Source organism: Odontesthes bonariensis, chromosome 9, assembly GCF_027942865.1.
Source record: "Odontesthes bonariensis isolate fOdoBon6 chromosome 9, fOdoBon6.hap1, whole genome shotgun sequence".
Classification (NCBI taxonomy): domain Eukaryota; kingdom Metazoa; phylum Chordata; class Actinopteri; order Atheriniformes; family Atherinopsidae; genus Odontesthes; species Odontesthes bonariensis.
Window position 1 is genome coordinate 26,123,589 of NC_134514.1, and position 60,948 is coordinate 26,184,536.

The following is a 60,948-nucleotide window of genomic DNA, read 5'->3' on the forward strand; positions in this document are numbered from 1 at the left end:
TAGAGAAATACCCTGTTTTTACCCAAGTGAAAATGTAGGCAAAAAGCAGAGGGAAAACACTGCCTGTGTAAAGAATATTTTTACCTTTTAATCAGTTTTGATGGGGTTTTTTTTGCTGTACATGCAATTCCTGACATATAACTGTATTTACAACATAGACATAGACGCAGATAGACACTGGCTTCCAGGCAATAGGATCTATTTAATATTTCCCCACATTTCATCTGAATTATAAGGATCAGAGCCTATTTATAGGGTGTACTGCCAAGACGTGTGATTCTTTCCAGACCATTTGGCACAAGGCTTTGCAGAGTGCCCTCAGGATGGTTCTTTTATTCACCTTATCTGGCTTCTTTTTTTTCTATTGTCTCCTCATTTTTCTTTTCATGAAATGCTCTGGCTCAGTCTTTTTTGGAGAAGTAAAAAGGAAATCCATCAGATCTGCAGTGGTGCACCGTACCTCTGGGCTCATAAATTGTTCATTCCTCAAAGTAACAGGAAGTAGAGGCCTAATAGGGTGCATCCTCCAGGTTTCCTGTTAGGTTAACCCATTGGGTCTGGGGTATTCTACCCTGCCAGCAGATCTTAAGACATGACCCCCTGTTGCCTTAACACTTAAAATGGAGGAGCATATAATGAAACCAAGCTGTACAGCCACCATTGAGCTTTTTTTTTTTACTGTATTGTATTGAATTTTCATAAATCTGTGTAAAGCTATTCTAAAGCCATCATTTACACTGGAATAAGTCATATATTGGGTGAGATGGAGTGGTAGTTACAGTTTTACTATTGCCATCGTCTTAACACTTGTTCAGATGTGTTTTTTACATTTTTCCACAACTTGATTCAGTTCCAAGCTCAGCTTTACCTTCCAAGGGATGACGTGCCAATAGCATTGAAAGGGTTAGATCTGCTCATAGAAAAGTCATACTAAGAGCATACAAACAGGGAAAGAGATGGATGATCAGGTGCCCCATCTGGACCCAATCCCACCTGGGCCCAGATAAAAATAGATCCAATGTGATAGGCCATAGACTCACCAGTCCCTCAGTCTCAGAGGGGGAGGAGTGATATTTGGGAACATGTATGTCCCTGATACAGACTCAAACCCTTCTCTAGATTTGATAAATCTTGTCTCATTATTGGATGGGTTGCAGGTGTCAGGAATAGCGTTTCGCCCATCACCCATTTCTCAGCAGCTGTTGCAGTTTGTCCGGTCGTTGAGGAGTTGGCTGTGGTTTCATCACTGAATTGAGTTGAACTAGTGAGGTCCCCCCCCCTTTGTGCCTCTTTTCACAGATAAAATGCTCAGATAGGACATGTTGAAAGGATATGTTTCCAATTTGACTCGTGCCACCCTTATCCCTCTCAGCACCCCTCCCCCCGGTCATCTTCACCCTATCTCCCTCCCCCTGTCTGCCTCCCTGTCTGCCTCGCCGTGTGTGTCAGGCTAATGATTAATTCTCCAGAGAAAGAGACGGGAATGAAAGAGTGGAAATCGCCAGAGGTGATTTGATAAATCATCTGCTTATTCGTCGATAGGTAAATAAAAAAAAACATGACTGTGCCCAGAAATACATAGATCTGCCCTCTTACACTCACAGATGCTCTGCATTAATGTCTTCCTGGCCTCAGTGTAACAATAATTCATGAATTGTTTCTACATGCAGACCTCAGGGCTGACTTCTCTCTGCTGCAGTTGTATGTGTGTTAGTGTAGTTGTTCAAAGCGCAGCCTGTATTTGTGGTAATTCTTTTTTACATAACATTTCCAGTTCATGTAGATGATTTGGTTAATGACCAGAAACCTTAAAGAGTTGGGCAAATATTCATTTTTCGGGCTAACATTACCATGAGCAACAGAAGCATAAGTAGCTTTAAAACACACATTTGTCTTTCAGCTACATCCTCCTTGTGTACCAAAGTATAAGCACTCACATATGTGACGAGGCCCGTCTGATGACATCTAATCATGACAAAAAGTAAACATTATTTAGCTCTACCATTTCTCACTTGGTTTCAGACCCAGCTGCACAATCTCCATTCTCACACCAGCACCAGAAAACCCCTTTTCACAACCATTAATCGACACTGCGGTTTTTAATCATCCCTCTTTAGTAAACATTATCTTGTGGTTGTAACGAATGCGTTTTGTTCAGATTTCTTCCTGTAAATGTTGTTCTAATTAAGTAGAACATGGTATGAAATATGCAAATATGTGAGAATCTTGTTATGTCAGTTCACTGAAATCCCCAAACACGGTTTGAAGTTTCATTGCGTCTCTGTCTCTCTGTCTCACTCTCTACTCACGCACATAAAAAGGACACTGAGTACCTGCAACCATCCGCACTCACACAAACACACGCACACGTACACACACAGATACATACACATGCATACAACCGCAATTTTTTTTTTAAATGTTTGAACGCTGTGTTCATTCAAAACAGAACACGATCATTTGCTAATCTCATTAAGCAACATTTCGTTTGTAACTAAACCATAGAAAACATATGAAATGTTGAGAGTGAGACGTTTTTTACTATTTCATGAAAAATATTAAGCTCTAGAACCAAAATAGGTTATTTTTACAATGCCACCATTACATGCCGTCTTGTTGGCTGCTTTGCTGACACATTAAAAATCAATCAGTGTCGTCTGAGGTTTAGGGGAGATCTGTGTGAACACGTCGCAACCCTGAAACCTGTTCGAGGTTGCATGCTTACTTATTACTGTAACTTGAACTACAATTTTTCCCTGTTTTTAACAAAACTGAGTGGTTTTGTGTGGATGTAATAACTGATACCAGAGTCAAAATTTCTCTTTTTGTTTGCACACTATCCATTCTGACCATCTGAGAACAAAAACACAGAAAGTACATCCAGTAATTGCATCTCTTCTAAAGTACATTGGAAAATAAATGATTGTGGGCAGTGTACCATACAGTTGAAATGAACAATAATGGACCCTTTTGAACTTCAACTAGTTTTTTTTGTCTTCCAAGAATAAATAATGCAAATGCAAGTTCAATGTGAAACATCACAGGCTAAAATGACTTTGTGGCAGAGATGGGGACTCAAGTCACTGTGACTTGGACTCAAGTCGACTTGAGTCGCTGTTTTGATGACTTGTGACTTGACTTGACAAAAAATAAAAGACTTGAGACTCGACTCGGACTTGGAAGTTAAAGACTCGGCACTTGACTTGACTTGAGACACGATGACTTGAATGACTTGAGCGTTAAGCATCTAGCATAACTTCAAACTTTGTTTGTCATTTAAAGATCCATTCTGACCAGTAAGTGCTTGTCAAATTAGCTAATATTATAGTTACTTAGATCTTGTCTTTTCACTTTATTAAGATCAGATTCTGCGGGTAAAATTGCAATAAAAAGGTGACTTGACTTTGACTTGACCTATTACAGGACTTGACTTGACTTGCCCAAGAAAAAATGATTTGAGACTTACTTGAGACCTGCACATGTGTCTCTGCTTTGTGGTATAACTTGAGGAAATAACTTTGTTTCTATGTACCAATAAATAACAGCCAATTGCAGTAAGGTTGCATAAATCCCACAAACTAAAAAGTAGGGATTGCGTTGTTTTCAGTAGAACAGTCGTTTTGAGGAGGTGCGAGGTGCAGAGCCGTTTCAGTGCTGATATTCTAGTAAAACGCGATGTGGGCACAGCAAGAAAAATCTTCTAGGGTGGAGTTCTGATAAAGGTGGTTTCCTGTGTGTGCTTCTTTTAGGAGGAAATGCGCCTGTTTAAGTGCGTGTGTGTGGGTGAGAGAATTTTTAAGAAAAAAGCAGCGGCTAAAAAGAGAGCTGGGAGAATTGCTAAATCAGCACAGTCTACAGAGCTGTCTTGGTTATTCCAGTATGTGCTTATGTGTGTCTCTCTTTGTATATGTATGTATATAGATACGTTTGTGTGTGTGTGTTGGCACTTCTAATGCGCTGTGTTTATGGGTGTATAGCATGTTGCCTGGTTGCCTGGTCAATGACCCTCAAAACAGACAGCCTCCCTCTATCTCCTCTTGCTCATCTAACCTTATCTGTGTAGCTGCTGCCGCCCACTCGTTCTCATCCACTAAGTGAGTAAGAATGAATGCTGCCAACTTCTGAGGTGGGGCGAACATGTCAGAGCTGGAGATCTATGGAGGACTGAAGACGCCGTAATTAGTCACAAAACTATATAAATGGCTCAGTAAATAAGTTAATATGATGATCAGCGCTACAAAAATAAAGTTAAAAAATAATAATTATGCCATAACAAATTCATAAATTTGAAAATGAAAATTTCCGTCTTTAATTTTCACCTGCATTCATTCAGATATTTGCTCTTGCCCCAATTTATTCACATTTGTCTGTTGATTTTGTGGCTTTTTCTGTATAATTTTCCTTTCCATTTTCTTGCGCTATTAATTCGCTCCAATTGACTTTCTGTGTCTTATTCAAACCTAAAAATACATTTCGAATGTAAATTTTCCTTCTCTGTTGTGTCCACTTTGTCATTTTTGACCCCTATTTATATCCCCAAGCCCATTTATTTCCATGTTAATCATCTCTGTTTATACGTTTCTGTATGCATTTCTACTTCCTTATGCAAATGTGAGGGGCTGCCTTTCAAGGTTCACGAGAGGCCTCTTTAAAAACACAGCTGAATAAACCAGTGGGGAAGGCTAACAGCTTTAGCAGCTAGCTTAACTTGAAATCAGAGCAATGTGCCCCAGCTGAATTCACAAATCTTTATCTTCATACCAAACTGTTTTTTTTTATATGGAACTTTGGCACTGGAAGTGCTCTTTCTACCAGGTCCAATATCAGGCATAATTTTGTGAAATACTCTGTTTGTCTTTCTGGACACACGGCCATATGGTTCACGAGGAATGAATGTGGATTAGCTGTTAGTTGTTTAATGAATGTCTTAGGGAGTCTAAACTTAAGTCACTGAGTAATTCAAACATGGAACTGACTTGTGAAGGTGTAACACGATGAGTCATGCTACACTATCATAATTCCTTTTGGGCAAATAGTCCCAAGTAGTCATTCATTCCTAGAATTTGGCAATATAGTGTATCTTTACTTGAAATCAAGGAATCTTGTAGATCTTTTTCTCAGATCTTTGTGAAGTTAATACACATACACTAACTATACTGGTCCAGATGAGGGCAACATAAATGCATAACTTAGCTCAATGGCTGCAACACTGACCACATTTTGGTTTTAACTTACTGAATTGGTTATGAAAACGGACTTATTTGTGAGCGAATTGTCATTCGTTCAGTAAAACAGAGTTTGTCAAACAGAGATTATGTTTTACATGTATCTGAGAAATATGTATTCTAAAATGTAATGTGACTAAGAGACAAGACTGATAATGTTTTACTTAGATTTAGACTTTCCAAAGACAGTACATTGGTTTCAAATTCTGTTCATTCTAACGTTGCTGTTAAGAATAGAATAGGAGCTTGTATGTATTAAAAATCATTCATTTCTAAAACAAATGTATATGATTTCAGTTTGAGTCAAAACAGTTAATCCTACTTATCATATAGTGCTGTTTGTTTGTTTTTTAATTCTGTAATTAACACTAAACCATAATCTGTGTAAGTTCTGTTGCCTAAAGCTAACAAAGTAGTTTTGTTGTGGAAACTTTTTTTCTTTGCTATGTCTAAACTTAACCAAACACAGAGTGAGGATGAGCATTTCAGAAGAAGAAAGAAGACCTCACACACAGCAGACTGGAAGATGAAACAAATTGCAATACTTTCAATGGTCTTCCAAATGAAGGTGTGCAAACAAATGTGGCTTTGATTGATACCGTTGATAGATAAGGTATATACCCATTCTTGACAGAATTCTTCAAAAATAATCATTAATATAGATATCTATGGTGCCTGGGAATGTATAAAGCAGTGTTAAACCATACAGGCAACATCTGATATACTCACACAGCATGTACATATTTAAGTTAAATACTTTAAGATGGATATGGTCAAAGATGAATACCGTCCTTGTCATATATTTTTCTACTATCAAAATAAAAAATGTGTCCATTATATTAATAGCTCAAAACAAACATTACCCGCTCCACCCTGATAGCAAATGAGAGTCAAACAAAACCAAATGCTGCAGTTAAACAACGCCTTTCTCAGGGCACAGAATGTAATGCTGTGGTGTAAGCATGAGGTCCACATGTTGCGTAGGCATGTTGAGTAGTTAAATGTTATGCAGTTGTCTGATGAGTCATAAGAAAAAGGATGACTCCAGTTCAGCCTTGGGTTGGAGAATAGGCACACATGCAAGCTCTATGAAAAAAACACACACACACACACAAAAAAAAACACTGTTGTTCATTTAATTTAGCCAAGTCCATATTAAACATCTACCCCCAAGTCAAAAGTAGAGTCACTTGTCATCTCCTCTGTGTCCATCTCTTTCTCCCCCTTTCTCGCTCCCTCTGCTGGGTCTGTGACTATGGGGGGAGATGGTGAGAACAGTGGGCTGTAGCCTTTCCCAGCCACAGCCCAGAAGATTGGAGCAAGTAGCCCACCTCTTGCCTCGCCCCCCCCTGGCCCCCAGTGATGTGGGAAAAGCCTGGGAGGGTGTCCCACTGAGCGTGCTCAGGCAGTCGTCCCAGGCTCCAAACCTATCACTGCATCTCTGTCAGTTCCAGCATCAGTCAGGCTGAGCTTGTTAAAGACAGCTCACTTTGTGAGTGTTTTCTTCCCCGTGTTGTTTCACCTTGCCTCAGACCAAACAAAGAGTGCCACACAAGTTGCAGTCGGAATCAGCTATGTAAAACTGCACCAGTGAGACGTGACTTCTTGTCACCACTTAAGAAGATGTGTGTGAACATGTTTGCCTTGCGTGTTACAGCCACAAGAGACCTATTGGTTGGCATAGCTGTGACAGTCGTCTTCCAGGCTTGAATCTGCCTTTTTAGAACACTTCACCACTGTTTCTTTCTCTCTCTTTTCAACTGTTTTTCCGTCACTATTCGAACAACCACTGCAATGTTATGACTCTTCTCCAGCTGCAAGGCTAACATTTGAGAATTACACAAAGTCCGCAGGGAGCAAGAGGGACTGGTGGCTTGGTGAGTAAACTCAGGCTTGTTCCCTCGTATTACTGATAAAGACCAGGAGGGTCTGCAAAGCGTCAAATCCTATAACAAGCCAAACACACACACATGCTCTCATGTGCACAGATAAAAAAGACGAAATAAGGAACTATGAGGACAAAGAGGAATAAAGAGAGATTGCTGACCCTCATTTAGCATTAGAAAGCATTTTCATTTTGGGACCTGTGCATGTCTCCAGTAAAAAATTTTGCCATGGGAATGTGAGTATTGTTTCACAGCTTACACCTACTCTGTCACAATGTGTTTATATGAGAAGAGGAGATCAAGCAGAGCCCAACTTTTTTTTTTTTTTTTTCAAGAAACAGAAAAGATCTTCACAGAAAAAGTATAAATCATTTCTGCAATGTGTTCGAATGCACACCCCTCTTTAATAGTCTTCCAGCCAACCTACTGCACTGATCCAGCTTCCATATGTGCGTGAGCAGATTTTTGTATGGGAAACTCTGTGACCTGAGGAGCGCTTGTCTCCTGCAGCGTGTGAACAGCCACCATCCCGCCTCTACTTCCCCACGCTCCTCTTCCACTATGTACGAAATACGACTTCATATTTTTCTCTTGTGATCTCTGGGTTTCAATTGGCATCACACCACCCTGTGTCTGCTTTAAGTTATCTCTGGGTCGCGTCACTAGGGGAGCCCCAAAGTGAAGAAAGAGAGGGATGCTTTGAAAATCAACCAGGGAAGAACTTGTCCTCAATTCTTTAGTATTGAATTTCCTCGAGTATCATTTTGGATGTCGAGCGATACATGCACTGTCAGCGTCTTGGGGCGGATGCTTAAGCAAGGGCTGCTGCAGTGGTTGTGTGTTTATGTTTTATTAGGTAGGGCAACAGGGATTACACACAGTAAAAGAAAAAAGGGAACATGGGTTCACCAACTGTTTTACTATGGAAAAATATCATTGTTGCAGAGTCACAGTAGACGCATGATTATAGAGTAACCACTAAGAGCTTTTAGCCATTTTATGTAAATATAGGCGAGATGCTATTGACAGAGGGTTTCCCAGAATGCATGCAGCTCATTTTAAAAATACAGCGATGGTGTTGCTCTGTGGTTATGATTAAGGAAGAAATGTTCTGCTGATGTTGCCTACTGTAACTGAGCAGCTCTGACAAAGCAGTCTTTCATTTACGCTCGTCTGGATTTTGAGGTTGAGCTTCAGTTTAAGTTTAAACCATGAAGAAAAGATCAGACAGAATGACAAAAATGGATTTTAAGATTCACTAGTTGTACTATCACTATCACTATGTACTAGCACTATCACACTATCACATCATGTTAAGTATTGTAACAAAAATAAATAAATAAAAATAAGAAGTTAATGGGCATCAAGGGGAGCTGTACATTCATAAAGCTTCCCTTGGCATAGCAAATGTGTTTGGCATTAACGGTATTCAGATTACAATTCTGCTGCCATAATGCTGGACTAGCCTGGCGACGCCATCCTACGTACTTCCGCCCAAAGATTTTGGCTCCGCACATAGTCTGGCCAAATCCCCCTACCTCGGTTCGCTCAGTGTTTTGCCAATCAGCAAACAGTTGCGAGTGGTGATGCAGAACTCACGCGCGGAGTCCATTGTAGTCCATATAATTGTAGTTCAACCGCAGCGGAAATAAACATGGCGACGGAAGAACGCTAGAAGCTATCCATGAAGTTGTCTCAACTCTGGAGATCATTACACAATTAAAACGAGAGCAAGAGGAATGCCTCGTCAATTTTGTTAGTGGCAAGGATGTTGTAGCTCTCCTTCCAACTGGCTTTGGGAAAAGTTTGATTTATCAAATGGTACCGGTATAATGAAAGCGGATGTGGGAAGCGTGATTCGCGAGCTAGAGCCTCGCGAGAGTAAGCATGAACCTCGGCGCATAACCAACGTCATTTCTAAACATTATGATTGGTTAAGGGAACTCCGTTACTCCAATGAATTTAAGTTGCTGGGTAAGGTCCCGCCCTCCATGGAAACGGATTCCTCTTGGGTTTTCCCAGACTGTTTGACAGAGTCAACAGTCGGCTTTCGCCCAGGCTAATGCTGGACAGGACAAGAGGTTAAAAAAAAAAGATTCACTAGTTTTATTTTTCTTAAGTGTAAGTGGAGAGCGGGACAAAACATATTTTTCTTTTGCAATTAAACTGTTTGCTCATACGGTTGAGACCTACCATTGATGACACACAACGAAATAATGAAACTTAAGCATCTCAGAGAACCAGTCGCACTGTCTTTTCCTGGTGCTTAAACTCTTCAAAACTGTCATCCTAACAGGATCATCAGGCCGACAGATCTACTCTGAATGAGCTGTTGGACTTGTGGAACATGAAAGCTGACAACATTTCTTAATATTTCTTGAGGTTGGCTTTGCATTCCTGCTCTACTTGTTAGAAAATATCAGCAGCATTCTACTAATTTTAGAACATTAGTTTCACTGGGCTCAGTAAGTAAACGTAGTAAGTCTTTAAAATCTGTCACCTTTTAAAAAAATGACACCTGCAGTAAATATGCTGCACGAGACACAAGTTAGCTTAGGGCTTGAAATGATGACAGTGTTAGCTTTGACAGAGTTGCTTGTATTAATAATTGTTTGTGTCGAATAGGCTGAGAAATGTGGCCAAATCATGATTCTAATCTTGGCACCAATAGTTGTGCATTTCCTAGTGAGTAACTGAATGACCTAATATAGGCTACATGTCATTGAGAAGCCCAGTTTTTAAGCAAATGAAAATCTGCATTCATGTGAACCCTTAGATACATAATTACGTTCTCTGAGTCCCATGACACGGGCTTTTTCATTTTGAGTCAATAAGTGGGCACTGCAGATACTTTCCAGCCTTTGTGACTCGTGGGACTCCAGTATACCCTTTTTTTTTACTGGCCTGTACCCAAAATTTTCTTATGTTCTTGGCAAAAGGCTGCAATCCCCTCGGAACATAGAACAATTCCATCCATGTTTTGGTGTCGGCCTCGTTCAGTTTATTGCCTCGTCATCTCTGCTCGGGAGCTTGACTCTGCCAAAAAAAATCCAGGACGCACTGCTTTCTGGCTCCGAGTTGCACATTCAGCCTCTGTGATGACATTGCACAGAAACCTGTCTACAGTCAGTAGCTTACCACACTGCGACCCAAGAAAACACAAGCAAACATATGACCACACTGCACACTAAGACATCTACATCGTTTTGTTAACATGTGCATTGCAAATACTGACAGCACATCCAAAAATTGCATGAGTGAGACGTGCGCTGCGGAGGTCTTTGCAGTGACTGAAAAGTACAGCCCAGACCTAGACATACTTATTACTTTGTTCTTTGTGCTTGTTGCAGTGTTTGTTCATATTTTCATTCACTGTGTATATTTGCAGTAGCCTGGCTCTCACGCAGACCCTTCGTGCTTCGTGCATCTTCGTTACACTTCGTGAGCTCGCACTAGGGTCTGGGCTCACCTTGTTGAGCCCGAAGTCTTCGGTTACCCCATAACCGGGCCCGCCTCTATGCCTAGATCCAATCACAATCGTGGGGCGGGGTGTTAACAGGTATGACGTAGCATCCGGCGCGACAACGAACACAGTCAAACATCTATCATTTACCGCCATTGCCGGACGATTAGCTGCTGCTAGCTCCTGCTTTGCTCGCTGCTGTTGTGTGTTTTGTTTATTTTCCACCACAGACCGAGAGACTGGTCGCGCTCCAACGCGTCACGTCCGCTTTCGATATGATTGGTCGAAGTAGTACGTGACAAACACATTGAATTCTCCAATCAGGTTCGAGAGGTTTTTGAATACAACCCCCGCCTACTCACAGCAGAGAACAGCTAGGCAACCGACAAAATTCCAGATGGATGAGAAACATCCATCTGCGTGAGAACCAGGTTATATTTGCAGCACATTTGTTGTCGAATTGAAGAAGATATTTTCTTAATTTCATCCTTTTTGATTGTGTTTTCCGAAGCTTCACTTTACTGGGCTGCTAAAGCTACTGTTTGATTCTGTCCTTTTCTGATAAATCCTCAGTTGCCTTCTGTCTGAGTACTAGGGGAGCCACCCTTTTCACATTTCACTGCCGACTCTTTACTCCTTCAACGTGTCGCTCAGAACTGAACAAAGATACTTATTATGTTATTGCAACCAAAAAAATAGCTCATTCATGTTGTATAAACATGCTTGCACACGAATACTGAGTGTGCCTGCCCTTTCCCACAAAACTTTAACCTCTCAAGTGCCAGAGGTTGAAATATCATGCTTCACTCATTTTGGCCTTTGCAAGGGGAAATGTGTTCAAACTCCTCTTGGGGACAAGATGACTGTACATTTACTTGTCTTTCACATCATAAATAGTAAGTAAGAAATAGTAAGTGTTTTTTTCCAAACAACCAAATAAGCTTGAAATGTTGTTGAATTAACTAACCTGTCTTTTTCTCTTTTTTAGCCTTTTCAGTTTATCTTGTAAAAATCATCTTCTGAGCTCTGCCATATGTGGTAATTAATCAGCCCGCTTGTCTGAAAGGTAAGCCAAAACAGAGCTTGCAACATGTCATGAGGCACATCATCAGACCGTTCTCATGACTCACTGCACACTGCGGGACAGCAGGTGCTGGATGTTTTTTTCTTTTTTCTCTACAAATCTATCTGAAATGTATCTACACGGATCATTTTCTGAGCTGCATCAAGGAAGATCTTCATTTTAGATTAAAAAAAAAAAGAAATAGAACTGAAAGTGTGTAGTAGGTAAAAATATATTTGAATATGTGAGCTGCTTAAATGTATGATTAGCATAGCTAAATGTTGTGCATAAATCCAAGGAGAGCATGGTAAACGCAGCTTAAAATGATCGACATAAGTTTTGTGTCATTGAATGGTGAAGTATCGGGAATAGGTTAATCCCTTTCTCTAGCTTTACCCTGGCCTTCCCCCGTTCATTTTTTTCTTCCTTTCTTCCTCTTTCCTCAATCACTCTGTCTTTCTGTACTCCTTTCCAAAATGCTCTGTTTGAGCAAAAGAAATTGCAAAGAGGGGTTTTGCAATCAAGACGAAGCGGAGATTGACAGCAGAATAAAGGTTTGGTAAAAAACACGATTTATAATCACTACACAATTGTAACACATTTGATGGAGCAAAAAGCCAATTGAGACGTCAAATCTCCTTTTAGAAAAATTGCTGACATCGGCTCTGAGTATTGAATCTGCACATGTTCACAATGTAGTGTTGGCCTTCTGACTAAACCTAAACCATAACTATAATGACACATATTGTATGTTTGGTGAAAAATACACATTTAATGGCAAAAAACAAAAATCATATCCCCATGGTGATTTATTGCAGAACTTAAAAAAAGGATGTTTTTATATATATATATATATGTGTGAAATCAGCAGCGACATTCATTCTAATATCAGAGCTGATTTCAGATTAAACTACTTACTTGATCATAGACAATCCAGATCAAAGTTTAGGAAATGATTAAGGAAACAACAAGATAAAAAGTAAAAGCTTTTTAAGGAGAGACACACTGAATATTTATTAGGTCGTCTGACCCAGGCCTTTTTTACTTTTGAAGAGCAGGCAGCTCCACTGCGCTGTAAATTGAGATGTGCCCAGCAGGAGCCGGACCACAAAGTCAACCATGTGCAATGTCAAAGGTCAGTGGGAGGAAGCTTAAAATCAGGGAACCACCGGTAACATCTTCATCTTCTCTGGAGCCACAGTACTTATAACACCAGCAGCTTTACAACATGATTTTGACTGTTGTGAAGTATTTCGTATTCAGAACAGATATTGTAAAATACCCTTGAATCTCTGCACTGTTAAACCATACATAATCATACTATTGTAGTTTGCCACTTTGTTTTTTCTGTCTGTGGAAAATGTTTAGATTTGTTCAGGGCTGGCCCCACAGTTTACCCCAGCTGTTGCACAGAACTGTTAGTAATAACTCCTAAATTTTACTTGACCAGCCCCATAACCTCCGAGTTATTTCTCCCATGATTGTTTAGCCATGGGGGCCAGAGCCTATTAAGCAGTTTGCTGGCAGAAACAACACAGACAGCATTACTAATCGCAAGCTATTGCTAAGAACTGAGGTAACTGTTGCTTGCGTTTGCATGTTTCTCTTTGGCTACAGTAAATCAGAGTGCTTATTTCTGAGCATCTGTGGAAAGTACCTGCTATAATAAGCAGGGTTTTCTGCAGTTTGTTTCCCTGTTGTAGTTGAAAGTCATGCAATAGTCATGACCACACAGGTGGGCTAAGTTGTGAATGTGAATGAATAAAAGCAAGTGAGAAGCAATAGCAGAAACTGGCGCTTGTGGTTGATGATGTTGACCTTTAGTACTAGTTTCTCATGGAAATGGTTGAAGTGCTTGAGGCAGCAGTTACTGAGGACATCAATGTTTGTTTGAGTCTCGAAAAGCCTGTTTTGTGAGCTCAGTCAGATTTGACCTGTGAACTAAAGGAATGATGCTGCCTGTTTGTTTTGCAGTCAAACTTCATACCCTCATTAAACATAACTGTCACATAGAAAACTGTAAAGTAAGTGAAGATACTGTATTAGATACGCACAGCACACACATACATCAATACAAATGTATATTGCATGTGTATGTATGTATGTACAGTATATATATATATATACATATATATATATATATATATATACGTATTGATATATAGATATACATAAATATATCAATGCATGTTCAAATGTGTGTAATGTGTGTGCCACACAGAGAGAAAGAAAAGCAGTCTTTTCACTAGCCTTGATTGGAAGCAGATGTTAGTGAAAGCCAAGACTGAGAGGAAAATGTTTCGGAAAATTCTCAGGGCTCAGCCTTCCCTTTCTGGGCTCTGGCCTGGGCAGCCAATCACTGCACAGCACCCACTGCTCTTAGGGGTGAAAGAAGCACTGCTATTGGATGGAGAAGTGAACGTGGGCGTTGGGAGCAGATGTCCTGGGAAAGTTGCTAAATCCCACTCGACTCACAGTAAAACAAAAGCGAAAACATTTACTTGTTCAACTGGACAGTGACCAAAGCCTTTTTTGATCCAGCTGAACTCTTTCTCCCTTATACTGTAGTGCCTGGTTAAGTTTACAGTATTTATGAATGCTTCAGCAGTCCATATCGACTTATACATTTCAAATGAATTGGATCTTAGATAGTGTTTCAGTTGCCCCAGAAAAAGAGAAACCTAAGAATATTGAAAACTGACTAAAAGACTGCTCTTTTCGCTGCTCCCGTCTGTCATCTCGTTTGGAGACGGTGTTTGAAATGAATGCCGTTGAGTGCTTCCACACCTTTGCTATCTCTCACCACTCATCTCCCCATCCCTTCACACCACGAAACCCTCCACTGCTGCTTTGCTCCTTTTCACCTCCTAACCTTCACCCTCCCGCATTCAGCTCTCTATTCCATCTCTCATCTCTTTTCGTCTCTGTCCCCGAACCCCCTTCTCCTCCCAGCCCCCCCCATCATCAGCACCCTGATTCAGTCACACTCTACTTCGCATGTGGCCTCACCTGCACACAAAGCCCCATCTCTCTCTTTTATTGTGCCAGTCTATTGCCTATTCACAGGAACAGTACAACACAAATCAATCATCTTCTCCTAATGAAAAGTCCACATTAACATGAGAGGACACTCCATTTCCGTCCCAGAATGCCAGGTCGACTGGTACCTGAGCTTCAGCCAGTGTCAATCCAGGGGGCCAGTAGCCACTCTCATTTCAGGTGGGATAGCAAGGTGATGCCGTCAGGTCCAGGGGTGGCTTGTGGAGTCAATGGTGTATTAACTGAGGATGTGACAATGGCAATAAAAATGCAAATTACCAGCCCAAGCAGCGGATGGCCTGGATCTGCCCTTCATAAGCCAGGATAATACAGTCACTGCAGCTGCCAAGACATGTGGTTCAACACATTTCAGACACAACAATACAATGAGCGAGAGGAGGGGAGGGCAGGTGTAGAGGCGCAGAGTGTGTGTCCAACCTTCAGATGGTAAAAGCTGCAGCTGAAGAGGAGGCATTCTTATCTTCGACAGTCATTGTTGATTTGTCAAATAGTCTCCATTATGTTCAATTTGTATTGGGTTTGAAAAGTCAATGTTCTTCTGAATAGCGGTAGACTGTTTTCCACTTTTCAAAGTCCATTAAGATTATCAAAGAACTTCAATTCTTAAAAAATTTATGATCACAAGAAATTGGACAATGACATGCTAATGTCTCGGTTATGGCGGTGGACCAAATTAGTCGACGCCTGAGCAGGAAGTCTTTTGCTCTTTCCAAAATCCATGAGAAGGGTCATATCTGAGAAGACATGAAGCATCTCACTTTTGTTAATCCCTTGACACCATTATAGTCTATACTGGCCCCAGAAACTGTGCCTCAAGTTGGGCCATAAGGGCCCTCTGGGAGACATTGGTCATATTTCACAACTTCTCTGCGTAATGGAACCACCGACTTGGTCTCTTGTGCGTCACAAGCACTCTCTTTTGATAAAGAGGACGTTCATTTAGCACAGTGAAAATGGGGATAGTTATGTTCTATCCATAGCAGAAGGTCTATTAGGCCTTAAATCTAAAGGATAGACTGTTACAGCTGAAGTTGAAAGCTGACAGAGCTTTTCCAGAAATGACATAGACTGTGTTACGCTGTGCCCCAAAAAAGTTAGAATATAATAACATTACTGTCCAACTGCTGATATATAACATTCCTTTAGGGGTGTTAACCTATTTCAATTCTGTTTCTGCTTCCCTGATCTTTATAGTACATCGTTTTTGCAGCTTCCTTTAGAGACTTATAGAGTAAAGCACTCGCTGTGTTCACTAATCCCGAGGAAAGTAGAAGCTTCAAGAGATTCAAGGACTGATTTTCTCACACAAAAGTGTGCCACTTGCCTGCACATATTTAGAAATGAGCACAAAATAATCTAGCAGAGCCACTGTTTTCCCTAATAATTTATTTGAATGTCATACTACTAATAAAACCTTAGGCCACGGTGAGCAACACATTAGCTCCATTAATTGTCAAGCAAATTGGAAGTGAACCTGTGTATAGTCAACAGCAGGTGGAGGGGAGGGTTTCACTAAAGAAAAATGGAAAGATCCCGTAAGAAATTATTTTCAACTGGGTGCGTTGTAATTATTTTCCTTTGTCAGCAAGTGTTGGCTATGCTTATCTGAGGCGGAAATAGCTGATCGGTGTGTACCTTTGATATGTTACCTCAAAGTAAAGTATATTCTGGCCTACATTTGTTGGTGAACTACTATCTAGCAAGTATCTTTCACAACAGCTATATTTTACCTCACCAAAACAGTCACTTTCAATCCCACACGCATGTATGTGCAAATCGCACAGTATGATCGCAAATCTTTAGCCAGCAACCCAAGTTTTAAAACATGCACCATTTAGAGCTGGTGGCTTCACTGTCACTGGTTGAGTTTCTTTGCATCTAACATTAATACTTTTATGGGCAATATGTCACCAAACATTTATTTTTGTAATGGATTAATTAAAGAACAACAAATAAAAATTAGATATAAGTATTATTAAGTCATTTATTTCTTCGGTTAGGTGAACTTTGCAACTAGTGATAAGATTTAATGTTAAGACCTGAGCAAAAATCAAGAGCAAACGAGTTCTTGCTTCTAAGATACAGTGAATGCAGCATTATCTGAGGTTGAAGCTCGTTGGAGAAAATGGGATGGATAACAGTGTAAAGGGAAGCAAGGTTCTGCTGCAAATCTGAATGGCATCCAAATATATACTCTCAAGCACAAGCAGGTCTTTTTTTTCCTGCCTTCTTTAACCTACTAATGTGAACATGTTTATGAAATGTTTCCAACATTTTCACAATAAATGCTCAAAAACCATTACTATGTTTTCCTTACCTACGTAGAAACAGCTTTTGTCCTGCAAAGTTTTTGGTGATGTCGATGTTTAACATATTGCTACGTTTTGCTACATCATTCAGTTGATGCTTAGCATTTTGCTATGTCTGTCATGATGTCCATGTTCACTAAATGATAATGTACATGTCCAACACTGTTAATATGGCCTCAGATGCTAACAAAGTGGAAGGACCGGTGGTTGTCTGCTGTCTCCCATCTGCAGTCCGTTCACTTTTTTACGTTGCTCTCACTTGAGAATGGAGGTAAAGTAAAGATACGTGGTTTGGGTTACATGTTTCTTTTGACATGGTTAGGGTAAGAAAAATATACAATGTTTGGAGTTGCACATTTTACATTTCGTGGTTCCAGTCACATCACATGGTTTCTGCTCTTGACAAAACAACAGGCGAGGGATGTGATGCCGTTTCGCAAATTCTAACCCTGGGTTGTCACACTACTTATCAGATTTTCTGCTCAATCAAACCCCCAATCTGTCCTTTATTGGAACCATGAAGTTTTAAGAGTGGAACTTAAGTGATGAGTGGGGAAAAGCAGTCACTGAAAAGCATACGCATAGTGCATAGTGTTACCTCCCCTTCATTGTAACAATGGGTTCTGTTTAGAATGTGTCAGTGTCAACAACCTCACAGACATGTACAGTCCAAGCAATTACTAGTATTAGCTCGATGCGCACTCATTTTGCTCTCATTTTTCCATGCAACAGACCAACCAAATGAGTCAAGGGACACATTATAATGACTTTTTCATCTCACCAAATAAATTGAATTCAAAGAAACGAGATTATATTGTAAAAGAAATGGTCAATATTTTACATCTTTGGAAGTATATTTTGTCTTTTAATCTTTCTCTGTCTCTCCCAGTCATCTTAAGACTACATGCAGGAGACAGATGTAGCTTGGTAAGACCCTTTAGATAAATATTTAAGTTTGAAATCTGACAAGCAAGTCGCACTTCAGTGTGAAGGGAGCTGTAAGCCGCTGACGTGGTGGTACTTTTTGTCAGGAGCGGCAGAAATGATCTGACATCTTTCTGTGGCTGCCAGGTGTGACTCTTCTCACTTTCTGCATAGGCTTCCTCCCCTCCTTGCAGTTTTTCCCCTTTAAACACTGCTTAAATCAGTGCAAGATTGCTTTGAATGAGGCAGAGAGAGAGGTTTAGAAAAAAAAAGAAGATTTAAGTCTGTGTGAGCCAGCTTTCTGTCTGTGTTTGGACGTGGAAAAGGCGGGTATGAATGGTATCATAATGATTTGGATTTGGTTCCAGGTCTGTTGAAACATGCGCTGTCTGGGGAAGTATTTTAAAACCTGCCTGAAAATCATGTCTGGTCTGGATCATCAGCCAAGTCAGAGCGAGGGAGGTGGAACAGGAGAAGAACCACCTGGGTAACCTCAGCCTGCCCTCTGCCAAGAACACCACCAGCAGATCCAACAAGAGAATATTTGGAGTGAAGAGACAGCTCTATCACTTTGGTTTTTGCGGACACATGTGAAGAAAGTCGTGCATGAATGCATATTTTAGTTTTTATTTGTACAGTATGTTTCATTTGCATTACTTATATTTTATACACTATGAAACATTACATTTGTCACGTATGTTAAGTTCTCCTTAACAAAATAAACACCCTAAAAATGAGCCTGTTTCAGGCGTTTTAAAGCACGCTGTGTTTTGCATTCAGTCTTCCATTTTCTAACTCTGAAACTCACGGTGAACTCGACCTGTGTTTCTGTATCTTTTTGAAGCAGTGCTGCAGCGGGGCCAAACAGCTGTGCAGTTTGGGCCAGCAGTCCATGGCCCGGCATGTTTTCTATCTACAGTGGAATTTATATGAGGGGTTACAAGCACATGAATGGGCCCCAGTGTGTTGGTTCCATTTTTACGTCACCTCATCAGTGTGCATGAGAAACACTTGTTAACACCGGGACACGCCATGGCCAGCAAATATTTCAAAGGGAGCCAATACAGTACAGCCACAGCTTTAAAGCTACAGACGGGTAAAGTGAATGATATTTTGTCATAATTTAGTGTTCTCCTGGGAATCCTTGAGTCCATTCATGAGCAATCATGTGAATTAATTTGACCACCAAACTCTTTGGTGATGGGTTTGAGGCAGACGGGGACCACATCTGCTTCCTGTAAAATACAGCTTGGATGCTCGCTTTGACGGTTACTCAAAAAGCTAAGGATGGATTTGCACAAAATTTCATCAGAGCTGGAACATGGTGATCGGACTTTGAGACGAGCCCTGTGCTGTATCATTCTTGGAGTTGGTGGACTAACACCTCTGACCTTCCATCTTTCCTCCGCATGAGCATTTGTGGACAAATCAATTGTGTTAAAAGTGTCCATTAAAGGTTTTTCAAAGGGTTAGGCAGGCCTTCTGTGGCCAGCTCAGTAAATGCTGTTGTGGAAATGTTACAATAGCTATCAAAAGTTATGATTTGGTTGAAGAACTTAGCCACATTAGGTTTGGAACGATTGGACCATTTTCCCCTTCAATCAGAAACTGATAGATAGCTTGGAACAAACCATTTATGTAGATTGTAATGTCGTGTTGATATGTCAAACAGCAATATGTGGTTATCACAGTGTTGCGTCTGAAGGGAGGCTGAATGTCTCAAGGTGTTAAAAACCCCTGCTGTACATCGTTATATCGCTGACATCAAACGTCAATGTGATGACAGACGGATTAAAAACATTGAGTGTCTACTTTGTGACAGAGTGAGGCATTGAACGTCATTGTTACACTGCAGTGACTTTTGACTTAAGCTGCATCTCTGTAGGGGAGGATTAATGGAAATTTGGTCATTGTACTTTTTTTTTTTAGCTTTTGTGAAAGTGCCACATGTTGCAGCCATAAATTATTCTCTCATTAGTTGGGGTTGGCTCCTGCTGAGGGTTGATTAACCAGGGTCTGTGTGTCTATTTATCTTTAATTTAACACTTAATAGTTAGAAGTACCCATGCCATGTTGCTTGTTCTCTGCACCACCAACTGTTCTGTTGCTCTGATGACTTAATGTCGACACAAATCCCAGAACGGTTTAGGGCCAGAATACATCTGTGATATGTTCAGAGAATATAAACCCAGCAGAGCTCTTAGATCCAAGGACTCAGGTCAGCTGGTCCAGTCCAGAGTCCAGACTAAACACAGAGAAGCAGCATTTAGCTGTTATGCTGCAAACAAGTGGAACAAACTGCCAGTGGAGATTAAACTTTCACCAAATGTAGACATTTTTAAATCAAGGTTAAAAACATTTCTTTTCTAATGTGTCTATGCATGAAATCTGCACGATATCTTTTAATTTATCTGGACTGTTGCTCGTTTTTAAATTCATTTATATTATTTTATTTGTTTCTCTTTATATTCATGTATTTTTAATGCTTTTTCCACTCCCTGCTGCTTTTATTTTATGTGAAGCACTTTGAATTGTTTTGTACATGAAATGTGCTATGCAAATAAATTTGACTTGATGTTGATTTGACACATATAGAACAGCTTACGCGCTGAACAACACTGTGTTTTGATGAGTCAACATCACATTTTAGACCACAGCACTTCCCGCAGAGATATAAATTAACAACATCATGCCATACAAAGCTGTTCAATTCACAGTTTGAATAGTACAGCTAAAATGCATCGATACATCTGTGTCACTGCATGTAACACGATGGCGTAGCTTAAATGTGATGCAGAAGGAAGGATGAGTGAGTGGAATAAAACACCGCACAGAATGATAAAATCTTTCTTCACATATATTTTATAACATTTTGAAGTACATTAAGTACATTTTAGAAATAGAGGCTACAGTTTATAAAACCTTTCCAGCAGAAGTCATTGATGGGCCAGCATCAGCCTTTTGTTTTCACTCTCGCAGACAGGTCTTTTTTTTTTTTTTTTTATATGAAAAAGAAAAAAAACAAAACAAACATACATAATAAAAACTTAAAATAAAACGCTACATTATTTTGTCCTGCGCTACCTTTAAATTCCCATGAAAGCACCAGCTGTCTGCGTCTCTTGTCTTTTATAAAATATAAATTATTGAAAAATATTCAAATGTTTTGTGAACTAAATACAATAAAAATGAATCTCATAACAAAATACGGAAAAACACTATAAAACATACACGAAAGAACGACATCCAAAAACAATAAGGCTTTCCTTCTGAATCCATTGTGAGATACACGTATGCCACAAAATATTGGTCTGTATGCATTCGCCTGACGAAGAGTCACTTATACACAAGTCCTGCAGTAGGCTGTGGTCTCCCACATTTAACGACAGTAAAGTTTCCTGACAAAAACAATTTTCAGATTATTAACATTTTAAGTAACAGACTGCTTTCTTTTCTTATGAAGCCATACTAGCATTATGACTTTATGTTGGAAAAAAAACATCATTACAAAAAGGAGTTACCAAAAATCTGTAAAGCTGGGAAAAAAAAACCCAAAAAAACAATACTGACATTTAAAAAAACTCAACAAAACAAACAAAATGTAGGAGCTTTGTTGTACAACATGTAGAAAGGAATGAACATACAGTGCAGCTTTTTACCAATTCATTTGTTTAAGGTCCAATTCTCTGCGTCGGATAAGCAACGCAGGTTCGAGAGTCGAGAGCTCCATAATGATGGACAAGCTTGTTACCAGTTAAGACTTTATGAACATATACAGCATCTGTTTTCTGCACTCAGTGGGACACCCAAATCAGCAAAGACTCTGTCCTAAAGCCGTGTGCTTTCCCATTTATCAAACAAAAAAGGAAAAAACATAAAAGACAACACTTTCCAAAAACATGAGAGATTTCTGGTCCCTGTCTTCTAACAAAGTGGATACCCGAAGCACCGCGGCCAAAGACCTCACATGAGTTTTGGTTATTATTCCTGCTTTGTCTCTTGCTTATTTGTGTAATCTGGGTCTCAATAAAGCATTATGAAATACAATCTGTACAAATACACATCTCAAAAGCTATTTTCATCCTTATGGGTAACATTCAGCCACTGTAAACAATAACATTGTATTCTAAGATAATATTCAACTTTGGCATTTCCCAGTGTACAGCCACTGTTCCCACTGTTGGGAGGAAACTGCTGCCAATTTGCTTCAATGTAACCAGTGAATTGTTATGCATGTGCTCCGAGCGGACTGCACAAGTAACGGTGAAATCATACATGAGTTACTCATTCTCACCGCACATTACTTTGTTCATAGATAAGAAGCACACAGGCTTTATAACCGAGCTGTCTGCCATCCGTCCGCCATCTCAAGCAAGCCAACCTGCATCCTCTCCGTCCATCTCTCTCCATTATACATCACAAGTGATCATCGCCTGCATTATCCTCAAGATTTCTTTCCGTCACCTTCGTCTAAACCAAACAGCCTCCCATCCTCCATTGTCCAACGTTTTCCTATTTCGTGTCCCTTTTTCTTACACTGTACCATCACACTAAGCGGCAGCTGCTTCGTCGTGGCCAAAATGAACTGCGTAACAGACAAAAATAAACTGACATTTGTCATTCTGCGGATTTTGCAAAATCACTCCCTCGGCTAAGTAACTCGTGACTTTACAGGTTAAGACAGACAGGACTATAAAAACACACCTAACGCAATGCTAACATGGACAGTGACCTGACAAATTATTCATCTAATCTGCACATTAACAACTCTTCTTACCAAAGACTCCTGAATTTCCCCATATAGATTGTCTACAGTTTGCTAATACTGGTGGTATATGCAAAAATGCACAAGTTTCAGTCATAATACGTGTCCCTGACAAGGTGGCAAACATGTACATAAAGGTGAAAGCGTCAGTTTCAAAAGCAACGGCTACTTTCAGTTGTCTTGCCGACACTCTGGGTATGAGTAATCTCCAACAGCTCCTCGCACTCCACAAAGCACAGGGCCCGTGTCTATAGTGTTGTCTGATAACGAATCAGCACATTTTCAGTTAAAGGCTTGAGATCAGAACAGTCTAACTTGGCGTCTATTGTTGGATTCTACTTTAAAACCCTCTGAGACGAAAATGCCGTCCAATAATTGGCCTGTCAGGCTCACGCTGGGTGTTTTTACAATCAATAATATGAAATGAATGAAAAAAAAATACTTTATTCATCCCAAAGGAAAATTATATTAGAATTATAGTATCGTATAATAGTAATATATTATACTATTATGATATAGTACTGGCACAAGCGTATGGTCCTTAAACATAAATTCTAAATCACACTTTTTTTTTGGTCCTAGCTGAAATCTCTCTCTTTGCCTGAGAGACACAGTAAGCATGTATGTCGATGTGATATAATACCTTTCTTGGTTTCCTTTTTACATTTTGGCAACCGTTGTCTCAGCAAGAACTTTTCACCTGCTCTCTGTTCAACCTAACAAGGAAATCAGTCATTTTATTTCACTCTCTCTCGGATCTCCCGCACTTTGTCTCTTGGTGCTCTCGCCCACCCCACTTTGCTACTTAGAACAGAACAGAACCTGAACTCTACCCAATAGCGCTTCACCTGCCTTGAGCTGCTAAATAACACCAGTAAACATCAAACATGCACTCACTTACTCGCACACACACTCACACGCGCGCACGCACACACTTCTCAAATGCGATGGGGTTCTACGACAGGTTTTTGGCTCCTGCCTTCCTTTTTAAAATATGGTCGAAGAGACAGGAGCTCAAAGTTGACAAAGACCACAGTTAGTCATCAAAAACATTTGGTCCCCCCCAAAAAAATGGTTTACCAACTCTATCAAACAGTTAAGACCACTTTATGAGCCTCAGTCCGTGTGGCTCTTTAACGTTTTCTCCTCGCTTCTCCTTTCTGTCCGATTTCACTCGTCCGTGTCGGGCTTTACGTCCAACATTGCGTGCAGCTCTTCGGGTGTGTAGCCCAGCAGGCTTTTTAAGTCACAGACAAAGCGGTAGACGTAGCGCTTCCCAGACGTCTTGTGGATGATGTTCTTGTCATAGTAGTAACGAAGGCCACGGCTCAGTTTCTCGTAATTCATCTTGGGCTTGTTTTTTCTTTTGCCCCACCTCCGAGCAACCTGCGACAAGCACAGAGAATAAAGCATGTCAGGAATAAGATATAAACAAGTCACGTCAAAATATGCAGTTGATGCAAAACCAGCTGAAATATCCCTCCAACAGAACCTAAATGGAGCTAGACACAATAGGCGGCTGTCTTTACAAAGAAAACATCTTGTTCATCTGGCCAGCTATTTAGGACCTCCCATCTCGTGTGCCAGTGAGCAGCAGGGTCACGACCTCTCACCTCATCTGGGTCGGAGAGCTTGAACTCCCAGCCGTCGCCTGTCCAGCTGATGAAGGACTGGCAAGACTTGTCGGTCAGTAGCTCCAGAAGAAACTGCCACAGCTGGATGGGGCCACTGCCTGCAGAGCAGATGGAAGAGGGAAAGAAGGTGTTCATTTATCGTTTACACGGAGATTGTTAGTGTGAAAACGTATTTGAATTCAGGGCAAAGGGAGTTTTGGGTAATATTCCCAAGTTCTGAAGTCTTCTTAGTGGTTCAAGTCTTTAAAGTTCTACATCATAGATGAAATTGCGCTGCATCAAAAGAATTTTAATGCCAAATGCCCCGGGGGGTTTGAGGGGTGGTAACTGTATAAGTGCGTAACAAACTAACGCATTTTAGTCATGCAAAATATGTTAAAGCACTGCTATGTAAGAGAAAGTTGAAAGGGCTATATCACAACAATGTATATTCATCATAGACACAAAACCGTTAAATATTCATGGCCGTTGTTCACTTAGGTCGGAAGACGGACAAAGTAAACCTTCTAATCTGGGTCAGACTGAAGAACAGCAGTGGAACCAAATGTCCTCATCAATACAACAGTCTCATTCATCATGTATACCCTTGTCTGCCAGTTGCCCTGTACTGTATGTGAATCTAGAGTCTGTGTCTGTGTAAGTTCCATTCTGATGAAATCACTATTCTAAAATAAGAGGCGCTGCCTTTAGGCTTCTGCAACACATCTATTAGACTTCAAGACAGACTGTGTGTTTCAGACAGAGAGCAGCTCCCAAGTCATCTATCATGATACAATGGCATGCATTTTTCAAGAATCAAAAATAAGATAACAACCCAGTAGAACCTAAATTTGAACGCTAATGCAAGAATTTATCACAGTTCACAGAATAAAAAACAAAAATGGGAGGGAAAGTAGAACAAAGGCGATCAAAAAAAAAAAAAAAAGACCGACTTTTGTCTCTGAACTAGATTCAGCGCGTCACACTTAAATCGTGTGGTTTCTTTGTATATATGCGAACCGACCAACTTTTCTGAGGCTCGTATGATGAAATCACACCTGCCTATGCAGCACACCGCCCCAGCAAAACCAGAGCTGAGCAAAAAGTCACCTCACTCGAGTGCCTCAGAAAAACCGAGCGTACCCTCACACGACGCAAACGAAAAGCTTTCAGGGAAACAGACGTGTGGGTTGAAGACTCGAAAATGGCATTTCAGAGACCTCTTTGACTCCTGCAAGGATTGGAGAAGGTGCATGAGAGCAGTCGTGCCGGGTCTGGAAAATAAGTGTCTGGGCAACACTGCGTCTCTTTCAGAGCTTCGGCTCACATTCCAAAAGTCTGCCACTGTAACAGCCAGCCCACATGAGGGTGATACCAGCCCCCTGTGCTCTCACGCCTGAATGCAGGCGACCCTCTTAAAAAAAAAAAAAAAAAAAAAAAAAATGAAAGAAAGAAAGAAAGAAAGAAAGAAAGAAAAAAAGAAGAAAAGTTTCCAAAAATATGCTACAATCTTCATGCACAATGGGTCTCATTGAAAAAGCGTACAGTGCGGCAAAAGGGTGGGGGCTCGTGTTCACAGCAGTGTTAAGTGCACTCTAAACTAGTCCTGAGCATTTTTAGTTAAAGCAAGAAACCTGGGAGGCGATTTTAGGGTTTTAACATTATATATGACTCGGATTATCATCGGTTTCATTTGGACAGCTTGACGATTCCTCACCGCAGTTCAAATAAAGCACGACTGTTAGCATTGTTTCTCACAAGCGAGGAGCAGAGGAGTGAGAAATTTGAGTATAATCATGCAGACTGAGAGTTCAACATGTTCTAAAGCCGCCTTGTTTTTTTGCAGACAGTGGTGTAAATGGTAAATTAACACAGGAAACCACAAAGTTAACAACTGGAGCTTCGCTTATCGCCGTATAGCCTTATCTGCCTCCCTATCCTCGCTGCGAGTGTCACCTGTCACTCTGTGACTGGGACAGGAAGCTGAGCACGGCAACCTGTCAAGTTGTCATGAGCATCATTTTGGAATTAAATTGAAGCTTGTTTCTTCATTTCAATTTTGCTTTTTCTGATTTCGATTCCTATACTCCCTCATTCCTCATGCACATCCGAAAATGCTCCAAACGCCTTCCCTCTTTTTATGCCGCTCTTCAAAGTATCAAGGACCAGACCTAGCTGCTTGAGAATTTTTTCCCTCTCTGGAAAATTGAAGATTTTACAGCTTTATTTATTTATCTTTATCTATTTGTCATCTTTCAAATGTTTCCATTGTGTAACAGCTCAGAGAGAAGCTTTCCTCTTCAGTGAGAGGACATCATGCATGAGGCATTGAGCTGTCGAGGGCTCTATCCTGTTACTGACGCATACATGTCAGCCGTGCAGACATGAGTTCGAATACTGCGATGCACATGTGCAAAAGAGAAGAAGGAGGGCTACGTTACCAAATGCCCATTTAACAACTCACTGTATGATTTTTTTTCCTATAATTTAGTTTTAGTCTGCTGGTTTAGTTAAACTGGGCGCAGAGCGCAACACATGCTGTTATGGTCCGAGAGGAGCTTTAGACTGTGTCCTACTCTTCCTTATTTGATTACGAATACATTACGACATCTTTCTAACATCGTTACAAATGAATGAGTCATTGTTCTGCAAGCGGCTTTTGAACTAATAAGCACAGAAATGACAAATTAAGTCACGCATACCGACTTTGGGTCAGACTAATGAGATGTGATGTATGCATTGTTTTGTGACGTTGAGAAATGAGCAAGGATTTCCCCCTTTTTTAGTGCTAGCAATCATGCAGCCTTGTGACTATAATTTAAACAAGACACTGAAAAAGCCCCAAAGACTTGCAGCGTCCACAGTGAAGCAGTTCAGCTGTCCTCGCAATCTGAGTTTTCAAGTTTTCAGGGTACTTTAAACTAAACCCCTCGTTTGGGATCTTCTTCATAAAATTGGTGATGTTCATACAGTGCCTAACATTGAGAAGTTGCTCACACAATGCCAAAAACAACAGGAATACATATAAAAGTAGCATTTATGGCTGAGCGTTAGCATACACATCCGAGTGAAAAGTTAAAAGTAGCAACAGCGGCAGCTTTGAAACCAAACAAATATGACGGATACTGAAATAGTGCATTTGCTTCAGAGGTTGCAAATATCTCCACATCTTAGTGAACTTGAAGAGCACACATAAACCAGCCAAAGTGCAAAGATGCCTCATGAGATGAAGAGATAGCATTGCTCTGCTGCTATGTGCAGGGGCAGGCATAATTTCTATGTCTCATGTTGCTAGGACGACCTGGAAAAAATAGGTTGAGATGCGGGCAGCAGATAACAAAGAGGTAGATGAGAAGTGAAGAAAGATCAAGCGAATGAAAGGGAGAGATAGAGAGAAAAGACAAAAAAAGAGAAGGAGGCATGAACAAGATCTATTTTGCTTCCTGTGATGTGCATAACTTAGGCAGCATTGGGTAAAAGGTGTTTTTTTTTTTTTTTCGGTCTAAAAGTGGTGCACTACACCACTCCCACACGTGGGGCTTTTGCAGAGCATCAACAAGTGTGTTACAGCTGTGCACTGGGGATGAAAATAATATGCAGAAAATGAATAATTGGAGTTCAACTTGTTGTTTTACTTTAAGTTCACTGAAAGACAGCGGACACTACAAGGAGCACATGTAATCACAAATTATAACAACATTAAACATTATCGGTCTATCAGTGTATCCCTCACTGTGTTTGAGTTTGGCCATATTTTATTACCATCTGCCTGGAGAATGTAGAAAATGCCAAAGCACTTTTTGAGGAACGTATCAAGTCTGACCTGCAGACATCATACCTGTGTATCCTGCCAGTGCTGCCGCTGGGATGACGGGTTTATCTTTGCTGAGGTCTGAGCGCTCCCTCACATAGTCTTTGAAGGTGCCTTTGGGCTTGTGGCCATGCAAGGCAGTGGGGTAGTCTTCTGAGTCAAAGCTGTCATATGACGGTACCCGCTGCAGGCTGCTGAATGAGGACTGGCTGCTCCACGAATGGGTCAGCCGGTCGCAGCTCTCAAAGCTGTCAATGCTCTCAAAGGAGTCCTGACCACCAAGCTTACCTGAGAGGAAACAACAAGAAAGAGGGAAAAAGAATTATTATTGAGAAGTAGGTTACTCTAAACTTCCCTAGATTATTAAGCTTTTTTTAAGAGAGCCTCACTTTGTATCATGCTTGCTGTTTTTCCATTTGAGAAGTCATTGTTTAATCTCAAGATTTACAGTCTTGGGCAAAAGTCTTGAGCCACTCATCACATGCAAAACATGCACAAAGATAGTGGAAATACAGTATATAAGGCAAAATAGAGTCAGCTCTAACAATCTTAAAAGTCAATATTTAGTATGGCCAACTTTATTCTTCAACACAGGCGGAACCCTCTTAGATGAGCTTTCTTATAATTTATCCAAGTAGTCCTCAGCGATTGTTCTCCAGGCTTATACAGGGACATTCCAAAGCTCTTCTTTGGATATCGGCTGCCTTTCGCTCTGTTCTCTGTCAAGATGATCCCACACTGTTTAATAATGTGGAAGTCTGGGCCCTGGGGAGTGGTTTTGACTGCATAAGCATAACCTGTTGCCACTGATTTTTGGTAGCCGCAGTCTTTTTACAGGTCGTTACTGTATTTTTTCCAATTTCTTATGCACAACAAAGCAGGTATAGAAAATAGATGGACAGATTATGGATCACTTTCAGATACTGTTCACCTTCTGTAGATACTTTTTAGGCCTGCAATTTCTTCTTTTGTCCCTCCATTTGTACAGTTTTCTCATATTTTCTGAGGACCTAGTGCACACCATGTTGAGATATGGCAAGTTTTCAACTAGCAGCTCTTTGGGAATCACCCCGTTTGTGTCAAACTGTGTTTTCTATTTGGCATTTTAATACTAAAGATGTGACTAAAGAAATCGTAATAAAACATACGTGTTTGCAACAGGCGGCTAGTAACAAAGTGCCTGAAGATAATCATTTCAAATTGGTTCCTTGCTAAGTTGTCTGTTATGTGGAGTCACAACACTGGTTCATTTCTTGAGTTGGGTGCCTTTCTATGCTTGAATTATTCATAGCACAGTTTTAACTGAACGTTGGTGGAAAAAGTAGCCTTTGAAAGAACTTAAGAAAGCACTATTGCTCAAGAACAGTTTAAGAGATTACAAGATGATCTCCTTGAAAACAGAATGTGAAGAGGTGAGGGGTGGCTCAACACTTTGGCAGTACTGTCACAGAAGAGAGGCATTTGACACAAAAGCAAATCTTAATGAATTGTCATAAACAGCACCTTTGCAATAAATGTGTTCTTTCTCACCAAGCTACATTGTTCTCTGCTGTGCCCCGTCTCTCCATTTCACACTTCATTTCACTTTTTACGACCACCATTTGGATTTTATTCTAAATGGAAGACAATCACACAAATTGTCTCGCTATTTTTGGCCTTGGGAAAGATAAGCGGAGTCTTTGAATTGTAAGTCATTAACAAATGACAGATAATGCAGTGCCTCCACCAACGCTGAAATCTTCAGCTGGTCAAATTGAAGCCACATGTGGATATCAGTTGTGCTACAAAGTACTTTCCCATGTCGGGAAAGCACAACACAACGCTCAAAAGCTTGGTATGCGTGCTGCATGATGATATGACCTTAAATCTTGCAGGCGAATGCGTAAAGCGCCAGAAGGAGTCTTGACTGGTCTTCATGGCACATGCTATTCATTTATACAGCTGGGGATTTGTGAGAAGAAAAGCCTTGCTTTATGGCTATAAATGTAAACCATGCTGCTAATTCCTCTGTAAACCATCGCTGGGAGAGAAAACAAGCCTGCACATTCGCAAAAGCAAACAGTTTCATGAGAAAACCCCACGCCTGCTAACGGAGGATGACACCTCTATCTCCTTACCCAGAACATAGAGCTCGAGTCGAGGAAAAGAGGCCAAGAAAAACAAGAAAGAAAAAAAATCTTTAAGGTTACACCACTTGAACTGCTTTACATAAGGGACAGGCGGTAAGAAGAGAACACATTGTGGCTTTGGTTCATGTATCTCTCTGACAAAAACAATAGCATTTTCTTTTTTTTCCCAACCTAGGCTAGAGTGTGCGAGGCGGGTTAGCTGGAACCACAAACCAACCAGAGGGCCTGCTTTTCTTCTCTTCTAATACATTCGCACTGATGTGGCATGACGAGATTCTGGTAGCTTCAGCACAATCACATGCAGGCAAACGCCCACAGACACCTTCAACACTTACATGCACTCGCACAAATGCATGCACTTGTGGACACCTTCCCTAAGTGGCCGACTCAAACGGAAAGTCGAGTATGACATAAAAGCACGTTCCTCCTGCAAATCTCAGCTGTACTCTTCAGACCCAAGTTTATATATAACCCCTCACCTCTGCTGAGGCGTCCCACACACATGTTGTCGGGGGAGACCACCTCCTGCTTGACAGAGAAGTAGTCGCTCTGCATCGAGTTAAGAGTTGTGTCTCGTAGGATGACTGCGGGGTATTCGCTCTCATACTTGAGGGTGAGTAGTTCCTCTGAGCTGATGGGATGCAGTGTCTGGTAGGACTCTGTGATGAAGCCGGGCTCTGAGTATTCAGAAGGAGGGACACACTGAGCATGTTCAACACCATAGCCTGGAGACACAAAGGGGAAATTAGTGGATATAGAAAGCAAACAAAGGAGAGCAAGGAAGAAAAAAAAAAAAAAAAAAAAAAAGAGGAGGGAGATCAATCTTAGAGGTGCAGAGTCATTATCCCCCTTGTGCTAAACTGCTGCTCAAATGCCGAGCTCGTGAAAAGACCATAACAAAACATGGCATCGAGTGCATGAGATGAATCTTAGAGATTTTAAGCAAAATTATTGATTAGAGCAATAATTATTTCCTATGATGTCTGCCCATCTTACATCTATAGCTGCAAAATGGACAACGGATCAATATCCAAGGGGAAAAAAAAGCAGAAATAGAGGGGGAAAAAAACGTCTCACACTAAATCCCTTTTTCTCTAAAGCAGTGCCCCACTCTCTGCTTTTCCATTCACATCTTAAACATGCATCATCTGTTATTAGACTGACAAGGACTGTGATGAGTACTTACTGACAAAATAGTCTGAGGTATAGCGGGATTCCTGGAAGTTGGAGGTCAGTCCGTTGATGGGGTAATGCTTTGTATCCTCTTCATGAAAAATGGATAGAGAGAAAGAGCATCAGTGACCTCATCATTGATTTTTTTTTTTTTGGTATCATGTAACTGCATCCAGAGTTATGAAAAATTAATGACCTGAGCCAAATTGTATTTTCCTGTTTGGCTCCTGTTACTAAAGTAAATGCCAACAGGGTTTCTCAATCAGAATAAGCAGTGATATATCAGCCTGTATGGTGAGAGTTCTCTTACATCGTGTAGATTTTAATCTCTTGTCCGTTAAATCATCTTCTCACGAGAAGAATTTGCATTTGCATGTTTCTTCAAATGTATGTGGCCTTACCTTTCTGAAGCATTTCTAAATGTTCCCAGAGGATGTCACCCACAAAGTCAGGGGCTAAGTCCAAGAAGCGCTCCTTCCCCATCGCACACAGGCTGGCTCCGTTCATGCCAAATTTGTCAAAGTCAACATTTTTCAGACTGAACTCGTTCACTGTCCATGTTAGCCACTCAGCCACATGGTTTTCTGTCCACTGCCTTGGATCTGAAAAGGATCACATACAGTGGTTACTACATGGATGATCCAGGGCTCTAAACTGCAGCACTTGCTGTAAACTGTCATGCAGCAAGCAACAGAGGGCACGGAGAAAGGGGAGAATGTAAACAGCAGCGGTAATGAAAAGCTGAAAACCATAGTTGTCAGTTGTAGTACAATTACATGGAGTCGGGCTGTTTGCACGCAGCTTGAAGCCACGTTGCGGTTGCTCTAATTTACAAGCAAACTCATCATCTTACGGTCTGTCTGGAAGTCGAGTTCCAGGCTTAAATGTATATTCTGCGATGTAAATCATTTCTGGAATGACTGGGTGTCTCCTGCTTTTCAGTCTCTCCGAGACATGCCTTCACTGAATGCTCTGAATTAGGTTTGCTATGTGAAAGAATGTGCGTGGCTGACATGTGACACATTGAGGTGGTTTTGCAGGCTCACACTTAACTGGTGAAATTCGATTTCCTCAGTGGAAACGTTAACAGGGACTAATGAGAACACAAGCAGCCGGCACTCCTACCTTTGGGAATACCCAGCCTTTGCTGTTCCTTTGTGAAGCCACTGAAGGTGGCCTTCAGAGCCTGGGACATCATCTCTTTACTTCCTGGAGTGAGCAGGGGGACGTCTCCACACTCCGGATCTGCCAAACACAAATTGCAAAAATGTGAATTACAATTTCAACTTGAGGATTATCGTTGTGCGTTTCATTTGAGATCTGAATGGCTGATAAGCTAACATAGCATGTTGCTGTCATTCGCATTGGCAGCTAGAGCCACGGCAACACGTCCTGTATTGTATTTCATGCCGATATACCTTAGAAGATGGAAAATTGGATTAAGACCGAGAGGTGAGACAGAGAGGCTTGTTAGAGTAGTTCAGTAAAAGATACCACACACACACGCACGCTAAAGACAAAAATAAAATCAGTGCAGATCTATCGTGATCAACAACATGGTGCAACAATTACATTCCGTCTAGACAGCCACTGATCCAATCTACTTAAACTGGACTGGTCACAGCTTTGGATGGGAACACTTTTTATGGTAATTCAGTGGCACGCATGAGGTTTTCATAACCTTCTTTTCACAGGTAACTCAAGTATCTGGCACTTGCAGGATCCTTTGGCAGATCCCACTCATCTGGCACTAGAACAGATTTGCAAGTTTATTTACAAACACTTCAAACGCGGCCCTCTCTCCTAGCCATACATTCTGGGTGGGAGAGCAACACCCACTGCCCATCAGTGACACTACGACCCCCGCTAGCCCTCCTACCGTGCTGCCCATACACAGTGGCCCTACTGTCACAAGACCAAGCATGGGCTCAAACATTCTGACAGGTCAGGGGTCAAAGGATGAGGTGACAATGTCACTGCGGCTGCTGGCGGGTGGCTTGGAGAGCGGAGGGGGGTAAGATGTCTCGAAGGTCTTTGTAACACACTGGGGTAACTGTTTTCTACTCACTGCCATTGGGCACCCAGCAGGGAACAGAGCTCCCTTTGATGGCTTTAAACAGTGCCTGATGACTCGCACTCGTCTAATTAGATTGACCAGGCTGCAGAAGTGTGGGATAAAGGGGCAAAGCATGGGAGGGGATGAGGGGAGAAGGGAAAATACCCCCAAGGCATCAACTGCTAAAAAGCAACTCGACAAGCACACAAGGAATATCAAAAGTTCTGATTGATGGCCATGTTTATCAATCACATGATGTGCAGTGTCGACACAAATCTTTATAATCTCACATGATAAAACTTTGGGGATAAAGTACACGAGGCAAAACTTAAACACCACAACAGGGCATCTTGGGCTGTCAGTACATGCACTGCAGAGATTTAATTAGGCCTTGAGTTAATCTTCATCTCTTTAATTCATCTCTCTTGACTGTGGTCACAGTTAAAATCAGTCATACCCCAGTCAAAAAAAAAAAAGGCTCGGCCTGAGGGCAAATTAGTTATGGGGAAAAAGTTGTGTCACCCCACCCCCGTCGCTGCACCACCATTCGTCGAACCCAGATGTCCTGGCATCTCCAGCGGCTGGTGGTTTTATCTGCAGGCAGTACACTGGGGCAACATTCAGTTCATGCTTGTTTTCACCACTCACTGACGTCTCGACCTTGTCAGGAATGCACAGCAGCTGTCCCTCCTTCACCCATGTAACCAATGTCTGTCTGGCTGTTTGTAAAATGATGTCTTCCAGTTTCTCTTTTTCTATCTTTGGTTCTTTTTCTTTTCTTTTCTTGTCTTTGTTTTTGTTTTTATCCCCCCTTAAAGAAAGAAGGAACAGACTCGAGGCAGACGACGGACAAAAGCCTTTTACTTCTTCATGTGATTCAATTAGGCCTGTGATAATATAATATTGTTCTCTGGTACACTGGTGAACAAACAGAAAGTTAACCATCACAGTCAGAGGAAAAGCTGAGAATAAACATTGTTTAACAGTTTCACATGAGACCTTAAGTACTGTCAGACACTGTTCGCACATCAAAAAAAAAAAAAAAAAAAAGACCTGAGAGAGCCGTCGGTTTCCAGCTACCCCGACAGACAGTTTGTCTTGCCTTTATACCGAGCTCATTTTTCTTTGAAGCAGTGTTAGTAGTGCGACAGCGTTCGTGTTGCAAACTGCTGCAAACTGAGATGGCACTGGGGCTCAGACAGTCTGCACTTTGATGTCATGGCAAAGGCAAAAAGCGGCAGTTTATTTAAGCTGGATCGAGTGGAGTTTGTCTGCACTTTCAAACTGTTCACGCCCCTCCCTCCTCCTCGCTTTTATCAACCCGGCCCTAGTGTGCACTTGCCCACACAGAAGTGAACCCACTTGAGCACTAAATCCTCCATCAAAGACACTCTTAACCATAACGCATGAGAGCTAACATTAGGCGCCCTAAAGAGAGAAATATGTGAACCACGATTACAGGCCAAAGTATCATGTGAAATGCAACTTGTGTTATTTCTTTTGTTTGTTTTCTCAATTAGAATTTTCTTATACTTATGAGTTTGAAGTGGGTTTTCTTTTTTAGTGTTTTTGTTTTCCAAGTTTGGATTGTTAGGTGACAGAAAAACTGCACATCAACAGAATCCATTGCATTTCTTCTTTATTTTGCCTGTTATATGCATGCACACTGCTTTCTTGTACTTTTGCGAATCAAGCTGCAGACTTAAAATTATGAAGCAGAGGGCAGGGCAACGTGAAAGCAAAGTGGTAATAAAGCAGCCTCCGCAGTGAATGATCCATGTGAAAGTTATCTGCGGCAGTGCTAATGTACAATGTGCTTCCATTAGTGAGAGAGCCGAGCCTGGATCTAGACGATCTCTAGTAAATGATGAAGTCCTGATACGATTTCAATGCCTGTGAGTCCCATTAGATGCAGAATGGTCAGTATGCACCCAGAGTTAAAGCATCTACAAGTCATCACTTTCCACATTAGATGGTGCGAGTCTGTCCACAAAATGAGTCCCATCCACTTTGCTCAAGAAAAGTGGGAAGGGGTATAAATCACAGGCAAGATGATGGCGTTCACATTTCATCAACAGGACTCCGAAAAAAAATAGAGCCAATGGAAACTATGAAGTGAAGCCCATTTCTTCTAATGATGGTGAATGAATAATAAGTCGATCTATTTTAAGAATCACTGATAAAGTGAGACAGATGTGTAGTCTGCATGTACAGGAAAAGGTATTGATTAGCCACTCCTCTCTTACCATGGTATGGGTAATGAGTAAGCTGCTGAGTGTGATGATTATATATGCTGTCCACTGACAGTCGTTGGACTTTTACACTTCTGCCTTTGTTACAAAGCCCCAACCCAACCTTATATCTAGGATCTCTTTGGCACCTCAGGCTGTTAAATTGACACACATATAAACACACATATACACAAACTAAATTAGCAGCCACCTCTGCCTGCGCAATAGAGCATGGGTGTGAAATTGGGAATCTTGTGGCCGAGACCAGTCCATTGGGGAAGAGAAGGCAAAGACAGGGCTGGGAAAGATAGCAAGGCAGCATCTTGGGTGGTTGAAGGGTGACCGAGTGGGGTGGTGGTGAGTCATCAGCCTGTAATATGAACTCCCATAAGAGGACAAGGGAATCGGGGGGGTGGGCACAAAGAAATAGAGACGAATGCAGACAAATGAATGGGAGGTTTCATAAATCTCTCTCTCTTTTCCTCGTCCCTCTAGTGACATCACAGTGGGATCAGTGCCATCTCCCAGCCTCTGGCGGAGGCTCAGTTCATTCATAAAGCCTGGACTGCTGCCTCCCCCCTGAATGATGCAATGATACAAGCAGAGCAGGCAACCAGACCCAACAAATAAGGGACAATATGCTTTCTATCATGCGACTGGGCTATAAATAGCCCTATGGAGTTAACGAGTGGGTGCGTGCTGGTGTGAGGAAAAGAAATTGAACCGTGTTAAAGTCTCAATTTAATCATAGGAGCATCAAAGGATGCTATAATTGTTGTTTCCCACTTTGTGCACTTATCTAGCTAAAAGTAAAGTAGATTCTGTATCAAAAAAAATTTTAAAAAGTAAAAGTGTCCATTTCCTGCTGCAAAAAGTGCAAGTTCCTGTGAAAAGTGAGGTGAGTTATGGGTTCAAGTAAGGATTATCTCATAGCCAACACTAAGGCTTTCCTGGATGCGCCTACATGCACACAAGTATATATCAGCAGCATCACAAAGAGGTGCTGGAGAAACAACAAGAGGTCTTGGTAACCAGCCAATTGCTTCTAATTTGCCATTAAAGCCTACCCACATCAGACCAGAGCTGACAGTGGGCAGCTGAGAGGGCCCTTGATGGAGATCCATATCTGATTCTCTGCTCTGGGAACGTAAGGTCGTAAACCCAACCAGCATGAAGGGGGTCCATTCAGTGCCGCATGGTGATAAAGTGGCTACTGAGGTCTGCAGCGGAGCAAGAGGAGGAGGACGGGGTCGGCAGTCAGGTTTAAAGAGGGCTTCTTGTTCAGTCAGCCGAGCTGTTTAGATTTCCATCCCAATGCCAAGAACCAGGAATAGAAGTATCAGCAAAGTCATAAAGCCAGACCAGAGGTAAACCCAAGCCATGCCCTAAAGAAGGAGAAAGTAAGACCAAAGCGATCCAACAGCAAACCAGGAGAATCCCACTATCACAGGCACCAGTGCTGAAACACTAGTTTTATTCTAAGGTCCTAACCGCTGGCTTCTGGCTGCCCTCCTGAAACACAAGCCTGTGGTGGTGTAAGGCAGCTGTACGGGACAAGACCACTAGTGCTGACATCTGTCTTTGGCCATGAAAGTGAAGTTGCCCCGGACCATCACTACCACAGACTCGCTGGCTACCAAAGCAGACAATAAGTCAGACTAATACCCTATGGCTGCCTTTCTGTCTTTCTCTCTTCCACTCCCTCCATCTCTGAAATCATATTAGCTTATGATGTGAAAGTCCATTAACCCTTGTGTTTATGCCAAAGCCTCGGCGCTTGATACGACATTGTGTTTGGAATGATCCACGCCATCAGCAACAGAAGCTAAACATATCTTTGCAAAAGGCTTGAAGGAAATGTTTGGCTTTCCACGTGAGCGAGAGAAACAGAGACAAGTTGCTTTGAGCTGGATTTGGCTCCTTTTCTCATACTCAACTGCCTTCAAGATTTGTTCCCCTGTGATCTTTAGCAGTGTAAAAATGTCTGGCTTTTGGGCATGCCTTAAGTATTTAACATTGAGCAACAGTAATGTTCTTATCACAAACACACATTGCACAACCCTAAAGTTCTCTTTTACTTTGAGGAGGAACATAATGCACAACAAGAAGGGATCTCAAAACTGACCAAAACTGACCAAAGCTGACAGACTTGCACAGTTTTTACGTAAAAAAAAAAAAGAAAAAAAAGTGTAGTGTAGGTGGTGTTAGTTTTGCCGTATCCAGGCCAGCTACTCCAATCTCGACATTCCCCTCCCGCCGCCTGCATCCCTGTTATAAACAGACATGGGATGCTCTGGGGGAACTGTTTAGGCATTTAACCAAACACACGACATATCTGACAAACAGTTTACTCTCCATGTTGCCTTTTTTCCACAAAACATGGTGCCTGCCCCATTTTTAGTCCAAACTGATACATTCCACAACCAGGCTCCTGATACAAGTGTGAGTGATGTGGGACATTATGCGGCCACGAATCCCCACTCGCAACCTTTCTCTGGTGTGACATGGACGCGTGCAAGTCTTGTAATGACTGGTTCTAATTACACATCATACATACATGAGAGATCATTGCTCATTTGAAGGCAAGCTATGTGCCACAGATGGATACTTGATAAATAAATTCCCACAAGACCGCAGTGTTTTCATGTTGCGTGCCTCACATTCCACCTCTGTTTTACAATTGCTAATGTGCTTCTCACAGCTTTCTTGTTTTCCTCTAATGTGACCAAAAATGACTTGTGGTCCAAGTGGCAAAATGGTTTCAGCTCATGATGATGAATTGCCCCTTCATTTAACCATGGAGGCGACACTGAGCTCAAAATAGGAGTATAAAACATGAAACATCTGGCCACATCTCTTTTCCTTTATCTTATTAAGATATGTAGGTTTGGCTGACTTCGCTGATCAAAAGATGTAAAAACCACGATTGGGAAAGTTACAACTCAAGAGTTTTGCAAGAAGAGATGGAAGTGATTTCCAAAACATGAGGATATCATTGCAGTTATGTAAGCTCAAACTGTCTTTTTCTATCTCTCTTAAAGACACACACACCCATCAGTACACACAGACAGGTTGTGACTCATTTCATCAAAGAATGACTGGACTTCAGGGGATAGCGCGCTGCTTCGTTTGACACTATGACTGGTCATGATGAAAGGAATGACCATATCTTGTAAAAATTCCACTCAGTGACTCATAATTTGCTCAGCGTTACCTTGTAGCCATACGCTAAACAAATACATGTTTACAGGCAGCAGACAGAGCCTTTCTGATAAGAATTCACAGGGAGATGAGAAATATTGTTGCACAGACATATTTCTGTCAGAACCTGGTCGCATAGCTCTCCCTATTTTCTGGATGTGTGTGCTTTCGGCAGATACATTTGATCGAGTCACCACAGACCAAATCATCATCATGACTACCACACGGTCACACCAACAAAAAGATACCCTTCTCTATTGTTTTTAGATTGAGCAAGCCAGTCAATCAATACAGCTGTAATGCTGTAGGTCTGATGCACATACAAGCTGCGACTGTGGCCCATTTGTTCACCTGATTACAGAACCAGCACGCAACGCTTGTTGACTCGAAAAACAGGTGGTGTGCAGCAGAAGAGAAAATCTGGAGCGTACCCTCGAACAAAGTGAGTGACACGGCCTTGTTGTGGACCGCTGAACATCCGCGTTGAAACAAACCTTTTAAAGAGGGTGGACTCATTCTGAGAGCAGGTATTTGTCTATACTACCCCAGTTTCCATTACATTACAGGAACTCCAGCTCCTAAATTTGGAAGCATGTAACAGAAACAGCAACAGAGCAAAAGGGAGGAAAAAAATGTTTAAAAAAACAACAATAACAAAAAAAAAACAAAAAAAAAAAAAAAAAAACAGAAAGCCCTCAAGACAATGCTGAGCTGCATGGGCAACCATTTGAGGGCAGTGTCAAAACATTTACAGACAAAAAAACTAGTGATGTAGGAAGGGCAGGGAAGCATAAGCAGCAGAAACCAGTAAGCAAGGTAAACAGACACATAATCGGGCAGCCAGTGGCGTGTGGTGCGCCTGGCGTCTAATGCCATGACTCAGACTTACAAGTTAGGAATGACTGGGGATGGGACAAAGTGCACTTACCAGGAACTCACCATACACCACATCAAGGAGCCGTGAGAAAAACTCATGTGGCCAACAGAAAGGCATGGAAACAGAGGAAGAAAGGGAAAGGGGAGGGGACACACTTGAGGAGGAATTGTGTGAGTGGGCGGGTGAATGACTGAGGAGTTGTCTGTTACAAAAAAACGCTTGTTAGGACTTTATTTCCCCCAGCCAAAGAATATATTTTCCTTTGTTTTGGTTGTTGGCTTTTTGCAGAATCTGAGTAAAACGAGACGCTGTAGAGGACCAGCTGCTAGGAGAGGCCCCTCCGCTTTGATCGCTATCATTTTAGGCTATTTACTGCCATCATATTGACCACACCTTGGCAGTTCCTCAACCCCTCCAACCCCTCTCTCACCATATGTTTATTATTTAGTAGACTGCTGTATCTGGTGCTAACATGCCTTAGTTTATGACTAAGCTTTATAAGCAGAGATTAAGGCATGTAGTCACAGGGGAAGCATTGAGAAAAGGACTCACGCAGTATTGTGGTTTTACGTTTATATGGGCAATACAGCAGATGACAGGCTCAGTGAAGGAGCAATGAATGAAGCGCTGACTAAATGAGGGGATAACCCATTTCATGTAACAAATAGGCATAACTGCGTAACGCGGGAAAAAAAAGAAAGACAGGGTCTTTGTGGAAATTCACAGACCTTCACTTCATTGATATCCACCCAGTCTGTTGACATACTTAACCAGCACAGGGAGGCCTATTGAAGAAGCTGGTATCAGTTGCCCTGTAGGCCCAGGCATGGCCTGGTCAAAGACTACGGAATGCAATATGTGTGATGTCATGAACTGAACAGGACTGATCGGGCAATCATTCCCAGTTTGATACGGCAGACATCTGATGAAAAACTGGCCTGTTTGCTCCGACTGGCTGGTTTCATTGGCAGACCACATCAAGAGAGGCCCGGATCACCCAAACAGTGTTTGCACAGCTGCCAGCTAGCCACGCACACTCAAACATTGGCATACATTACACTGTGCTACTGAAGTGGCGCTGACACGGATACAACACTGATAAAACCTGAAGCTCCCTCTGTCCTGACACCAGCTACCCCTCTCCCTGAAGCACCAGCATCAGAGCCTCCACAAAAAAGGAGAAAGTCTCAAGTCATTTCAAAAGTCACTCACGTAGCATGGCTTGTATGTGCTTGTGTTGTACAGTATGAGGCAAGCATGGATCCATGGATTCCATATAAGGCTTCTCTGCGAAAGCAGCAGAACTGCCAGTTACAACAAACTGCAGCGTTTTCATCAGATAAAAGCGAGCCTCCCCTCAAGCTCCTTCTATGCTTCTATGCATGCCATCCAGCAGGGCATGCTCACAAACATTCCTGTCGGCCACTGAAGCCCGACTTTCAGGCCTGACGAAACAGAGAAGCAAAGTGAAAGAGGGACAAATTGCTCAAGTCTAAAAGAGACTTGAGCAGTAAATGATTGACACGTCTTGTCTGTTCAGTACTTAATCCACAACTTTATGAAAACTTTGCTTGAACGCACTGTAACGCCCCCTGTAAATCTGCCAAACCTGTCCCTGTCGAGCGGAGTCTTGTTGTGGCTACATTTTGCTCTCAGGAGCAAGTGACCATCATCTGGGTGACCATGAAATAAGCGTTCTGTGCCGACTGTAACAGAAAACAGAAGACTAACAGCTTGGCGGAACATTAGAAGCTCTGTTTGGTTGCACCTCTGACCCTGACGGTGTGTGAGCGCTTTCAAAGGAATTACCTCAGCTGGAGAGTGAGGACAGGCCCTGAGTAAGCCGAGACTGGCTGCACTTCCGTCCCAAATGAAAACAAACAATATAGTAAGGTGGGCTGGAAACCACTTGAGTCTGTTCGTAGGGGTATAGATGCATGTACAGTAGGCTATGTGGATGCAGGTGTTGCTGAGAAAAAAAAGTATGTCTTACTAAGACTGGGAACAGCCTTGAACACTGGTAGAACATTTACCTTGTAAGCATGGTGATGTCCAAGTAAACACAACAGTGTTAGTGCAAGACAGAGTTGAAGGTTGTGTTGGGTTGTGAACTGCTTCTTGGCAGCCTCAGCATGACCCGAGTGCACCCAAGTGAGGCCTAAGTAGGACCGAACATTGCAAAACGATTTTGCAAGATAGTGCTACACTCTGGCAACATTACTGCAGCTGTCAGCACATTTTGTAACTTTGTGAGCTGTATATGTATGTAGCTATGCTCTGCAGGTATTGACAGCGGGGAGAAGTTGGTTAATGTGGTGAGTCACAGCCCCTTAGTGAGTCTACACTAGCAATTAGTATCAAATTTCCATGATGCATCAAGGCCCCACTAAGAGGCTGAAAGCCACCTGAGCTTCAAGAGCACAGGGGACCACTTTATGTAAATTAAATCCAAAATTCAAATTGTCAGAATGTGCCACCATGTATAGCAAAACTTTGCATAAAAATGAGAAGTGAAACCAAACAGAGGTTTAAACCCCCCACGAGCAAAAACAGCTCATAGTTGCGGCCTTCCTTGTCAATGCCCAGTTCAACAACTGAAGGATGCCAAGTGTTCCAGGCAGCAGAGATGGAGAGGCAAGCCTCAGCAGTGCAGATTCATCACCTCAGCCTGTCTCTCCTTCCCTCTGAAAAGTTAGTTTCAGGCGCTGAGGAACACAAGGAACAGTAGGCGAATGTGGAGAAGATAGGAGAGGGAGGCAGAAGAGACAGTGGGTTTGTTGGGGAGGGGAGTTGTTGGGTACTGTCCCCCAAGCTGGCCGGACAGAGAGCTTTGGCTCTCCCCTGCATGACATGGGATAGGTGGGTCAGAGATGGTTGAGAGATCTCTGAGATAAGAGTTGGATCAAAGAGTAAAAGAAAGGGGAAAATTGTATAATAAACCTGAGAAACACATAACCAAAACAACAAAAGGGACAAACTCCAACTGATGAGAAATCATACAACTTGCAGCGTGTCTGGAAGTATCACACAAAATAATATCAAAAGTGTTTGAACTTAAACCGTCACGTGTCAATTTCATTTGCCAACAAGACATCTTAAAATGAAACCCCATGTCTTCTGAAAGAGATCTCAACACGTGTAAAAAGTTGCTTTCACATTGGCATATCGTTTCAAACACAACTTATTCTTAACTGAAAACGCCGTTCATGGCCTTGTCCGATCCATAACAATCAGGAGAAGAATCACACACATACAGCCTCCAATTGCATGAGTGTAAACCCTCCGAGTGATTTATTTTTTTTCTTCTTCTTCTTCTTCTTGCGTGTTGTCCGATATTGAGCAACCAACAACGTCTTGGCACGGAGACATGCGTTCAGGACGTTTTGTCCCTCTCAGCGCATCTAATTGCCGAGAATTAACGCGGTGGTAAGCAGCAACGTAAACTGCCAGCAGCCCGGTTGTGTTACAAGAAAACACTCAGGAGTCATGTTAGGAGTCATGATGTCTCGTGTTAGCTGTCAAGCTCGTACAGAAGAGTTGTATTACTCACCTTCCATCTTTTCAGCCTTTATGATTGTTAACGTCGGTTTCATATCGACAGCTGCCGTCATGATCATCAGATCAGTGGGACTTGAAAACGCCGCGCGTCCCTCTTTTATTCTAACAGCTCCAAAAACTAAATAACCAAATAATATAAGGAAAAAATCACCTCCTTTGGCGCCCCAGTTACTTGTATTGGCCGATTTTAAAAAAAAATCTTTTTTTCTTATATTTACCAAGGCGTTCAAGGCGACTGAGATTCTTTTACTCCTCTAACTTATCTGTCTCTTTCCCTCTCTCCCTCTCCAGTGCATGAACACACACTCCCTCTTTTCCTCGTTCTTTCTTACTCACACACTCACTCACTCCTTCCTCTCTATCTCTGCCTATGGGCGTTTCATTACAACGAGCGACGAAAGCAGAGGGGGGGCGGGGTTTGGGAGTTGATTCACAATTCAATCATCCTCCCCCCCACTCACCCCCCACTCACCCCCCCCACCCCCCCCCCCCCCCCCCCTCCTCCCACACCACCATCACCACCCCCCAACGCCCACCCCGGGCTCCCTACCCCTACCTCTTTAGGCACTCTCATACTCACACACTGTGTCTGTGTGTGAGAACCTCCTTGTATCAAGACCCCTTCACGTCATCAGACGCAATTATTACTCTGCTCTTTCCCGAAAACGTGCGTTTTACAGGGACGAAGAAACGATGCGGGAGCTGCCGAGTTGCCTTAGAAATAACCCTGAGCCTTATTTTAGAGGTAATACAATGGAATATGACAGCAAACAGTTGATTTAGTAGCTCCATAGCGTAATCTTCTATGCCAAACAACGAAATTACAGTAGCATCACCCAGTGTAGTTTCCTAAATGAGTGCTTCAAGCGTACCGAAAAACAGCGTAAAATACAGTATCGTTACCATCTGGCACTTGAGTCTAAGCAGTACAGTATAGTAGGCTACTGTGGAAAAGTCTTGAGCCATCCCTCATTCCTCATTTTTCTTCCATGGAGCTAGACTTTTTTGTGTTCTTTTCAAATGGGCTTGAGCAATAGTTCTCCAGGCTTCCTGAGAATCCTTCAGTTTGTCTTCATTCTGGTACACGAACTGGACTGAAACAGTGTGTAAAAGTTTCTAGTTTGTTAAAACAGCAAGCTCTGACTCAAATGATTAAGCACTTTTGTTTTCTACTCATAACAGACAATTTAGGAACTACTAGTCTGTCCCAAAAACATAACCTCACCCACCCCACCCACCCGCCATTTTTTACACAAATAAAGCAAAGATAAAATCGTTTTAAAGGCAGAAATAAGGCTGCTCTCATACAGTCCCCTCCAAAAGGATTGGAACAGCAAGGCAAATTCCCTTGTTTTTGTTGTTCACTGAAGACATTTGGGTTTAAGATCAAAAGATGAGTATGAGACAAGAGTTCAGAATGTCAGCTTTTATTTCCTGGTATTTACATCTAGATGTGTTAAACAACTCAGGACATACCACCCTTTGTTTGAACCCACTCATTTTTCAAGTGAGCAAAACTATTGGAACATGTGACTGACAGGTGTTTCTTGTTGACCAGGTGTTGCCTTTAAGGTTGATTATTCAAACATTAAATAGCTCTGCATGTTTAAACCTATAAAGACTGAATTTCTTGTTAAAGAGGATAAACCAACATGAAGACCAGAGAGCTGTCTATGGGAGAAAAGCAAGCCATTTTGAAGCTGAGAAAATAAGGAAAATCAATCAGAGCCATTGGACAAACAGTGGGCATAGCAAGCACAACAATTTGGAATGTCCTGAAAAAGAAAGAAACTACTGGTGTACTGAGCAACAGACGTCGAACAGGTTGGCCAAGGAAAACAACAGTAGTTGATGACAGAAATATTGTGAGAGCTGTAAAGAAAAACCCCAAAACATCAGTAAGTGACATCACCAACGACCTCCACAGTGCAGGGGTGAAGGTATCACAATCCACTGTTCCAAGAAGACTCCGAGAGCAGAAATATAGAGGCCATACCACAAGATGCAAACCACTCATCAGCAGTAAGAGTCGGAAGGCCAGATTGAAATTTGCAAAGAAGTACAGAGATGAGCAGCAAAAGTTCTGGAACACAATCTTATGGACTGATGAGACCAAGATTAATCTCTACCAAAGTGATGGAAAGGCCAAAGTGTGGAGAAAGAAAGGAACTGCTTATGATCCTGAAGCATGGTGGAGGTAATGTCATGGCTTGGGCATGCATGGCCGGTTCTGGAACAGGCTCATTAATATTTATTGATGATGTAACTGATGATGGTAGCAGCAGAATGAATTCCGAAGTGTTCAGAAACATTTTGTCTGTCAATTTATGGAGAAATGCATCCAAACTAATCGGGAGGAATTTTATCATGCAGCAGGACAATGACCCAAAGCACACTGCCAATAAAACAAAGGACTTCATCAGGGGGAAAAACTGGAAGGTTTTAGACTGGCCAAGTCAATCACCTGACCTTAACCCGATAGAGCATGCATTTCACCTCCTGAAGAGGAGACTGAAGGGGGAAACCCCCCGAAACAAACAAGAACTGAAAGAAGCTGTGGTAAAAGCCTGGAATCACAAAGCATCACAAAGGAAGAATGTAACAGTTTGGTGATGTCGATGGGTCGCAGGCTTGAGTCAGTTATTGCAATCAAAGGTTATGCCACCAAATATTAAATGTTATTTACTTTAAGATTATTTGTTCCTTTACTTTTGCTCACCGAAAAATGCTGTGGTGTAATACAAATGGTGATATATCCTAAGTTGTTTAACGCATCTAGATGTAAATACCAGGAAAAAAAAGCTGACATTCTGAACTCTTGTCTCATACTCATCATTTGATCTTAAACCCAAATGTCTTCAGTGAACAACAAAAACAAGGGAATTTGCCTTGCTGTTCCAATACTTTTGGAGGGGACTGTATATTTAGCTAGCTATTATAGCTAAAAACTTGGAATATGTCTGCATGATGTGCAGTGTGTCCGTAGTAAGAAGTTCGGAGAGCGAAAACATCTAGACCTGAAGGCTAATCAGAAATGGTCTCCATGAAAGGGTGGCTGTGAAGAAAATCAGTGGCAACAGGTCTTATGGACTGATGGATCAGGTCAGAGGCTGAACCTCATCATCACCGAAGCAGTGCGGGATCATCTCGACAGAGAATGCAACAAAAGACAGCCAAAGAAGAGCTTTGGAATGTCCCTCAAGAAGCCTGGAGAACTATTCCTGAACACGACAAAAAATTTAAAAGACAGCTTGTCTACCAGGGTTCAGACTGCATTGATGTATTTAGTTGGTCATGCCAAATAATGTCTTTTTGATGTCAGTTAGAACTTCACAAAACTCTGTTTTTAACTTAAATACTGTATTTCCTTTCATGTTTGCTCTTTTCCATTAATTACTGCAATCATATCCTTTTTCTTAGCAATATACAAATAGATCAGTGGTGTTTCCAGACAGTTTGAAAAATATTTGAATAGTTTGAGGCTTAATGTAGATACACAAAAGCCAATTTAGTTGTAGGCCCCATCCACACGTAGCCGGGTATCTGCTAAAACGAATATATTTTTCTACGTTTGGACCTGTCATCCACATGAAAACGCATAAAAACGCATCGTAAACGAATGTTTTTAAAAACTCCGGGCAAAGTGAAGATTTTTGAAAACTCCGTTTATGCAGCTGCGTGTAGACAGAGATAACCGGAGATTTGCGTTTTCGAACGTCACAATATGCGCCAAAACAACAACAAATCTGCTTAAAAGTCTAAAGTGCGACCTTTGTTTACTGAAGAAGCATGGATGTCTTGAGAACTGTGGTGGTTATTATTGTGCAGGCGCTGTTTACAGCCTTGATTTTACACGCCCAAGTCGTACTCCTCACTCCTGTCGCTGTCGGAATTATTACGTCCTCATATCGAGGGGCAGTCCACTGTCATACGATGACCTGTCCGTGTGCTCAAAAAAGTGGCGTGCACACTTTATTATTTAGCTGACGAGGGCAGATTGCGCAAAACAGCAAATGCATTTGGGTTGTCAAGACAGGTGAAAACGCAGATGTTCGGTTATGTGTGGAAGGTGTTTTTTTCGAAAACGAAGTAATGTGGATACAGATTTTTTTATAAACGGAGGGGGGGAAACATTCGGTTTTAAAAATACCCGGCTACGTGTGGACAAGGCCGTAGACTTGTTTGTAAAAAAGCATTTGTTTTTCCTGAAATGGAAATCTCAGTTGTCCATATTCTGCAGGCCCCGGGTTCCCCCCATAACTTGTAACTCAGCCACATTAACACTTCAGAGTGTTTCCTGCACTGATCAATAAAATCCGCCATGTCTAGTTTCCTCACCCTGCAGTGTCAGAAAATACTGTCAAAGTGTAACTTTGAAAAAAGGTGCAGTAAGAATATATATATAGTAAAAAATGAAAGGCTTAAGTATAGTTAGGTCATAATTACAATAATCCCATTTAATCTCCTGTCACCAAGATCATCTATGAAAATCTCGTCTGAACAAGGCAAAGTGGCTGCTCTTATTCTAAGTTAGCTCTGTTTTATGGAGTTTTGTGCTTTCTTATCGACGGTAATCAGGAACAATGGCCATGCTTGCTGGAAATTGAATCAAGAATTTGTTCTGCCTCTGAAAAAGAACAAAGACAGGGAAAGATTGAGCTCTCCAGCCACAATAGACTCCAATAAGTACAAGACATTGCCATTAAGGAACATCTCCCATGGCAACAGAAATTACTATTACTATTGCTTTAACAAAACAAAAAAAAGCAAGAGAACTGAAGGGACAGTGTGGACACAGGTTGTGGTAAATAGGCTAAGTGTTTCTCTTTTGTTCACAACTGAAACGATGTAAATGCTTTCCTTTAATCAGTCCTTTATTTTTTCATCCACCCAGCCTCAATGTGACTCATGAGTTGCACATCGATATGTAATTCTGAATGTAGAGTACGCGTGTATGTCTAAATGGGATGATCTGGAAGCAGGCTGGGGAGCCAGGGATATTGATCACACATGGCGTTTTAAACCAGCGGTACTTCACCGGTTCCATTAGCAGCCCCGGATCGGGTTACCCTGGCCTGATAGGAGCCTCTTCTGGGAGGAGTGCTCATGGGTTCTGTGGTGAGGAGAGCTGCCTCACCAGGGGTAAAGCAGAGGGGGTGATGGAGGAGAAGAATGGAAGGGGGGAACAGTACCTTTCAATTCATCTCAGCCAGTCGGCCCATCAGCCTCTTACACTCTCTGACTGAACCTCTTTGTTTTCCGTTAATGAACTCCCTCATATCTGTTCTTAAAAGGACAGCCTGGGTCCTTTAGAGCCTGAGGGCAGCCATTTAGGCTTTAATGGTGTTGCTGACTAATATCTAAGCTGGCGTCACAGCAGACCATTCCGGTTTGAGTTTTCTTATGATTTGACTTCAGTTCTTGAGAGAAAAACAAAACAATGCCAGTTCTGTTCTCTTTTGTCTTCAATTCATTTTCTAACGTCTATGAAGACTAAGATGATAAAAAAAAATATTATTAAACCAAAAATATCAAAAAACATATGAAGTCATTTTGAACATATGCATAGTTGTAAAAGTGAGACAAAGGATTGCTGCTTCAATCTAAATGTATTCATATTCTAACTTTTCGGTTTCTCAGAGCTTCAATTGTTCTTTTAACAGTATGTTGTACAATGACCTTGAGCAAACACATTTTTCTGAACAGCACAATGACATGGGGAAAAGAATGAGCCCAAACAATCACTTTATCTTCAAGTTTAGCACCAATTCAACAAAAATAATAACAACTGTAGAAACAATGTGCTATTTCCTCTATAGACAGAGGAATAGTTTATCATCTTACAGTCACAGAACAGTCATTCATTGTGTGCACATGTACATTTGTCTCTGATCAAAGAAGTTTGGGTTTCACCGTCTCTTTTCTTCACCTGGCAAATGCTGTTTCCATGGTTTTGACAGTTAGCAGGCTTCACTCATTTGTGTTGCAGTGCAGCTTTCTCTCTCCTCTGCGTCTCTCTGGCACATCTGCGTTCCCTGCCTGTCTATAATCCTTAGATGTAACCGTTGCACCTGCTACTTTTCACAGAGTTAACTGAAAGGTTATTCGATTTGGAGCAATCCATACAGCTGTCAAGTGATATTTGTGTTTGATGTTGGCGCCCTTGCGGCAGGTTACTAGAGTTTGGGCCGCTCTTAGTCTTCTGAGTTGGTATTTCCTTCCATGTTTCTCACAGCCCCATAAAATGCATAATGTTGACTGAGATGGGATCAAAGTGTAATGCATCCCAGACAGTAGATAAGAGTATGACGTGATGGGTTCGGCATGTCGCGTGAACAGACAGCGTTTAGCATGTCATCAATCAGTCACTCATTACAGACACTCGAGCACACACACAGAAGGGTGATGGACACACGCACTCGAGCACACACACACACACACACACAAACATAAAGAGAGCAGACAGTTGGACAGTAAAACAGTGGGCCGCTGTCTGGCAGCTAAGTCTCAGCTCTATCTGAGGTGGATGCCTCTGAAGGTGCCACAGGCTGGATGCACTCCTACTGAGATCAGACGCTTAGTTGGGGCAGGATCCCTGCATGTGTGTGTGCGTGCGCGCGCTTTACATTCCAAAGTGTCTTCAGAGAGCACGTCTTTGTGTGTGTATCTGCATGCGTGCGCTCTGCTAAATTATGTGCGTGTAAGTGCACTGGAAAAGTAGCGAGGCCTCCCCTAACAAAGGCTCAGCTCTTTTCTGAACAATTAGCTTCGCTAAAAAGGACATCTCTTCCTCCATTAGCGGCACCACGTGCCCCCCATCACTCCATTGTGGAGATAATTCAATTATCCCCACCCCCCTCCGAGGCTCTTTGCCACTCAGACTTCCCTCTCCTCGTCTTCCCCTCCCTCCTCACTGACAGCAGCGTGCACTCAGAAAAGGCTCCACTGCCTCACAGCTGACGGGACAATACAGCAGTCTGTGGTTTTGAATTATTTCTCACTAAATTCTTGAGGGTAGTTAGTTGAAACACTCAAAGGAATGAAAATTATCTGTCTGCAAATATACAAAAGCAGACTGTAGGCAGTTTTTCTTTCCAAATGGGAAGAAAACTCGTTATATTGAACGATTACGGTTAACAAGTGACCTTAAAGCAACCAAAGGATGGACTTTGGACCGAATTATGACTCACAAAGAGGTCTTTGCGCTTACCGTTACTGGTGCACACTCATAGCAACCAACTGTCTCTGATTATCACTAAGCTCACAATAGAAACATTAAAACAATGGGAGGTCTCCCTCAGGGTTCATTAAAGCGCCACCTTTCCTGATGAGCTGGCATCTGTTGCATCATCACCCGTCAGCGATTGCTTGTCTTTCAGAACTGCATGTTCTCCAACTGAAGTTTGTAATTAGTCACTGCACAATCAAGAGGAACTTAACACACCAGCACTTCCTAGAAATAAGGCATGTAGCGATCTGGGAAAGGGGAAGTTTAGCCAGTCGTTTAAGGGAAAAAAAAATCTCTCAAATACCAGCTGGAAAGAGAGGGCAATTCTTTAAAGCAGTCTTTATGGCAAGTAGCTCACGCGGGAAAATGTGTAACTTACTATTAGGAGTAATTATTTATAAAACCAGTACAATAAAAGGAGAAGCAGAAACTTTTCTTAGATGTCTCAGAAGCTTTATTTCATTTACTAAGATTAAAAAAAATGCAATTAAGTCTGATGTGGCATCCCACTCAAAAAAGTTAAGATTTCTAAAAATAAAATCCAATGCACAAATGCCCTGGGTTTCAGTGACAGATTGCCTCTTTCCTCCATTTATTGACTAACAGCCCTTGTCTCAGTGCTATCATCATACTGTGCAGTTCAAATTTAGGACCATAGTAGTCGTGCACCCCATTCCTCCACAGTTGTCTGTTGCTTTTCCGTGTTTCCACTCTTGTTTTGTTATATTGTTAGAGGGGGAAGTGTGCGCTGGTCTGATTAGCATCACTGTTTCCTCCTTTCCCATAACCCCCCAGACCCCAGCAGGCTGCCTGTTTACTTTTAGAAATAAAAAATGGGCCTGCGCCCGTGAGGACGTGCCCCTCATCAGAGGCGAAGCCCCCACCGCTCCTCACCCGGCAACCCAAGGCTCCACATCTGAGATCCTCCTCCCCAGCACTCCTCTCCTCCCACCATCGCAGTCCCAGTCCTCTGACTTATCCCTTTTCCTTATCCGTTCTCTCCTCAAACAGTATTCCACCCACTCCCGTTTGCTCTCCACCCCATTCCCCTCCCCTTCCAACTGTCCAGCTGTCAAATCACATCAAATAAAACACAGGCCAATGGTCCCTGAGTGCCAGATCACAGCTGCGTCTGCGTGTACTAAATGGGAGTGCACGTTTAAATGTACAGTGAAGTCATGAGTGCCTGGGAGTGGATGTGTGTTTGTGTTTGCTTTACTGAATGGAAGGATGCTGTAACACAATACACACCAGAGTGCGGGGTGTGAATTTAATGAATGAATACGTGGAGTGTGCATCCCTGCAGGATGTCGGTGGAGTGTGCACCCATGTGTGTGATATCTGCGCCTGGATTTCAATGAGACCGCACTGAAATACACACTCCCTCCGTCTTTTTCCCATGCACACATATACAGTGAATTTCCACAGTGGGGGTTTGAAGCAGGTCCTTTTTGGTGTGAGTGTTGGCTAGTGAAGAGTAGAGCCGGGTTAGTGTAAACATCACCATGGCATGGCTGTTGTCAGGAAGCGGTGTGTGTGACATTGGGCTCGGAGCCAAACATACAAGGCGTCTTTAACGTCCAAAATCCGCGCCTCACATCTGCTCTGTACTCTGTCTTTCTCACACTGACATATTTCATTTGAAAACATGCAATCCATTTACAGTGGGAAAAAAAAAACTGACCTCAGCTGTAAAATCCTAATGTAACCCATATTAAAAGATAAATAAAGAACATTATCCCTTATACCCAAGACACCCTGCTATGGTCAGATAGATTGGAATGTTGAAAAATGATGGCCTAAAGAAGGAACAGATTTTATCTCTACAAAGTTATAATTTTGACTTGTACCACTCATCTATCCATCCAAGAATTAATCTGAATTAAAATCAAGGATGATTGTGTGAGCTGTTTACATGTTTTATTTAATATATACATTTTGGTATATTTTGATATGTTTTGAGGGGCAGTCAGCATGTTTAAATGTACAGTTGTGTCGAGCTATCACTACGGTTTTTGCTATACTGGGCCATTTTACTGGGCCATTGACATGTATAATAGGACATGATCAGCAGAGGAATCAAGTCATTAACCAAAGTATATTAGACACTGCAATGCTTTGGACTGTTAATTGAAACTAACTTTCTCAGTGGGACATCATCGTACATTTAAGTATAGTTAAGTTGTAGTTTACAATATATTTGTGAATGTATATTTTTCTTGACGGTGAAAAATCAAAATAAATCTTGTCGGGTACTCTTAGCATAGCTCGCCCACTAGGATTTCTCCAATTGCCCAGATTGAGATTGCTCTGATCGATGTATACTGCAGGTAAGACATGGAGCACTTTCCACTTTAAAGAAGCATGCTACTAAATAAAAGTAATTTTATTCCATCATATTCAATTAATCTGATTGATTAAAAATAATGTAATAGGTTTCCTGCTTGATTAGCTGGAGCATATGTTATAAAGAAAACAACATTTAAAGGTGCATTTAGAAGAGAAATCTACAATAAGTCAAACCACTCACACAGCATGAGGAGTTTGAAAATCCATACCATTATATACAAAATAAAATGAGCATTGGGTGCAAGAGTGACGTTTTAAGGAAACACTGAGAGTTCAGTTTGAGAGAAATGAGTCAAAGCAACGGCTCATGGAGTAAAGACTGTGTCACAGGTTATCTAACTTCTTCTGTGGTTAGCAGCAACTCATAACGGCGCACGCTCATAGAACAGAAACCTCAGCAGCTCTATGTGACACCACTGTCAAGAGCTAGATGACTCTAATGACATCTCCGGGTGTCTTAAATGCTGAGATGTGGTCTGCTATGAATTTAGAAGACGGACAAGAGGAAAAAAGGTCAGCACTCGGTCGTTTTTTTCCGCTCAGTATTGTTTACGTCAACAGTTTAGCGCTGGGAGGAATGAAGTGAGGGCTCCAAAGGAGTGTGTCTTTGGCAACAAACATCAGCAAATCCCATCAAATCCTGACTCCCTCTCATGCACATGCACACACACACACACACACGTACACACGTGCTCATTTAGCATCCCCCCCCCAGCACCTCCACCACCTCTCCAGAGACCAAACCAGAGGCTTGGGAAAAAGATGGCCGCCCTTTGGCCCCCTGTCTTGCCCCCTGCATCCAGCTCAGGGAGGTGACGGAAGAAAGCTTGTGCCCCCCACCACCCCTACCCTCCTCCAGTGGCCTGTGTCCCAGTCCAGCAGAATAAATCATTTTTGAGGACTAGAAGAGGCCAGAGTCAAATGCAGACAAATGCACTGGAAGGAATGTTCCAGTTTAAAATAAAAAAATTATTTGAAAAAAAATTAAAGAAAAACTAGAAAGAGAGGATTGGAGGCAGAAAAATGTAGGGCATGTAGTTGTCCCCAGAAGTAAAGCACGAGGGAGACAGAAAAAATAGAGGTTTGGGAGGAGGGTCAGGAGTGGTATCTGGTAAAGGCATTGCCCTCAGGGTCAGCATCACTAACATCCCCTTTGCTGCAGATCTGGAACAACAGGCCAAGTTGAGGCTGTGTGCGTGTGTGTGTGTGTGCGTGTGTGTGTGTGTGTGTGTGTGTGTGTGTGTGTGTGTGTGTGTGTGTGTGTGTGTATGTGTGTGTGTTTGCATGTATTAGTTGTTCTATGGGGATGTAAATGTGCTTACCTCGTTCCTCTGTGGGGATTCGCCTCTATTATTGAAACAAGAGTGTAAATCACTCCATTTTAGTTTGAAGACTTGTTGAGAGCTCAGGTTAGGGCCTTTGGTCATAATCTAGTTGAAGCGGGAGGAAAGCTCCAAAAAAACCCAGCTGTAAATCAATGTGATGTCCTCTGAAACTGCAGAAATACGACTTTGAGTGTCTGTGTGTGTTTTAAATACTTAATGGGGGAGTTTAGATGAGCATGCCAAGATCACAGAGATTAACGTCAGTGTGGCTGACCGTTTGACACGAAGTCTTTTGTTTGATATGTGATTTTTTTTTCCTCTTAGTAAACTACTGACAACCAAGGCAATTACTGTAATTGCAGTACTCTATGAAGAAAGGCTAAATGCATGTTGTTTTCTTACTACCACCTGATGTGTCTCTTTTGCTTAATATCTTTTTCTTTTTTCAACTACATAAGTACAATTTAGAATCAAGAAGGCACCATCTATCAGCAAAAGGCTGTCTTAGATTAAATATCATTGTATTGCAAAAAAAATGCAACAAAAATGCAAAGTTAAGGATCTAACAAACTGACCAATGCAGTATACTTCCGAATCTTCAAGCTAAGACTCTCTCTCTGCATTCCTTACCTGTAGGACACGCGTCGCGCCCATCGGGTACCTCCTGCAGGGGTATATCATGGGGATGAAGGGGCAGCGATGGGTAAAACTGATGCTGGGGGTGAACCACACCCGGGAGCTGGGTCTGAGGGCCCATTGCCACTCCTCCACTCTGCCTCTGGGAACAAAGAGCGCATGATGTCGTTCAGCCAACACAAAGAGAACAGTGTAGAATTGAAGCGCATACGTTCCACGGCTATTTTACTTTTGAACATCTTTGCTGCTGTCTGATTTATCAGCAGGAGTGCTGTTGAAGAGCAATTTCCCACATCCCATAGTGGCGAGACTAGAAGACAAATGCATGTTTCACCCCCTTCAAGCTTTTCTAATAAACATCTTAAAGTTAAGTTAGCAAAAGCCACATTTGATAAATATAATGATGAGTATACAAATGAGAAAGATATGCATGTGTAAACGGCACCCACTTAAAACTCAATCTGAAAGATTTGAGTCTAAAAATCAAATATTTGGAAGGAATTCAAGCTATTTTGCTAAGTTTGAGTTAAAAGAAAAACTGTTGAGACAATTTAGTGTGTGCTTTTATGTAACAAACACAGCTTTATCTCTTAACCAATTTATCAGGGTTGGCATGTTGTAAAGATGAAAATAAGTGATCTGCCTGTTTACTAGCTTTGGGGAAGAGTGTAATCTCGGATCCTGAAAATGATTATTTCATTGTTTTCACTGAAAGATAAACCTTGTGGCTAAATTTGACTCGCTCGGATTATCTTTTCTGTGTTGTTTTTATGTTTTTTTTTTTTTTTTTTTTTGGTGCTTATCACATTACTGACAGGAGGAAGTCTAAAGTCAGCACACGACAGCAGAGCAAGAAGAGATATTAAGTTGTGTGTGTAGAAAAGAAATAGAAGGGAGGAGGCCAGCCAGCCATTCTTAGAAAACCATGACTTCTATTTTGACAACAAACAAAACAAAAACCTCAAAAGTTAGTGTTTGAATTAGTTGACACTTGCATTTTTCACTATGTTCTTTTTCACTTAGCGTGTTAGGTAGTATATAAAACTGGCTTCCATCATGCTACAACTTGCCATTTGGATTTAGATTTACAAAAGTTTTCTCAGAATCTTTCAGCCAAGAAAAATATAAATTTTGTAATAACATCATGTGAAAAGAGACTAAAAGCAATGCCAGACTTTCATATGTTATATGTCGTATCTGTATCTGACAGGCTGGTAGACAGAGTGACTGCCAATCTGATAAGCACCCTCCATTTAGCCTGAGCAGCAGTTATCTGTAGCCATTCAGCCTCATGGATGGCTAATGTGACCACAGAATCACGGAGGCCAGTTTGCAGGGTTCTGTTGAGGTTCGCATGGAGCGCTGCTATTTACTATCACGTTAGTCAGCAAGTGGGAGGGTTAGATAGACAAGGAGGGAGCCACATGGATGATTTATGGATTGTGCATTGATAACAATGACGATAGCATCGACACCAAAATGTCCTTGTATCAGTTTAAGTTTAGAATAACTTTAAATGCAGAGGCAAGACAACTATTTGGAGGAGGCTTGTATGTCACTTAAAAAAAAAAGGAAAGGTAACAGATTGTGGCCAGCTGCAGAGAAAGCAGTAAATCAGAGCAATATAACCTTATTTACAGACTGTTTCACCGGAGTTATGTTCTTTAACACAAATAAACACGTCACACATCTACACAACCATGCAGAAAAATGCAGCATTTCCAGAATTTAGTGGACAGTCTCTGCTCTGCTGGGTGAGCCTTTATGCGTTTTGTTTAGGTTCAGCTGGACAGAGAGCAGAAAGGAGACAGTCTTATAATATTATCACAGAGTTTTTACAGTCTTCACATCACCATGGTATTTCTGGCTGGTGTCTACACTTACTCCCCAAAGGCTGCACCACCTAAAACATCATGAGCAGAGAAAAAAGCAGGAAAATACAGGTAGAGTCTCTGCATATATCATATCATTGTGGACAAGAAAGGGCTTTACAGACAAACCTCCTGTTAGAAATAATGGATCACCATAAGAAACAGCTGTTTCTGGCAGGCCTGTTGCATAATCACGCTCAAGAAATGTTAATAAACTTTATGTTTATCTCTGCTTTGGTTGTCCTCTTTCAAGTTCAAGCTACCACTGCAAACACATGAAGGAGGGAAGCCAGTATTTTAGCTATTTGTGGCACGGCCCATGTCCATCTCTCAGTGAATATCCGTGTAATATGCATTTATGTCCTTCATGAATGAATGGAGATTAGCTCAAATGCCAAATAAAAACATATTAGTGTGGACCTAGCCTTGGAAATGAATACAGTCAAGTGACTATTAACACATTTAATATCTCGATATTACTTGCCAGGAGTAGAAGGACTACAGAAAGGCTAATCCACTACCATCTGACTATTCTAACAAAGAATAAGTCACAGTATTTCCAGTATGTAAAGGTCTTTTACTGCCAAATAAGAAAAAAATCCAAATTTAAGAGACAACAATTCAACTCACATTTCATTCTTTTCAATGTGTAATCATGACACTTGTTCTCTCATACAGTAAAACATGCATTCAGTCATTCCTGCATTTTTTTTTTACTGTGTCTCTATGATAAAATGTTTTCTCGGGGAATTGTCGTGCAGTCTTTGCAAATCATAAGAGCCCATTCCATGTCAAATCTTTTTTTTGTTTAATCTATTATCTACTTGTTAGAATAGTGAGATTCAGTGTCTTCTATATACCGTAGCTTTCAGGTAATGAATTTGTGAGAAACTGTGTTTCTTCATACAACCCTTATCACCTGCTTTTTTTGCAGCACTGCACTGTAGGGTTATCTAATTCTGTCTGCCTTAATTTAATCACGCAAAAGTTTGCATGAAAACAAATATATAAACAGAAGGTTGATTGCGTGTCATTTCAAAACCAAGCAGCTTAAAGAAGGCTGTTCTACTTGAGATGCGTTGCCATACATTTCACATGCTACAGTAGGGAAGCTTTACACTGTAATTTCTGTGACGTAAACTAATTACCGTTGAAGTGAGGTGTTGTTTTTTTATCGCTAAAGCAAAACTGAAACGGATTTTTCAGCCTTCTGTCTTTGTGACACATGTAAGACAGAGTGTCTTTGATGCAAACAATCAAAAAAGAAAACAGAACCTCTGCTTTTTGCAGATAATAAATGTAAATTTAGAATGAAAACAATAGCGGCACCGAGGTGACACAGGTTCACCTTTTGACCAAGCTGCCCTGGTATACAGTATTCTCAATTTCAAAGGCAAGCCCCACCACCTGAGCCAATTAGGACCCAGGGAGCTGTACCTTTCCTGTGAGCTGTTGTCTATCAGGCCAGTGTGGGGTTGCCATTTGCATGTAACCCCAGTCTATTTTCCTAATGTGCTGGTGTTCTGCATACAAATGGATGCATTTATTTTGCCGCTCCTTGGCCTTCACCCTTCAAACGCTCACCTGACAGGAATCCCAATGTTCCAGGCTACCACTGTCTCTGACTCTGTAATCAGCTCTCTCATTTGGAGAGCGTTAAGCACAACGCAGGTGGCTCAGCCGAGAAAAGCGTTAGTCGGTGGGGATTGTATGACTCCAGTTCGACTGGTTAGTGGCAACGCTGGAGGCCTGCAGGTCTGTGCTTTACAGTATTACTTGCTAAAGAGAAGTGTGTGTGGTGGTTGTGCAACACAGAGTCAAAAGTTGTCTTGTTCAACAGCTCTATTTCCTAACTTTTAATGAAATCACCGAGAACAGCATGTCCTGATAGAAACACTGTTAATGCAATACTGGTGGACTAAACTAAAAAAAAAAAAAGTTTGCTCCTGTGAGGTGATGGAATCCACCCAGTGTTGCTAACACACATGTAGTGCTCCTGTGCACATTCCTGCCCCCTCAATGAGGCTGAGTCACTAACACACGCATACATACACACACAAACACTCATTCCCTCTCACTACTGGGCAGCTGTGTGGTAGGTAGCCTTAACACAGAGATAATTTACGAGGGAGGTCTTACCGTTGCGCCCAGACGGTCACACGGGTGAAGGGCTGGGTAGGAAGAAACTGGATCCATGTAGTAACTCATGGTGGATGCTGTGGACAGGAGAAGCAGGGCCTGCTGAGGGGATCAACACGCAAACAGCAGAGGCAGGGTGGAAAGAACTATCTATCACACGTTGTTTACACTTTGTGTGTACAAGTATGTGGTATATACTGTGTGTGTGTGTGTGTGTGTGTGTGTGTGTGTGTGTGTGTGTAGAGGGAGGAGAAAGAGAAGAGGGAAGGGGGTCGAAGAAAGACAGAAAGAGAAAGAAATATGAGCTGGGTTTGAACAACCTGCAACATCAGCTCCTCAGTTCAAAGAAGCTCAATTAAATTACATTTAAATGTAATTAAATTTCTGTTTTAAGGGACTTAAATGTTTTTAAACAAAATGATATCTGATATTCATATATATTTATATATTTAATCTGATGCAAATCCATCCAGCACTTTCCCAATCCAACGATTCCATCACTTCTCCCACTGTCTCCCTCCTTTCCCATTACGCAGCCACCCCCTTTCATCTAACTCTTCCTCCTCCTCCTCCTCTTCTCCTTCCCCTTCCTCTCCTCCTCCCCCTCCCACACACTTTGCTTATCACTTAACATTGTACACGTGAAGCTCCATCAACAAAAGAGACGAGAAAACTAAGCTGCAGGATTACACTGGAGGAGGGACGGTGTGTATGGGCAGTGGCATGTTTGCAATACAGGGTCCCATCTTCCTCACATTCATATGTTAAGCAGTTTCTGGATTGTGGCAGCTGCTAACAGACTGCGGGAAGATGCGCCAGTGCTCAATGCTTGCAGATGTTCAGCAGCTCAAAAAGATTCTGATGCTCTTGTTTCAGAAGAAATAGTGCACATACACAGAGTGAATAAAGCTCAAATTAGTTCTGCCATTCAAAGCCTTGCTTCACCTTGTGCCTTTTAAATGCAACTGATTTGGGTTTTTTAGAAAATAAGATCAGAGTAAGATAAAGGAGTGAAGCATTTTGTGATATAAAGAAATCCGAGGATATATTCTAAGAAAATTTGTTTGGTAAGATCTTAAGCTGTGGGAAACTGACTACTCTGTTGAAATAAAGTTTATGTTAAAGAGGTAACGATGGGAATTTAACATGTTCTTCATAGGCAAAGCTCTGAGACTGAGAGCTTACAAAGAAAAAGCCCGCTCAACATCTTATCAGAATTCCTGTCGGGAAAGAAAAAAACTGAAACTTTAAATGCAACACTTTAATACTTGTGCGTTAAAGGACCGCCTAGCACAGACGAAGAGTTATGTCAGTCAGCCTCTGACTTTTCGTTAACGCAATAAAAACTTCGTACTTACCGAAATGCGGTGCTCAAAGTTTCCTGCAAACTGGAAGCGCTGGACAGCTGAGCGTGACAGCTGAGCGGTGGACTGCAGAGATGCTGTACCTGCTTGCAGCGAGTCCCACGGAGGAAGAAATATTATACACACTTGTAGTCCCTCCCTCAATCGCACGGTGATCCTCTCCAAATCCTATTTTTTCCCTCTGCGTGTAGTCTTTGGACTCCACATGCAGCTGCGGCTCACATGCAGCTGCGGTACAGGTGGAAACTTGTAGGGAACCTGTGCTGTTTCTGCTTTAACCTCCCTTTTCTTACATCACTCAAAAATACACTTTGCTGTCATCTTGCATAGTCTTGCTGAACTGACCTATATGTGTCTTATGGGCTTTTACAAAACCATGAAGTAATTTGCTCTCACTCAGGATATGTATTGTCACCTGAAATCTGCAACAAAATGTGCTTGAGATCCTCTTATTCTGGGCTAAATTCGAATTGAATTAGTTTGTTTCATAATTGGTTTTTCCGGTTACAGAAAAATAGCCGGAAAGAGGCAGGAAAACATCACATTGAGAGGGGTATGAATATGACAATGGCTGATTTTCCTGTGATGTTGTCATCAACATCACAGCGAATAATGATATACACCAATCATTTCCGAACACCCAACCAGAATTGAACATAAATCCTGGTATTTTTCTATTTGCACTTCCTTCG

General features: G+C 41.7%; 1 protein-coding gene across 3 annotated transcripts; it reads right to left on the reverse strand.

Annotated features, from left to right (window-relative positions):
* Positions 1 to 20,774: 20,774 nt before the first annotated feature.
* ets1 (v-ets avian erythroblastosis virus E26 oncogene homolog 1) lies at positions 20,775 to 60,336 on the reverse strand. 3 transcript variants are annotated; one of them, XM_075473842.1, is made up of 10 exons: positions 60,251 to 60,336; positions 58,893 to 59,089; positions 54,877 to 55,024; positions 32,547 to 32,666; positions 31,823 to 32,023; positions 31,435 to 31,512; positions 30,728 to 30,925; positions 28,147 to 28,407; positions 24,309 to 24,427; positions 20,775 to 24,081 (listed from the first exon to the last, which is right to left on the reverse strand). In XM_075473842.1, exons 2-10 carry the CDS (start codon positions 58,959 to 58,961, stop codon positions 23,866 to 23,868), a joined length of 1,410 nt encoding a protein of 469 aa, XP_075329957.1. In that variant the 5' UTR covers positions 58,962 to 59,089; positions 60,251 to 60,336; the 3' UTR covers positions 20,775 to 23,865. The 3 variants fall into 3 exon arrangements, with proteins under 3 accessions (XP_075329957.1, XP_075329956.1, XP_075329958.1); XM_075473841.1 differs by having other exon boundaries at positions 30,728 to 30,973; XM_075473843.1 differs by lacking the exons at positions 54,877 to 55,024; positions 58,893 to 59,089; positions 60,251 to 60,336 and adding an exon at positions 43,337 to 43,710 and having other exon boundaries at positions 30,728 to 30,973.
* Positions 60,337 to 60,948: the final 612 nt, after the last annotated feature.

Excerpts from the sequence above, each read along its gene's own strand:
- ets1 (XM_075473841.1), bottom strand. The coding sequence starts at position 58,961 with ATGAGTTACTACATGGATCCAGTTTCTTCCTACCCAGCCCTTCACCCG. Across the intron at positions 32,667-54,876 it reads GCGCGACGCGTGTCCTACAG|ATCCGGAGTGTGGAGACGTC; the intron begins GTAAGGAATGCA and ends TGTGTTTGGCAG. Across the intron at positions 24,428-28,146 it reads AGCACTGGCAGGATACACAG|GCAGTGGCCCCATCCAGCTG; the intron begins GTATGATGTCTG and ends TCTGCTCTGCAG.